This window comes from Zootoca vivipara, chromosome 5, assembly GCF_965207765.1.
Source record: "Zootoca vivipara chromosome 5, rZooViv2.hap1.1, whole genome shotgun sequence".
NCBI classification, from domain to species: Eukaryota; Metazoa; Chordata; class Lepidosauria; order Squamata; family Lacertidae; genus Zootoca; species Zootoca vivipara.
In genome coordinates, this window is record NC_142588.1 from 11,745,666 (window position 1) to 11,810,477 (window position 64,812).

A 64,812-nucleotide genomic window follows, 5' to 3' on the forward strand; every position below is an offset into this window, starting at 1 on the left:
TGATGTTTATAGTTGGCTTTTGTGACGACCCTGGTCCCACTCTACCTTACTATCACTGCGACACAGGAATCCAGAGGGGAAAACACCCACCCTCTTCTCCTGCCGCCTCAAAAATAAACCCCTTTTCCTAATGGGTTTCTAAGTAAGGAGAGCCTTCCAGCCTACGTGGCCTGGTACCTTAAGAAACTCTAGGCTGTCCCCCAGGAATAACCTCTTGCCTCCTGTAAAGGGTCTCCCTCAGTTGGATTCCCCCACTGTAGAAGTTTGCCCTAGGCACTCTGGCAACTTCTAGGCACCTCAGGTTACCCTTCTAAGCCTCCTCCGTGTAACTTCAGGACACAAACCACCACCTCCCTGCCTGAGGTGAGTTTGGCCCTCTCTTGAGTCACCACGGCTGTGAGTCCTGGTACCTCGCTGGAAAAATACAAACGGACCTCTTGTTGGCAAAAACAGAGATGAAGTTTTATTGTGTTAAAAACATAAGTGATTCTTTAACGTGTCATTTATTAATTAGCTTTGTTCCAGTTGTACAAAATAAACTCAGTCAAACATTTAACTTTAAGTTTTCCTAGCCTCTTAACTGTCTTCATATAAGCCACCACATAACATCACACCACACCTTCCTCCCTCTCCCTCCTCACTGACCAAACCGACACTCCCTCCTTTCAAACCGGGCACAGTCCCGCCCCCATCAGAGTTCTATGCCAGTCAGGCTGGAGGTGGGTTAACTCTTTGCCAGCCGGGCAGAAATAAACATTTTAAAAGTGCTTCAATTTGTCACATATCTCCCCCACCACAAAGACATTGCGTCGGCTTGCTCTTAACTAACTAGAGCAATGCCAAAGCAATGGGCTTGGGGTCAAAAATACTTCAATGCATTCTATAACATTCATATTACAAAGTCAACTAAATTAACATCTCATAAACTTGTACACAGATAAACCATGTTTGGCATGTGTTAGATTATAACTCCTTAGCACAAATGTCTTGCTAGGGTTCCCACCATTTCATATAATAATTTGCACCATTCTATACCTCTCAAAAATACCTGGATAAGGCGTCCGCTATGATGTTTTCCTTCCCACTTATGTGCTTACCCTGTGTCTATTACATGAGTTGCTAGGCTGGTCCTCCCTGGGATGTTTGAGAAGATCTGGGCAAACTGAGCAAGGACTATTTTTAACTGCTCCTTTTTCTCTGGGGTCAGACTTTCATCGAATGACACCTCTGCTAGAGTTGTGCCATTCCTCAGCTCTCCCCACCCAGTTAAATGAATTCCTTGGGTCATCTTCCCCTTTACTTGTAACACCAACTTATTTCTGTCAAAATAAGGCTTAAGTAAGTTTACATGAAAATTTTTACATCGGTCCCCTTCCCCATCTAACTCTACTAAATAGTTCACCGCTGATATCCTCTCGACCACTTTGAAGGGACCGTCCCACGACATCTCCAACTTCTTTCGACGTCTTGTTCTTAACACGAGCACACTGTCACCGGGCTGGAAAGATCTGTCTCTTGCGTGTGCATCATACCACTGCTTCTGTCGACGCTGTGCCTGCTGCAAGTTGTGAGCAGCTTGCTCCCGTAGCTCTTGAAGGTCGCTCTGCAGCTCCTGTAGATACGTCACAACATCAGGGCTGTCGATCTGCTCCTCCCCTGACCACGCTGCTTTCATCAAGTCTAGGGGTCCTCGTGGCTGTCGACCAAATAGGAGTTCAAAAGGACTGAACCCTGTGCTCTCCTGCGGCACTTCGCGATAACCAAATAGGAAGTGTTGCAGCCTCTCATCCCAGTCGTTAGGATGATTGATGGAATAGGTTTTTAGCATCCGGCTCAGGGTCGAATTAAATTTCTCCGTCAAGCCATTCGACTGTGGATGATAAGCCGTAGTTTTAACATGCTTAATTCCACAAAGAGTTAAAAGCTCTTCCATGGTCTTGGACGTGAAGGATGTCCCTAAATCTGTTATAATTTCCTTGGGGAATCCCAGCCTTAAGAACACCGACATGAGGGCTTTTGCTACAGTCTTTGAGTCAATGTCCTTTAGAGGTATTGCTTCTGGATAGCGCGTAGCATAATCCACTAGGCATAAAATAAACTTATTCCCCCTTTTTGTAACTCTGGAGATAGGCCCGAGGATGTCCACTCCTACTCTGGAAAAGGGCTCAGTAATTACAGGAATAGACTGTAACAAGCCTCGCGTTTTGTCCGCTCTTTTGCCTGCTTTTTGGCAGATCACACAGGACTTGCAATACTCTTTGATGTCTTTGCCCATCCCAGGCCAGTAAAATCTTGCTTGGATTCTATCACTAGTCTTTCTAATGCCTAGATGCGCTGCTGAGGGTGCGTCGTGTGCCATTTGTAGCACTTGCAACCGGTAAGTTCTTGGCAACACTAACTGTTTCTTCCTTTCCCAAACAGCAGCAGTTTTCCTCCTCCTAGAAATTCTATACAATCTTCCCTCAATGGTGGTAAATAAGCAGGGGTTCTCCACAGTTACTTCTGCAGTAGGACTTTGTGCTTTACCCCACAGCTCTTTTATAGTTTCATCCTCTTTTTGATCACTCAAGAATTGGGCACCGTGCTCCTGGACCACTGGCACGCTAATCAGCCCTCCATCCTCACCAGGCTCTATGGGTGACTCTATAACTGCAGGAGGATTACTCTCAGTGACTTGAGACTGTGACCTAGTTATCACTTGAATACGGTGCTTCTGACTAGCTAGGTCATTCCCTATTAAAAAGGGTACCTCCAATTCATTTAGGATTCCTACTCTCCACTTGCCACAAAATCCTTTGTAGGTAATATCAACTTCAGCTAATGGTACTTCAAAATGTGGGCCCCATATGCCTTTTAAACTATAGGACTGACCCTTGAGGTACTGCTCCTTTGGAACAAATTGTGATTTGACAAGTGAGACTTCTGCTCCTGTGTCCCTCAAACCTAAAAAAGACTGACCATTTAATTCAATTGGTTCCATGTAATCTTGGTTGCACTCCTGCTCAGCCCTCCAGACCTGTAAGACCTTAGAAGTAGTTTCAGCTGGACTGTCCGCTTTCTCTGAGCCTTCTGTCTGAGGCGAGCTATTTTCCTGTGACTGCATTACCAGTTTTACTTGTTTAGCTGCAGTAGGTGTAGTTTGCGACTTAACCAGCAGGGGGCACCTGGCACGTACATGGCCCTCACGATTACAGAAAAAACAAGTGATTTTCTTAGACCCTGTCTTGTCAGAAACTGATTCCCTGACAGGAAAATTTTCTTGCCTGTCTTTAATTTCTCTGTTTCTCCATGGATTACCCTTCTGTGAGTGTTTTGGGAATGCTATTTCATTGAAATCACCTTGTAGTTCGTCTAAGACCTCGGCAACCCCTGCCACAGTTTTCAGTTTTTTATCCCTCAAGAACCAACGTAAATTGCTAGGGATTTGCTTAAAAAATTGTTCTAAACAAATTAATTGTTTTAACTCATCAAAGTCCTTCACTCCACTCCCTTGAATCCATCTGTCAAGTAATTTATCTAAGCGGCTAGCTAGTTGGGCATAAGTCTCTTTATGTTCCTTTTTTGCCTCACGAAAAGCCTTTCTGCTTTGTTCAGCCGTGAGCCCACATCGAACCCTGACCCTTTGCTTAAATACTTGGTAACTTGACAGCTCTTCTTCCCTCAGGTCAGCATAAATTTCACTTAGTATCCCACAAATTTGAGGTCTTAAATAAAGCATCCAGTTCTCCTCAGGTATTTGAAATTCCACACAAACGCGTTCGAAGGTAAATAGAAACGATTCGACATTATCGTCTTTTCCAAATTTGGGGAATCTTTTTAAATTAATTGCGGTACTATCATTATTAACTGGACTCCGAGTTAATTCTGATCGCAAACGTATCTCTTCAAGCTTCATTCTGTCCTGTTCTAATTGTGCCCTTATCCTCTCTGACTGCATTCTCTCCTCAGCTTCAATTCTAGCTTTTTCCCTCTCACTTTCAGATGCTAACTTTTCCCTCTCAGCTTCAATTCTGGCTTTTTCCCTCTCATTTTCAGCTTCAATCCTAGCTTTTTCTCTCTCACTTTCAATTCTAGCTTTTTCCCTCTCATTTTCAGCTTCAATCCTAGCTTTTTCCCTCTCACTTTCAGATGCTATCTTTTCCCTCTCAGCTTCAATTCGGGCCATCTCAATTCGTAGTTTCATCAGTTCCACCTGAGAATCTGGGCTTTCCTCAGCCCCTTCCGTTCTTTCATCTCCTTTTGCCTCTCTGGGTTTTCTTACGTGAGTCATTTTCCTCACAGGAAAATCCTGACAGACTCAAACCAAACTAGGCGCGTTAGCTTTGAATTTCGATCACGACGCTGCCACCAAAAATGTGACGACCCTGGTCCCACTCTACCTTACTATCACTGCGACACAGGAATCCAGAGGGGAAAACACCCACCCTCTTCTCCTGCCGCCTCAAAAATAAACCCCTTTTCCTAATGGGTTTCTAAGTAAGGAGAGCCTTCCAGCCTACGTGGCCTGGTACCTTAAGAAACTCTAGGCTGTCCCCCAGGAATAACCTCTTGCCTCCTGTAAAGGGTCTCCCTCAGTTGGATTCCCCCACTGTAGAAGTTTGCCCTAGGCACTCTGGCAACTTCTAGGCACCTCAGGTTACCCTTCTAAGCCTCCTCCGTGTAACTTCAGGACACAAACCACCACCTCCCTGCCTGAGGTGAGTTTGGCCCTCTCTTGAGTCACCACGGCTGTGAGTCCTGGTACCTCGCTGGAAAAATACAAACGGACCTCTTGTTGGCAAAAACAGAGATGAAGTTTTATTGTGTTAAAAACATAAGTGATTCTTTAACGTGTCATTTATTAATTAGCTTTGTTCCAGTTGTACAAAATAAACTCAGTCAAACATTTAACTTTAAGTTTTCCTAGCCTCTTAACTGTCTTCATATAAGCCACCACATAACATCACACCACACCTTCCTCCCTCTCCCTCCTCACTGACCAAACCGACACTCCCTCCTTTCAAACCGGGCACAGTCCCGCCCCCATCAGAGTTCTATGCCAGTCAGGCTGGAGGTGGGTTAACTCTTTGCCAGCCGGGCAGAAATAAACACAAGTGCTTCAATTTGTCACAGCTTTATAGGACCAGTACCATTTATCTTTTATCATATATTAGAGTTGCCATATTTGAGAAAGTGAAAATCTGGACACAAACGTTGTTGAGCTTTTTTTTTAGCTTGTATTTTGCATCGTGCATATTATTGGAATTATAAAAATACTACTTAATATTATAATATTTAAAAATGAAACTGTTTGAAATACCAGGAGATTCCAGTTCATCCTTTGCAAACTCTTTTAGTGCTTGACTGGAATTCATTACTGTGTCTTGTGCTTTTAGAATAAGTAGCTGAGTCTGCAATCCCTTATCTGGGGGTATAGATTGATGTTATCAGTTTTAGTTTCTCTGCATTTCTCATTTTCTCAATCTTTAGTTCATTCAATTTTTGCATCAATTTGTGACTTTTAAAAAGGCACATTTCTCCTATTATATGCTCCTCTGTATGCAATTTTGTCTAATATGCACTTTATTAAAAGCAATTTTTTTCTAAGGTAATGTAGTTCTGAATATTATTTTCCCAGATATATGCATTTTTGTTGCATACATGGAAGAACTGCATCACAAAATTCAGAGAACTGCAAGTGTTGAAAGAGAGCTATATTTTGGTTCACTTGTTCATTTGAGAAATGTGAATTAGACAAGTTTGCATAAAAATGCACATCAAACAAATTCCTCCCCAATCCCTGCCTGGGAATAAGTCCCACCAAATATACATGTATAAATTCATGTTCCGTCATTAATCCTGCGGGTCTTGAAAGCAGTTCTTTCAGATTACCTTCCATATTTTACCCAATAATTTAAACTTGAGGATTACTTTTTTTTAATGGGAAAACGAATTGGGAGCAAACAGAAAATGACAGAAGTCCACAGAAAATCACTCTCCTTAAACATGTGTTCTCTGCCCCTAGACAGATTTTATCTCTTATGCCTTTAATTCTGCTCCAGTCTCCAAGTACATGGTTCAATAGAAAAAGTCATAAAATTAAGCAGCGCATATGAAAGGATGACTTTTCAAGATAATGAAAGAAAGGGTTTGACAGTTGTTTCTGAAATAGCCGTAGCCCAACCCAAAGTAAAAGTTCCAGGATATTCTGTGATGTCTCAAAACAACAGATGGAAGAAAGTTGTAATCCTTCCACCTCTATTATGTATTTTCAGGGGGGAATATGCCTCATCCTTACGAAACAACCCTGCTTTACACCTGGAAAGAGGTGGATTCATGATGACCATATCGCTGGCTGGACAGGTATGTATGACCTCGGATTTGTGAATGTTTCAACACAACATGTGGGAAAACCTGTATTTCAGAGATCCTTTGCCAGAAACTGGGACTTCCGAGCACAGATCTGCCCCCCTTAAAATGCACAGTGTTGCGTGCCCTTGTGACACACATTTATCCACTTTAAGGATAAATATATGTCTGTCTTTCTTTCTGTGGGCATGTTCCTCTTTTAAAATAACGATGATAATAATTTCCACCTAACCAATCCCTTCCTCCCCATTTCCCTTCCAAAAATTCTTGAGTTAAACATTGTCAGGAGAAAAACTGCATCTCTAATAAGAGAGGCAATTCCGTGGCAGTTTAACATAAAAAGATCAGTTGGTATCGACCCATTATTTGAACAAGTGTCGTGCTATTGACAGGAAGACAAAATAAGTTAGAGTGACCATGTTTCAAAGATTCTGTATGTACACTCAATCATTGCAGCAGAAATTGAAACCGGGTATATAACAACACAGCCATGTTTTCTATTTCCCCTGTAGATCAATGCTAACAGAAGGAGGGCCCCTAAAGATGGATGTTGCTGGAGGGAAAAGAAAAGGGGAAAAAGCTCGAAATCTTCAGCAGAGGGTTTGGGTGGCCTTAGAGGATAAAAACTTCTAGAGCAGCAGCTGTATTAGTCTGTTACAGCAAAACAACAAGAGTTGTGTAGATCTCAGGGCTGTCTTAAGCATATGTGGTACCTGGGTGCAAAGATCTGCCCAGTGCCCCCCCCCCTGCTTGCCCAGTCCCAGGCGCGCAGGAGGGCGGACCCAGCCGGCCGCCACAGGGTCTCGCTTGGTCGGTCGCCCCCGAACATGCGGCACAGAGCTGCCCGCAGCAGAAGAGCCCACCGTGGCGCTCTGACCGACGATGGGTGGGCTCTTCCCTGGACTCAACTCTTGGGCCCCGGACTCTTGCCCTGGTGCCCCTGAGAGCCCGGCGCCTGGGTGCCCTGCACCCCTAGTGCCTATGGGTAAGACGGCCCTGGTGGATCTTCTCCCTGTGAGAAACAGTGGGCAGCTGCCGCCACTGAGCCTAAGCCATAAAGATAAAGTGGGAAGCCAAACATTTCTGTTTTAAGTACTTGCTATAAATGGAAATAGAAAATGCTGCAACTCATGGAACAAGATGTAGTTATCCACTTAAGGTGAATGAATGTAGCCAGAAGCACCTTTCCCTACCCTCCCCACCAGGGAAGAAGAAACATTGGAACAAGGGGGAAATGAAGATCTGCATCAGGATCTGCTGCCCCCATGCACCTTGCCACGTGAGGCGGTCAACTCATCTTGCCTCATGAGTGGGCCGGTTCTGGTTCCTGCTATATAGAGGCAGTTCATAGCGATTCCACTTAAATATCATGGTGCGTCACTTTTGGCTGGCATATGCTGCATGAACTTGCCCGAACCATTTTAAAGCCGTCTAAAGAGTGTAGCCATCTCCACATCTTGTGGGAAGTTAAGTACTTTGTAAAGAACTGCTTCTTTCTTGCATGTATCATCCTGAATCTGCTGCTGATCAGATTCATTGCATATTTCTGATTTCTAGTATTATGAGGGGGAGAAAAAAATACAGCATCTCTCCCAATACAAGGAAGCCCATCACCATACTCTCCGGTTAGTTTTTTCCTACACTACGAAGGTCCAACTCCTTTTCTCTTTTTCTCCCTTCTGGTCATTTTAGTTTGTTTTCTGCCACTTTCATGGCTCCATGATATACTTTCATTGAGCTGCGGTATCCATACAAAGTATTCCAAACATTCCTGTACGATTGATGTATATCAGGGTTGGCCAACTCCCAAGAGACTGTGATCTGCTTACAGAATTAAAAACTGGCAGTGATCTACCCCCGTTCTTTTGGGTTCAGGTCAAAGTTGTTAAGCGTTTTTTAAGGAGGAGGAAAGCCCCATTTTATAGGGGTTCAGGGCAAAGTTGTTGAGCTTTTTAGGGAGGAGGAGAGCCCAATTTTAAGGGGTTTGGGGGGGAAGAGAAGCACCCTCTCACCAAAAAAATCACTGGGGAAACAAACAGCCTCACTGAGTAAATTCTGTCTTCTGTTCTGCGGATCGTGCAACAAAGGGGAGTGGGGTGAGGGGGGCAGGACCAAATCTGATTTTACCAAAGATTCGGAAAAAAGACCCAGTGATCGACCACGATCTACCAAAACCTCCTGGGGATCTACCAGTAGATCATGATCGACCTGTTGGACATCCCTGGTGTATATAATGACATTACAGCAACAGGAGTATTAAAATGGACAATACTCAAAATGAGCTAAAGTTCTTGCGGTATAAATGAATGCAGAAAAGGATATTTAAGGATTGAAATTATTGTCTGTCCTTTCAGTGGATAAATTTGGTGAGTTTCATTGTGGCATTAACAGTTACAAATTTTAAAGATTGTACGTACATCGCTTTGTGTGGCAATTGTTCAAAAAAGCAGCATCTTCAACAAGTAAATGACTACCTTATTTTTGGGGGTGCATGAAAACAGCTTGCTGAATTATATTTTCCTAAATGAAATATTTGTTGTATTTATCTTGGGGAAATTACATTGCAATTTTAAACCTTTTTTGTATAATCTGTATAAAATCTATCCCTACTGATTTGAAGTGGCTGAAACTGGCTGCCAAAGCATTTTGGAAACTTTGTGTCTGAACCAGAATTGAAATAGCAGGGTTTTTTGTTTTTGTTTTTAATTCTGATGAACCTAAACCAAAACAGAATTAAAATATTTTTTTCCATGGGGACATTTTGCTATGTGTAGTGCTAGTTCTGTCATTAAGGTTGGATTCTTTGGCAACTCTGCTGGAAGCACCTTGCTGCTACTAATAATGTGGCCTTGGAGTGACATCAAGTGTTCAAATGCTGCACTGCTCTTTGTTGACGTTGTTTGCAGTCATAAATAGTGCAGCAGGGCCAAAATCGGGAAGTGGCGATTTAAGGAACATTTCCAAACGCAGAGACACAAATTGGCTGATACCTGTTCAGCAATATTTCATGCTCCTGCATTACAGAGTGTAAAAACCATTTGCACTCTGTTAATGCAGGAGCATGAAATATTGCTGAACGGGTATCAGCCAATTTGTGTCTCTGCGTTTGGAAATGTTCCTTAAATGTTCGCTCATTGGAAGGACAGATCCTGAAGCTGAGGCTCCAATACTTTGGCCACCTCATGAGAAGAGAAGACTCCCTGGAAGAGACCCTGATTTTGGGAAAGATGGAGGGCACAAGGAGAAGGGGACGACAGAGGACAAGATGGTTGGACAGTGTTCTTGAAGCTACCAACGTAAGTCTGACCAAACTGCAGGAGGCAGTGGAAGACAGGAGTGCCTGGCGTGCTCTATTCCATGGGGTCACGAAGAGTAGGATGACTAAACAACAACAAAAACCATTTGCAAAGAAGATTGAGCGAAGGCAACTGAACCAGTGTGCATTCTTCCTGATTCAACTGTGCTGATGGATGGCAGACATATCCAAAAGTGCTGGCAGCAAAGGGAACTGTAGGTCGCATCTTCTGTACCATACCCTCCAATGAAAATAGGGACATCCTAAGGATAAGCACTACAGGATCAAATCAGAAAACAGGTCCTATAACAAGTCCTGGCCCAGGCTATACTCAGTGGTGAATTAATGCAAGGGGGAAAGAATATTAACCCTTTCACAGTGATGGGTGGCTAAGATTGCTTGTGCTTAAGAGGCAAGTTTTTCTTGTTTCCTTAACAAGCAACCCAAATGGTGTTTTATTTTGATAGTAATTCCCTAAGTGATCTCCTTGGGTTTCTTATCTCTGTTCAGGGATTGCAAATATTGAAATGCTCCGTAGCATTGCAATGCTTTGCATTCCTAAAGAAAAGACGCAACATATAATTTATTGGCTGTGACTGAGCTTTGCATTTCTGCCTCAATATTTCCAATTATACAAACGGTCTGCATTTAAATTATACAAATAGTTTGTAATGCTTTAGTTTTGGTTTTTTAATGATTCACATAGTATGACTGTAGGAAAACTCGTAAGTCATATTGCAATACAACTAACAAAGTACATTTCTGTGCACCTGGAGATATCATCATCATCATCATTAAAAAAAATACAGGGCTGCCTTCATAATAATAATAATTTATTATTTCTACCCCGCCCATCTGGCTGGGTTTCCCCAGCCACTCTGGGTGACTTTCAACAGAACATTAAAAACAGAATAAAACTTCAAACATTAAAAACTTCCCTAAAAAGGGCTGCCTTCAGATGTCTTCTAAAAGTAGGGTAGCTGTTTATTTCCTTGACATCTGATGGGAGGGCATTCCACAGGGTGGGCGCCGCTACTGAGAAGGCCCTCTGCCTGGTTCCCTGTAACTTCACTTCTCACAGTGAAGGAACTGCCAGAAGGCCCTCGGAGCTAGACCTCAGTGTCTGGGCAGAACAATGGGGTGGAGATGCTCCTTCAGGGATACTGAACCAAGGTGGTTCAGGGCTTTAAAGGTCAGCACCAACACTTTGAATTGTGCTCAGAAACGTACTGAGAGCCAATGTAGGTCTTCCAGGTCTCGGCAGCCACTCCCAGTCACCAGTCTGGCTGCTGCATTCTGGATTAGTTGTAGTTTCCAGGTCACTTTCAAAAGTAGCCCCATGTAGTGCATATTGCAGTAATCCAAGCGGGAGATAACCAGAGCATGCACCACTCTGGCAAGACAGTCTGCAGGCAGGTAGGGTCTCAGCCTGCATACCAGATGGAGCTGGTAGACAGCTGCCCTGGACACAGAATTGACATGCGCCTTCATGGACAGCTGAGAGTCCAAAATGACTCCCAGGCTGCACATCTGGTGTTTCAGGGGCACAGTTACACCATTTAGGACCAGCCCGCCCCCTGTCCCCCAAGAACAGTACTTTTGTCCGGATTCAACTTTAATCTGTTAAGCGCCATCCTTCAGATGTCTTCTAAAGGTTGCATAGTTACTTATCTCTTCAGCTCAGGGGTTGCATAACTCCACACCCTCCAACTTTTCTCCAGGGAAAATAGGGATGGAAATAGGGACATTCTGGGATCAAACCAGAAAACCAGAATGACTTCTGTGAATCTGTGACTGATCCTCAAAAATAGGGACACTTGGAGGATCTGCAACTAGTGAGTATATTTTGCAAAATTATATTTTAAAAATCTAAACTAAAACAAGTTTTCTTTGATTTGCTGAAAACCTTCTAAAATTCCTCCTGTTTGCCCAGGGCAGTTTTTCTGTGTACACTTAGTAAGCATACCTACTGAAGCAATGCTCCCTTGCCATTGTCGACCTTTGCCAGGTCTTTATTCTCCACAAGGTACTGGCCACTCTACTTGGTGCATGATGGCTGAGCAGGAGAAAGGAGCAGAGCCTTTTTTGTGGTGGGGTAAAACATTTCTGCCTCTTTTACTTGGTCTGCTATGTTCAACTCTTCTAATTGTTCTTTGATGAGTTCCTTCCTTCTCCTTTCTCATGGTGTAGCTTCCCTGGTTCAGGTTCGGAGTCAAAGCCTGGCAACACCATCCAAGCGACTTCAGTGAGCGTTTCAGTTTCAAATAAATCTGATCATTTCAACTTTCAGTTAAGTATTTTGTATTGATTTACTGGATTTATTTATTCACATGTGCCAATCCAATTTGAACTTGCAATATATACACGCTAGCTAGCAGCCCACTAGGAAGGCGCATGACAGAAGAAAGAGCGAGTGAGTCTTCAGAAGTTACCAGGAAGTCTCCTATTCGGATGCGAATGATCAGTCTGCATTTCTAAGTCTATGCGCAGTGATGCTAATCTGGACCACATCCTCCTCCTCCTCCCACTTTGGGATGAAGGAGGATTCGGAGCCACGTGATTCTTTCAACATCTCTACGCGGGAGCGGGCGGAGGAGGCGCGCAGGTCGCCCGGCGGACAGACCTACAGACAGACTTACAGAGAGGCACGCCCCTAGTGAGTGTTGCCCGAGGCCCTTTACTTTAGCTGCTTGTCGTCGTCGTCGTTTTGCGCCGCCTCCTGAGCGTGGGCAGAGTGCATTCACCCTCCGGCGGAGTCCCCTGCTGCTCTCCTGGCAGCATCAGTGCCGGGGCTGTTTTGCGCTCTAGGCGAGGCTAAATACTTGCGCGCGCGCGCACCCATCCGAACCCTCCTCCCCTGCTAACTTAGATTTTCAAAGTCAGGTGAGGGGCGGAATGAAAACTTGAAGCTGCAAAGTTTATTTTAAATGGCAAGAAAAAGTAGTGCCTCGATCTTAAATTGCCTTTCTCAAACGCAAAAGAAAACTAGTTTGCCTAAAACCGCGCCCCTTGAAGGCCTGTGCAGCGCCTCTCCGAGGTCTGTTGCCTACTTGGCCTAATGATGGCTCCCGTCCCTATTCTCCCAGGCAGGATGGAGCCTCCCCCACCCTGCCTGGGCGAAAGATGCTCAGAGGCTGCTCAGACACCCTTTCCAAATTATTACAAAAGCACACATCTCTTTGGCGGTTATTAATATTATGAAAATTGTTTGTGTGTGTGTGTGTGTTTGCAAAAGACTGCAGAAACATCCAGCATCTTTATGGTCTTGCTGTCCTTCATATTTGTAAATTGCTTCTCTTTTAGTTCCTTTTCACGGCAGCCTGACATGCAGAAACCAAGTTGGTGAGAACCTTTCTCTCCCCCCTGCCTGCATGACTTCACTGCCACGCTAGGGAAAGTATTCTATGGCACTCTTTACAGTGCAGGACGCAAAATCCTTCTTACCGTTGTGGTACTTGCACATATCTACACCTGGTTTTAGTTAAATGCCATTCATTCGTATCAATGCGCTTACTCCCCTGGTACTCCTTCCTTTCCATTGGATATACTTGCCGCCGTGCGCCAAGACAGATCATTGCCATTATTCCGGAACATCTGGAACGTAAATGATTACGTATGGAGCCTTTGACAGCTCTAATCACATCATCCCAATACGAGCCCAGCAAAAACAAATGCTTGAATGTGCTATTCCTACTTCGCAGTTTTGTCCCTAAAGCATTTTCATTTATAGGTTGCGGTGGTGAGCTGTGGGTTCAAGTCCCTCTTTCATTCTACCCAGCATTGTTTACAAAGCCCGCCCATGGCTAAATAAATTGCAGGCAGGATTGAGACTCAAGGGAGGAGGGGATTTATGTAACGTTTTCCTGATGAAAATCACACACCAAGTACTATTGGTGCCCGTGGTGGGGGTGGGGGTGCTTATCAACAGGAGACTGGGAAAGGATTGTATTCCTAGACACTCGGGTATACCTGAAGGAGCGTCTCCACCCCCATTGTTCAGCCCGGATACTGAGGTCCAGCTACGTGGGCCTTCTGGCAGTTCCCTCCCTGCAAAAAGTGAGGTTACAGAGAACCAGGCAGAGGGCCTTCCCAGTATTCGCATCCGCCCTGTGGAATGCCCTCCCATCATATGTCAAGGAAATAAACAACTATCTGACTTTTAGAAGACATCGGAAAGCAGCTCTGTTTAGGGAAGTTTTTAATGTTTGATGTTTTATCATGTTTTTAATATTCTGTTGGGAGCTGCCCAGAGTGGCTGAGGAAACCCAGCCAGATGGGCGGGGTGTAAATAATAATAAATAATTGTTGTTGTTGTTGTTGCATGCAGTGGGGCATGATCCTGATCCTGACTCCTGGTGGCTTAAGAGAGAAAACCCACCTGGTATGCTAAATCAGGGGTCAGCAAACTTTTTCAGCAAGGGGCCAGTCCACTGTCCCTCAGACCTTGTGGGGGCCTGGACTATATTTGGGGGGGGGGTGAACGAATTCCTATGCCCCGCAAATAACCCAGAGATGCATTTTAAATAAAAGGACACATTCTACTCATGTAAAAACACGCTGATTCCCAGACCGTCCACGGGCCGGATTTAGAAGGCAATTGGGCCTTAGTTTGCCTGTCCATGTGCTAAATGCCCTCGTGCATTGATCATGCAGAATTTGGATCTAAGCTGAGTTATTGACTGGAATATTCCACTTCTCCTTCACCTGAGGCCGTGGCTCAAAATCGGTAGCTTCACCAGGGAAGAACTGCTGGGGCCTGTGATCTTTCTTGGCACTTTCAGAATGGGGGGGGGGGGGACTTGCCTTTGCTGGGAAATGCCTGTATCGACTCAGTACAGTACAAAATAACTTGAGCGGCGCCTTGATCTGCATATTTTGGCCTGCAAATTCAGCATTACGCATTGGAGCTCGTGTTGGTTTGCACTTTGAAATTCTCTCTGTGTGTGCTCTTTCTTCCCCAGCACCCACTCCTCAAAGGAAATGCAGCCGGAGAGAATAATCCAAGATAGTTTGTCAGTCTTCATCCAGAATCATATCCCGGGTGCTGACTTGAGGTATGTTTTATCTCACTTTGGGTCTAGGACAGCCATACAGAAGCGTGCCACGTTTTCCATGGTATGGATTTTCACGGTGTGGATTTTCATTTGCGGTACTGTATGTCACAACTGCCTTACAGAGTGGGCTGGCATCTACTAGCCTTTGTGTCCCTGGGACCCTTATGGTGATATTTCAGTTCCAAATCCAGTTTATGGGAAGGGCTTCCTTCTTCTGAAACTACAAACCTTAAAGGTAAAGGTATCCCTGACCGTTAGGTCCAGTTGTGGACGACTCTGGGGTTGCGGCGCTCATCTCACTCTATAGGCCGAGGGAGCCAGCGTTTGTCCGCAGACAGCTTGCGGGTCATGTGGCCAGCATGACCAAGCCACTTCTGGCGAACCAGAGCAGCGCACGGAAACGTCATTTACCTTCCTGCCGGAGCAGTACCTATTTATCTACTTGCACTTTGACGTGCTTTCAAACTGCTAGGTGGGCAGGAGCAGGGACCGAACAACGGGAGCTCACCCTGTCACGGGGATTTGAACCACAAACCTTACGTAATGACTATTTTTAGTTACAGGTAGGTAGCCGTGTTGGTCTGAGTCGAAACAAAATAAAAAAATTCCTTCAGTAGCACCTTAAAGACCAGCTAAGTTTTTATTTTGGTATGAGCTTTCGTAAACTTAGTTGATCTTTAAGGTGCTACTGAATGAATTTGACTATTTTTAGTTACTGTACTGGATCAAAGCCAAAATTGGCTTGCTGTAGCACTGGGGGGGGTGATATGTTTTGTTTTTGTAGAAAATTAGTGATGGAGTATATAATTTTAACAAGTTGTTATGGTTGAGTAAGCTGGATGTGTAAACAAATTAATTCATGGATGCAACCTCCTTTTCTCCTTTCCTTTCCCTCTGATGTTTTTCAAAGAGGGTCTTACGCACAGCATTGCAATGTCGTCATGGCACATTGGTCCTTCTACTTCCATAGGTACTCCTCAGTCTTTAGCTGTACTCATAGATGTCAGATGATAGCATCATTAATGGTGAATGTAAAATTTTATTAATAATTTGTTAATTGCTATGAGTGCCTACAGTAGAAAAACAGTTGCATAATTGTCATATAGCTCATGGGGGAAGCTTAAGTGTCAAAATAATTATCTGTTCCCCTCTCCATTCTTCAACAGAGAGCTTTCCTTCTGTTATACCTTACCTGGCATTCTGGACTTCAGGAAAGGTCAGACTCTTTCCTTTAAAAAATGAAAAATCATAATTTTATAGACACACAAATTATGGCAAACCCAGTATTTTACATAAACAGCATATCTGTACATTTCTGAGCCAACCTTTAAGCTCATGTGGAAGTAGTATCCCTCAGCTTCCATTTCCGTGAACTGTAAGTAATCATTGATGTGGATATTTTAAATAGTTATTTTTAAAATTTCCATTCTTGGGGCTGCAGAACAGGGGAGCAGGCAGGAAATGGTGAATTACTCTTCAGGATGAAGAGACTGTTGAAGATGGATTTCCAGTTTTAATTTCTGGCTTTGCCTTTGTCTTGGAACCAGGCTCATTCCCACACCAACCTTCAGAGCAAGGTCAAAGGTTTTCTTTTGTTAAAAATAGATGTGTTCCTGGCTGCAGCAAAAGCTTTTCCATCGGGACTTAATAGGCTGCCTCATAGAATTAGTCAATCATGTCCAGTATTGTCTATGGCAGGATTTTACAAACTTGGGTTTCCAGCTGTTTTGGGGGCTACAAATCCCACCATCCCTGACCACCTTTCCAGCTAGCTAGGGGTGATGGGAGTTGTTGTCCAAAAAAACAGTGGGAGAACCAACTTTGGGAAGCCTTGGTCTACGCTGACTCTCAGGCAGGTTTCGTTCTCGGTCCTCTCTGGAGATACCTGGCTGACAGTGAAGAGTTCAGAGCAGGGCTGGGAGATCTGTGGCCCTCCAGTTAATGTTGCAATTCAGCTCCCATCATCCCTCACATTTCACCAATCTGACTGGGGTGGAGAGAAAACTGCACAGTGCTTATTGAATAGTGACTTAACAAAGCACAATGTTCACAAGATTCAAAATGTTTGGGTCGCTTTAACAACATATCAAAAATGAGTGCCACTATTTTTTATTGTTCCATTTTCATTAAGGAATCGGGTGGCTTTTATCCAACAGGGTGTGGTGAACAAGCAAATGGAAGTTGTCTGGTTTCTAGAATCTTTTTGCTTTGCTTTCCTCCCCCCCAGTGGTCTGGATGACATTGTTTTCTCCTACATGGCAAGTGTTCTGGAAGGGCTTGGATCCCATGAGTTGTTTGAAGAGAACTTTGACATGGACACCTTTATGGAAATGATGGGAGCATACATCCCTGGCTTTGCGGAAATCAACAGGTAAATGTTACTGCTTTTAAAAGATGTGATCACACCTGGGGCTGAACCCAGTGCAGCCGTACTAAATGGCAGCTCAGTGAGCTCTTCTGATATGTGCCACTTAGGCCATACCTGTCAGAGTCTTGCTCTCCTGTTGTCAACACTTTGATCTCCTTCTGCTCATATTTGCTAGATTTCAGTGGTGAAGAATTTCAGCTTATTTATTTTACAGCAAGTGTCAATCTTTTGTTGTCAACTTTGTCCCCGGTGAATTTGGAGAAAAATTAGATAATAGGCAAGTCATCCCTACAAAAGTCTCCTGCTTTCAAGGATCTGAACTTTTGTTCTAACTTTCGGGGGGGGGGGTGGATTACTGAACTTCCTTTTTTAAAAATCATTTTTATTTGATTTTACAGATACGAATTTATAACATCCAAATGCATGTGCGTACAGGTGAAAATTAGAATAGCGTCGAAAAGTGCATTTATTTCAGTAATGCAACTTTTTATTTTTTATTTTTCTTTTAATTTTTACAAATGCTTTCTTTTGGAAATTCCACAGTAATAAAACAAATAGTTGTTGTTGTTTAGTCATTTAGTCGTGTCCGACTCTTCGTGACCCCATGGACCAGAGCACGCCAGGCACTCCTGTCTTCCACTGCCTCCCGCAGTTTGGTCAAACTCATGTTCGTAGCTTCGAGAACACTGTCTCGTCCTCTGCCGTAACAAATAGTTACAATAATACAAAATAAACATCGCTATTAAATTTCATTAATTACATTCTATTTATAATTGACCCACCTAACAACAAATAATTACAATTACAACAAATAAAGGCTTGACATATCTTGCTTTGCATGCCATGCATCTATCTCATATATTGGTTTCACCTTTTAAGTTGCGTTACTGAAATAAATGCACTTTTCGACGATATTCTAATTTTCTGAGTTTCGCCTCTATATAGAGATTACTCTGAATTTCAAGACTTCCCCCCATCCCCTCCATGGGTCCTATTGTCAACATTTACAACTGCATATTATTCCATATTCTATATTTTAAATCAACCCATATTACCCATGGTGTTTGTTACATTACAAGTGGGTTTCAAATCCTGCTAATGTTTCCATTTGCTTATAGTAGTCTCCCAGATAAAATTATAATTTTTCCCATATTTTTTGTCCTCTTGGTTCCTGAGTTTTCCAGTCAGCTTTGCCATTTTAGTGTACTCCATCAGTTTAGCTTGCCATTCGTCTCTGGTAGGGACTTTGTCTTCTTTCCATCAGGAATTACTGAACTTCCATGCCTTATGAACTTATGGGAGGTCTCACGTAATACAGTCATCGTCATATAGTCCTTCTAGGTTTCCCCAGCGCTACTTCAGTTCTGCAAATTTCAAACAATGGGCTCTGAACAAAGCATTTTGACTGAGGTTATTCAGAATGATCATGTGGCTGCAAATTATATTGGTCTGCATTCCTTTGCCATTTTGGAATGTTTTGTGATGAGTAGAGTCTCCTTACCTGTGTCTTCGCTGGATGGGCTACTGCGATGGGAGAGGAAATTTCCCAATTGCTCCTCAATCTGGTCTTTGCCAATAACGCGCTGTCCTTTTCTTGCAGTAGCAACGTTTGTGAAATGATGGTTTCTCTCTCAGAAAGGCTCCATGAAGCCCACAGTAAACGTAAGTTGTGTGCTGAACACTCGAGTGACAGGCAGTGTTGTCTGGCTAAAGGTGTTGTCCAAGAGGCTAGCTGAAATACAAGGCTTGTAGCACACTGAATAAAAGGAGGTGGAATTAAGATACATCTTCAAGGTCTTAGATACCACACATAATTTCTTAGTATAAAGTGATTTGGGGTGGGGGTGGGCAGTGGGAAGACACTGTGCCTGGCCCTTGAGAATACAAAAAAACCCAGCAGAGCTGGCATTTTACCACCCATTTTGAATCTTTTTTGGGTTGTGAGTCGCTTTGAGTTGCCTTGGGCAAGAGAAAGCAACCAACAAATTCAGTGAATGATAATAACAATTAATAATATTTAGCTTGACCTTTTAACACTTGATTAATATATTAAAGTTGTATTTAATATATGGCACTTAGGATGGGTGGCAGGTAATCAATTAAACTCATAAATGATGGTAACTGGAGATGCCAAGGGTTGAACTTGGCATCTTATGCTTTAAAGTAGGGCTAAGCAATATATCGATATATCGCCCCAAACTGGTTTGAAGTCCATATTGACATATAGGTTTCAGAGTTTTTGACCTGTCGATATATCGCAAATCATAATGTGTGTTAGGGCAGAGCGATGTCTGGCTTCCAACATTGTGATATATCACCTGCTAAACAGCGTGATACACCAATATATCACGATATCTGCAATAAGGATGTAACTATGTAGAGAACCTGGGGTAAAGTTCTGGAAACTGCTTAGGGGTCTAAAATGGACACTTTTTTTTTACTTTCCTTTAACATATTGTTACAACTGTTATTTTATAGTACAGAGAGCAACAGGGCAGAAGGAATCACAAGAAAAGCGATGACCAGCTTCACGGTTTTTCCCACATCACAATTTTTTGCACATCGTGATATAATGCCACGTTGTTTATTATGGAACCGTTACCACAATGTGGACTTCCAACTGATTTTAGGCAATGTGTTGATACATTGCCCAGCCCTAATGTATGAACTAGGGGCACAGGTGGCCTAGGGCTTGCTGATCAGAAGGTCGGCGGTTCGAATCCCTGCGGCGGGGTGAGCTCCCGTTGCTCGATCCCAGCTCCTGCCAACCTAGCAGTTCGAAAGCACATCAAAGTGCAAGTAGATAAATAGGGACCGCTCCAGCGGGAAGGTAAACGGCATTTCCGTGTGCTGCTCTGGTTCACCAGAAGTGGCTTTGTCATGCTGTCCACATGACCTGGAAGCTGTACACCGGCTCCCTTGGCCAATAATGTGAGATGAGCGTGCAACCCCAGACTCAGTTACGACTGGACCTAATGGTCAGGGGTCCCTTTACCTTTACCTAATGTGTGAACTATTCAAAAATTCTCATTTAAGCCAGGCTACCTCACCCACATGTGCAGCATTAGTACGTGAGAGGCCCATGGTCCATTTCGGCATCATTTAGATATGCTATGCTATAAACACAGGGTGTCTAGTATAAATACAAAACTGTCTAGGCAGTGTTTCATGTGGCATGCTAAGATGTATAAGACTGAATCAGATAAGTGCTAGAGATGCAATGAGGTCGAGGGAACGTTCTTTCATATGTAGTGGACCTGTAAAAGGGTAAAAGAGTATTGGGAAATAATTCATAATGAATTGAAAAAAATGTTGAAAAGCACTTTCCCAAGGAAAAACCAGAGTCCTTTCCGTTGAGGATAATTCAGATGGAAATTCCCAGGTGTCAGAAAAGGTTATTTATGTATGCCCTACTGCGGCCCATGTTTTGTTAGCCCCAAAATGGAAAATGAGCAAAGTCCCAACCAAAGAAGAATGGCAATTGAAACTGATGGAATATGCATAGCTTGCGGACCTAACTTATAGAATAAGAGAACAAGTGGAACATACATTTAAAGACGATTGGAAAACATATATTGAATATATTGGGGGGGATATTGTGTACATTGGCAGCATCAAGATAAATTAAACAGTGTAAATAGTAAGTTTGGATACATATAATAATGGAATACTGAATTGTTTAGTTTATATAAAATATAATATGTTACGCAAAATGAACCATGGAAAGAGAAGACAGGAAGTCAATGATATTTTAAGGTTGTTTAAATGAATATTTTATATTGTAAAACAGAAAATTTAATAAAAATAAATAATAAGGCAGTACAAATTGTCTTGTTCTCTTTGAGTGGCAGGTAGATGGGTCTGCTAGGGTCTTTTGTGTCTAAAGGTGTTGTGCATCTTCCAGAAAACACTATGCAGAGCAGGAGCCTTGTAAAATCTGAAGCAACAGCCCATGTTCATGAAGAGGGAGCAAGTGTGTCTGAGGACAACAGGCTGTCATGTTCCCCGGTCAAGGGAGCCCCGGCAGAGGTATGGACTTTGGTGGCCTCTTCAGCTAACTTTGGTTGGTGGGTTTCTTTGTGAAATTCTTTTTTTTCCTGTCTGCTGTGACATCGCAGCTGGTTACATCCCTAAAAACATAGAGAGGGTTTGCTTTGCGGAGCGGGGTTGCAATAAATGCATGTTTGCTCCGTTGCTAGAACATCTCGGGGTTGTGGGTTCAAGCCCCAGGTTGGGCAAAAAATGCCTGCATTGCAGGGGGTAGGACAAGATGACCCTCGTGGTTCCTTCCAACTCTACAATTTTACGATTCCTTCTGTTTCTTCCTTGGCTTGACCAGGAAATACATGGTGATCCAGTGGAAGTGATTCTGGAGATGTTTCCATCATGTACAGTGAGCCAAGCCCAAAAGGCTCTAGGCATGGCCTTGGGGAACCTGGAAGAGGCAGCTCAGCTCATCCTAGAGGAGAAGGTGCAACTCAATAGCCTGGGTACAACCATACAGGTGGTTATTATTATTATTATTATTATTATTATTATTATTATTATTATTCAAGCCCCACCCATCTGACTGGGTTGCCTCAGCCTCTCTGGGCAGCTTCCAACATATATAAAAACAAAATAAAACATTACACATCAAAAGGCTTCCCATACAACGCTGCTTTCAGATGTATTCTAAAGCTTATGTACTTCCTCATCTCCTTGACATCTCATGGGAGGGCGTTCCGCAGGGCGGGTGCCACTACCGAGAAGGCCCTCTGCCTGGTTCCCTGCTGTAACCTCACCTCTCACAATGAGGGAACCGCCAGAAGGCCCTCGGAGCTGGACCTCAGTGTCAGGGCTGAACGATGGGGGTGGAGACACTCCTTCAGGTATACTGGACCGAGGCCATTTAGGGCTTTAAAGATCAGCACCAACACTTTGAGTTGTGGTCAGAAATGTATTGGGAGGCCATGTAGGTCTTTCAGGACTGGTTTTATATGGTCCCAGTGGCCACTCTATCACCAGTTACTTGCCATATTCTGCATTAGTTGTAGTTTCCGAGTCACCCTGTAGCCCCATGTAGAGTGCATTGCAGTAGTCCAAGCAGGAGAGGACCAGGTATTGTACTATAGCTGTGCCATGCCAGGGAGCAGGCTGGGAGAAACCAGGTCATTTTCAGCCAGGTGAAAGAGGTGGTTCTGGACCGAACTGCCAAGTACTACACCTGTGCTGGGAATCAAAATTCAAATGGTAGCCTGTTAGGTCTACCTTTTGGTCCAGAAGCTGTGCACAATTCAGCTTTCTTTATCATCGCTGAACACAGGTTTCCTCCACAAATCCTTTAAACTAAGAGTGGGGGACCCTTTTCAGCTCTCAAGCTGCATTCCTCCTTGGGCTGCCTTCCAGAGGTGGCACAGCAAGGCCACAGCAGGCAGAGTGACAGGTGCCAGTCTACTCTGGTACGATACGCTGCGTGCCAGAGCCAGGAAAGCCAGAGGTTGCTACACATGTATCTCCATCCAGGCAAACGATGTATCACATTTCCAAGGCTGTGTTGCAGCCATGCAAACATCACACAAGAACAGCACAGAGCAAGACTGGAGAGGAGCATGGCCTAGGGAGGGTTCCAAGGACCTGAGAGAGACACCTAGGGGGGCCACACTCAGCCTATGAAACAAAGGTGTCCCAGCTCTGCTTTAAAATGTTAAAGGTTTATTAGTTCAAGATCTGTCGGTGTATGCAATTGGAGCCCTTCCAGCATTTCCTATTCTTTCAGGTTGATCTTAGCCTTCCCACTCGTACAATATACCATTTTCCTACTTCTGTGTTATAATCAAGCTTTAGATTTTAAACAGCCATGCATGTAATACATTCATTTTAGAACCTGGTGCGGGGGGTGGATAGTTCTCTGATGGACCTCAAGAACTTTAGATCACAATTTTTTTCTTTTTGACAAGGCACCTTTCAGCTTTCCCTGCATAATAGGAGTTATGGAAACTGGTTGCTGGGATCACATGATGCTCACAAATATCCAGTATTCTTTAAGCTGTGTTAATACTCCCCAGGCAACAGCTGAATGAGAGTATCACCTTCTCGTTTTTCTGCTTCTGTATTTCCTGTCCTGCTCTTTCCTTTCAGGAAGCTTCAAGATCCCAGAAGACACCCAAGCAGGGTGAATTAAAGCAATTTATCTTGGAGAAGTAAGTAACAAGCCACAAAAATCAATTCGGGAAGTGTGGTTCAAAGTGGTCAGGCTCGATTTTGGCTTTCAGTCCAGCTCTAGAAATATGTGTGTCACCTGTAAATGGGAAAGAGCTTTCTTGAGTCAGTGTTGCCAGGGCTGTAGCCACCAGCAGGAATTATATATGGGGTCTGCCCCATAAGACATTCCAGGCCTGTTCCCTGAATGCTCAGCTTTCCATCCATAAAACAATAACAGTGAATTATACCCCGTTGAATGCAGTACCCCAGGCACGGATGATGATGTGTCAAATGCAAATACTGATTTAAATATACACAGAGCATAAGTGCTAATATTATTAGTGTACATTATTCTACCGCAGTTTAATGTTATTGAGTGGGGGGCACAGATGCCAAGTTTCATGTTACTAAAAATGACTGCTGGGTGTGACCCAGAAGCGCAAGGCAGCTCTGACAATTTCTGGCTTTTCCGATATGAGCTCGGGACACCAAAAATGAACATCAGAGTCAAACATCAGCTTTCATAGAACCGTATAGTTGGAAGGGATCCTGACAATCATAGTCCAAACCCTTCCCCTGTAATAATAAAATTATTATTATTATTATTATTAATTACTCATACCCCGACCATCTGGCTGGGCCTCCCCAGTCACTCTTGGCAGTTTTTAACAGGATATTAAAAACACAATAAAACATCAAACATTAAAAACTTCCCTAAACAGGGCTGCCTTCAGATGTCTTCTAAAAGTCAGGTAGCTGTTTATTTCCTTGACATCTGGTGGGAGGGTGTTCCATAGGGTGGGCGCCACTGCCACAATGCAGGAATATGCAGCTGTCCCATACAGGGATTGAACCTGCAGCCTTGGCATTATCAGCACCACACTCTAACCAGATGAGCTATCCAGGCTGATGAAATAGGTAAATTAACCGATGGATTTCAAACAAAATCACTTTCTAAGCATCCTGCACCTGCTGGACTGTATTAAATGGGTCTCGGTCAAGAGAAAGGAGTTGGGTTTGTTCCCAATTCCCTGTTGGGCTCTCTTTATAGTGCAAGCCGCACTGTATTTCCGATGTATTGAATTTCTGTGTCTGGAAAGAAAACTGAACAATATGAGGGGAGAAAACAGGTCCAGCTGTACTATCAAGAAGAGGGTTACATCTCTCTGAAAGTATGTACATTTGATCTTAGATTATCAAAATACTTACTTCTGTACAGCAGGACCTAGTGGGGGAGACAATAGCAAAATGTACAGCCACAAAGCTTTGCGGAGGCATTTTTATTTAAAAATCTATATGCTGTTTCCTCTGCAACCTTACCCCAGAAGAGTCAATGGAATCAGCACTACACAGCATTACTGGCTGCTAAATGTAAGTTATCTGTAGATCGCACATATGGCTCTGCCATGTGGGAAAGGGGGTGTCATCTGTATAACAAACTTTAAAATCAACAGGGTGGGAACTTTTCTCCAAAGGAAGAAGGGGAAACTTTCCATCAGCAAAGTGTTTTGCACTTTCCCAAAAGACCCACCTCTCGAGAGCGCTTTGTGCCTTTCTTGTGTGTTTTAGGTACATGATGGTAGATAATGAAGAGGATCAGAAAACACACAGGCCAGCACCCCCCAAAGAGGTAAACAACACAAATGTATGCAAGCCGATAGCTGAAATAGGGGAAAGAACATTTATAACCCAGCCTCACTCCTCCGTATCATTATTTACAGTGGATTGAGGTCGGGCAGACAAACTGTGGGCAATGTAACCTGGAACCAGCAAAAAGTAGATGAATGGTTTTAGAGCAGATTTGCCACTCAGAGCTAGGGGGTGGACAACAGCATAAAAAGTTGCATCAACCCCCATCTCAACGTCTCTAGCACCAGACTATTGCTAGCCTTTGTGTTTATTTTTAGTAAACTGCAACAGATGTCATTGTCATTGGGGCTATTTTATGTACACACAGGATTTGGCAATAGTAGATCTCAGTAAGCATTCATCCAGGCACTGAAATCTGATAGTGCCATGCTTTTCCAGAAATACAATTGCTTTAGAAAGGAATCTCTGGGACAGGCACGTTTTGTAGGGGTCTTGCAAATAAATGGTAGTAAAAAGCAATTTGCTCTGCAGCGATTCCATGAACTCAAGAAGCCAGGTTTCATATCACAGGATTTTTTTTGGGGGGGGGGGGTTACTATGAAAAACAAATAGTCCACATAGTCCAACATGCCTCAGTCCCTTTGTTAAGTGAGATCACAAATTTGATGTCCTCCAGAACTGTTCATAAAAGCAAATAACTTCAAGCAAGGGAATCCAGTTACATCCTGCAAGCTACCCTCTTTTTATGGTGATCTGTCAGAGTGTATCACTCAAGTACTGTCCCTGCCCTTCCAGAATACAGCAAGATGTGTAGCTCTACATCTTAAGTTACTGTAACCCCGAAGAGGATGCCCCCCCCAAATGAATTCCTGTCTAAACACAGCAGCCCTTTTGGAACACGTCCTTTACATGCAGTATAGTATCCCCCCCAAGTATAACAGGCACATTTTTTTGCACTGAAATTGAAGACACTCCGCATGAAGAGAGGCCATTTCCCTATGTATGTCACTCTTCTGAGCACACGTTTTGCTTAAACAGCAGATTCTGCTGTGTCTCTGTCTTGTAGGTCATTAAATAATGCAACCACAGCCAAATTCCCAGCAGAGGCCGTGTGTTCTGGTCTTTCAAGCTTCCAGTGAGTCATGCAAAGATGTAGCAGCCAGTCTCCACTGTGGATGGGTCATCTTGAGCTCCCAGGAGCCTTTCGTTAGTTAATTTATTGCACAAATTATTACTGCACTATTCCACCAACCAATTCACAAAGAAACAGCCCATTCAGATTGGAAAGCAACTCAACTTCTGTTTTCGTTCTTTGCCCTTAGGCTCCCAAGAAGATGATTCGCTACATTGACAATCAGGTAGTAAGCACAAAAGGGGAACGATACAAGGATATCAAAAAGGCAGAGAGTGAAGAAATGAAGAGAACGTACATCAGTCTCAAGCCAGCCAGGAAATATAAATTCCACTAAGGGCCACTCAAGTCCATCACATGCCTTCTGCTTGGGTACTCGTTTTAGCCGTTTTCTCACCATCTACCAGCCAATAGTGAAGAAACCCTTCTGTCTATTTATATGGGGGATGGAATTTAGAATTAGAAGTTTGTGTTTACATGCTTGAGATCCAACTCTCCGTATACAGAAGCAGGGCCTATGGTGACTATAGGAGCTGCTCCTCCTTCTCCTCCTCTGTCCTTTTCCTTACAGGAGTTTACTACGCTAGTGTGCTGCTTGTGTTGTTTTATAACAAGTCATATGACATTTGTGCATAATGTATGATCACGTTCGCCTAACACAGTAAAGCTAGCTTCCATGACTGCTACAGAGTTAAAAAGTGTGCTTCCTTTTAGAAAGCTATTTTCCGACTGGTTTCTAAAAGATCGGCTCTAAGAATTTCACTCGTTCACCCAATTCTCACCTTTGATGCGAGAAGGTGAGTATCTAATAAATATCACCCCTTTAACCACACACACACAGAAGAAGCTACATGCACCAGCACAGGTGTGTTCCACATTTGCCATTAAAAGCAGGAGGGTATTTGCCACTTTTCTCAGCAGTCTGGTACCAGCACTCTTATATCTACCCTGACGCCTTTAAGGGCACAACAGTCAGTTGCACACCTGAAGGAAGGATCTGTGTGGTAGGACTTCTCCAGCACTCAACTCAAAGCAGAAAGGAAGTCATACTAATATTGCCAGCTGTCAACGTTACTCTCCAGTGATTATAGATTCTGCCCACCCATCCCAAAATCCCTTTTTATCTTTGGAGGTCCACATGAAGTGCAGTTGAGTCAAATGCGTTCAACATCAATGAAACTGCTGTCAGCAGTCACTTCACAGCAGCAAGCCCAAAGTCCAACTCTAGAATATCCTTGAATGTAATGCTATGTATCTGTTAGCCAGGATGCATCAAAACACATCCTTGTTGTCCATTGTAATGCAAGTGGGTTTGGTTTTTCTAATGCGCGTACAGGTACCCAACAAGCGGTATTGGTAGATCAGAACCAGCCCGGCTTGAAGGGATGAGACGTAAACCCTCTCTGCCTCTTGAGCTCCTCAGCAGCAGTATCCGACAGGTCTTCCCACAGGCAGTCACCAGGGACCGCTGAACAGCGCCCTCCCTTCATTAGATCTGAAGATTGATAAACGGGGCAAAACCCACTACATCTTGCAAGAGAACCAGGGCGCGCTGTAGTGGAGGTTCCACGTCTACCTCCACACCACGATTGCGAAGGATGCTGAGGCTGGATTCTACCACGTCGTGGCAGTGCTTCACCTTCAGAGCACGCAGCTTGGGGCAGTACTCTGCCAAGGTCCTATCAAAAGAGAAGATGCAAGAAGTTTTAAGTTCGCAGTCTCCTGCCAGCATCAGAGTTGCCCAAAGCATGATATTCCTTTAGGATTGGCTGGGGTGGGGCTACTGCAATAAAGCACACATTTTGCATTCAGAAGGTGCTAGATTCAATCCCGGGCATTTCCAGTTAAGAGAGCCAAGACAGCAGGGTTATTGTTTCAGTCAACAGTACTGAGTTATATCAAACACTGGTTAAAGTGTTATAAGAAAGCTTCTTACGTTCAGCACAGGTAGGCAAGGCTGGTAGGGAAATGGGGCCATCGGTTTAACATTTAAGGAGGGTAAGAACATAATAGCAGCCTGCTGGATTAGGCCAATGGCCCAGTATCCTGTTCTCAAAGTGGACAACCAGATGTCTGTAGGAATCCTGCAAGAAATTCAACAGCTAGCAGCAAAAAACCTCCATCCCTCATCTCTACTACTGTCCAGATAATATCCAGCAAATTGTCTCTGCCTATCATAGCAGAGAAGGATTAGGGATTAAGTTACATAACTGAGGTACAATGTGTGAGGTTTTTGCAGTTCTTTTGATACAGAAATTCAAGACAGAACGTGGTCCTGTGAATTAGTCAGCTGGCCCAAGGTTACAAGAATACGTTCTATCTCGTAAAAAGAAAAGTGGTTGTAAATACCCTTGGAGGGGCAGAGTAAAGTCTCTGGTAATCAAGTAAAGGGGTATTTGGTTTTCTTCCCCATGTCTGCTTCCCCTATCTCTGCTAGCCTACAAGTCTCCAAGTAGCCTTTCAGAACACCAGTAATCTCTTTCCATTCACTGGTCTCTGAAAATTGGCCCAGCCAAAATGATATGTAGAAACAAATTGTAAGCCCATGATGCTGTAGAATTTGCATTTACTGCGGCTGGAGAAATGTAGGCTTCAAGCTGCAGAATCTGTACTTTTGGTACAGGATTCCACAAACCCTAACTCCAGTACTATTACTGCCTTTATGAAAAGCCAAAAGAATCCAAGGTTGATTTTTCAGTGTATGTTTTACTTTTTACTTTTTTCCCCTGGATCAGGAGGGTAACAACACTATTTAAACAGTCAGAATCAAACTGATCCTGCCTAGAACTGACAGGTCCCAATGAATCATCGTTCATCCAAGAATCCCGCCGAAGGGCAAGAAGCACCAAAAACCAGCACAGAGAATGTCAACTTCCACATTCCAAAAATAAAGATGTAGCTCTCGTGGTGAGAACATAAGGCAAAAGCAATTTTTGGTTAAAGTTTAAAACATAGTGGGACGGATATAAGTTTCAAAGGCTGGAGCTTCCACATCCTTCAAGCTATAGGAACAAAAGTGGAACAGGAGGGGACACAACTATAAAAATAACCAGAAGAAACACAAGGAAAAAAAGCTGCAAAGTATTGTGGAAAGTTTGTGGCATTTTAAATACATCCATCAATGGAAAATGTGATTTACTCCTTCATGAAAATGGCTCAAAAAGGACTGCATGCCAGGTGATTTGAGAAGACCTCCATGTTTTATTTATTTTTATTGATTTATGCTTGTTTTTAATTGATTTCTCATTTCATTTGCCTTATAAAATCTATCCTCCTCCACCCCACCTGGTTTTGTATTGGAATGACCTGTGGTTATAAGCAATGAACTGAATAGAAGCTATCGTAATAGGATAGCATTTATATTGATTAGTGGTTAGTATGTCCAACTAGAACTGGGGAGACTTGGGTTTTAAAAATAACCCTACCAAAAGGCTCACTGGGTGGCCTTGAGCCAGTTGCTATTTATCGGGCTTGTTATGAGGATGAAACCCTGTATTTTGCCTTGAGCTATTTGGGTGAAAGGCATGATATAAATGCATTAAAAACACACGCAACTGCTGCACTCCATATGTGCATCGGTTACCTAATGGAGTTGTTCTTGACCCGCAGGCAGCCTGTGAGGTCGAGGTGCTCCAGTTCAGGACAGGCTTTGGCAATCTCCTCCACTGCAGCATCACCCACATTCGCGTTGACAGCCAGCGAGAGGGACTTCAGTCTGTTACACCTCTGTGCAAGGTAACAGATGGCTTCATCTTTCAGCTGCCGACAGGCTGTAAGGTCCAGGGACTCAAGCTCCTTGCAGTGGTCAGCCAGGCTCCGCAGGGACAGGCTGTCCACCCACTCGCAATGAGCCAGAGAAAGCCGGCGCAAATTGGGGCAGCTCAAAGAGATGGCCACCAGGGCATGGCGACTCAGCTGTACGCAGCCATTCAACTCAATTTGCTGCAAATGGTGGTTCTGGCCAATCACAGGAAGCAGCTCCTTGTCAGACAGCCAATCGGAACAGTTCTGTACTGCCAGCTGTTGCAACACCTCATTGTCTTTTAGCAGGATGCAGAATGCAGCTTTTGGAATGTTTGGCCCCACCTGCCATAGGCAAGAAGACAAAATGGGTTGTTGCAGCATTTTAATAATCCTGTGCGCTCTCCTCCAGCCCTAATTTTTGTTTGCAGAGCTAATAAATGCAATTGGCATTAAAGGGTAGGATGTAAATTACAGATAGTATCTGTAAATAATAATTAAAAATTGAAGGGAGCAAGAGTATTTTAACCATCCTTTGCCACCAATAAAATTACTTTGCATAAAGTAACTATTCCTGTTTTGACTCTGCATACTCCTCTTGAGAGTTCAAACTACAGGCTTAAGTGCGTTAAAGTAAGCATACTCTTCTAGAAAGTTCTAGAGAATGCTTTTTTTTAAGTCAGTTTGTGGAGTTTATATGCATAATCGGAGATTTAAGCACCAACTTTACGTACACAATGCTCACATCACATATAGATGTGAGTGGGTGGCAACTGAGAGAACTGTGAGTGAATGCTGTCTTCTGCTGATTACAGAAACTTGGCTGACACCACTTATAACTGACTCAGCCATAGAACTAGCAGGCTATACAGTGTTCCGTCATGATAGAACAGAGGACTCTGGTAAAAGAAGGGGGGGAGGTTTGTGTGCATATGTAAACAACTGCTGGTGCACAAACCACACCGTGATAGCTAGTCATTGTTCCCCAACTGTGGAATTTATGACGCTTAAATGCAGACCTATTTACATCCCCCGAGAATTTACAGTAGTACTGATAACTATAGTATATATTGCACCTGATGCGAACATCAATGAGGCATTGGGTCTCCTGCACGATGCTGTTAATAGACAACAATGCAAGTATCCTGAGGCTGCATCTATTGTATGCGGGGATTTCAACCAAGCAGATTTGAAAGTGGTCCTACCTAAATTTTATCAACATATAAAGTGTGCAACCAGGGGCGAAAGGACTCTGGACAGACTGTACACAAATGTCAAGCAAGCCTATAAAGCTGAACCGCTGGCACACCTGGGTCAATCTGATCACGTGTCCCTGCTCCTGACTCCTGTATACATTCCACTGAGGAAACGGATTCCAACAACAAAGAGGAGTATTACAATATGGCCGGCTGAAGCATCTCAACAGCTACAGGACTGTTTTCATGACACAGACTGGGCGGTGTTTAACCAACAGGACATAGAGACTTTTACTGAGGAAGTGCTGGATTACATCAGGTTCTGCACTGACAATGTAACACAGAGGCGCCGGATAAAGATCTATCCAAATAGGAAGCCCTGGATAACAAGGGAGGTACAGGGGCTGCTAAAGGCAAGAAATACTGCTTTTAGAAGTGGAAACAGGATGCTGTACAGCTCAGCCAGAGCAGATTTAAAGAGAGGTATCCGGGTGGCCAAAGAGGCGTACAGACAGCGGCTGGGGGATCACCTACAGAGTAATAACACCAGGCAGGTGTGGCAAGGTGTACAGGAACTGACGGGGCAAAAATCCAAAGATTCCTTGGTGGACGAGGGAGGGGCATCCCTCGCAGAGGAGTTGAATGTCTTTTTTGCCCGCTTTGAAGCAACATCTGCAGCAACACCTGCGGAGGCTAGGCCACCATCACCACCGTCGCCACCATCGGTGCAAAGGAATGTGGTATTCAAAGTGGAGGAAGGAGAGATGAGGAAGGTGCTGAAGGGAATCAACTCAAGGAAGGCTACAGGGCCAGATGGAGTAGCTGGAAGAGTCTTAAGAGACTGCGCAGACCAACTAGCGGGAGTCTTCACTGGGATTTTAAATCGATCCCTAGCCCAGGCTACTGTCCCATCTTGCCTGAAGTCTTCTATTATTGTTCCAGTACCAAAAAAATCCAATCCGGAGAATCCGAATGACTTTCGTCCAGTAGCACTTACACCCATAATTATGAAGTGCTTTGAAAAGCTGGTACGAAATTATGTCATTGCCTGCCTACCAGAGGGATTGGACACATTCCAATTTGCCTACAAAACGAAAAGATCAACAGAGGATGCCGTGGCGATTGCCCTCCAAGCTGTTCTTGCACATTTGGAGCAGCGGGGGAGCTACGCCAGACTGCTTTTTGTAGATTTCAGCTCGGCATTCAATACCATTCTACCGCAACGTCTGATAACTAAATTGGGAAATCTGGGGCTCCCGCTATCACTCTGTGGGTGGATACTGGACTTTCTCTCAGATCGCTCCCAGAGGGTCCGGTTGGGCCCTTATATGTCTAACATGCTTAGGACTAACACAGGAACACCACAAGGATGCGTGCTTAGTCCGCTCCTTTATACTCTTTATACATATGATTGTGTCGCTGCCCACCCTAGAAATAGGGTTGTCAAATTTGCAGATGACACAACCGTGATCGGGCTCATCTCTGATAAGGAGGGTGAAACTGAGTATAGAGATGAGGTGGAGCGGCTGACAGAGTGGTGCAGAGTCAACAACTTGCTCATAAACACAAAGAAAACTAAGGAGCTTGTGGTGGACTTTAGGAGACAGAAGAACGAGGTCCAGCCACTCTTGATTGACGGAATTTGTGTGGAGAGGGTAACAACGTTTAGGTTTCTAGGCATTGAGTTACAGGAGGATCTGTCCTGGAGTGTTAATACAAGGGGGCTTGTGAAGAAGGCGCAGCAGAGACTGTATTTTTTGAGAATTTTAAGGAAAAACCATCTTCCACAAAAGCTGCTGCTTGCCTTCTATCACTGTGCCATACAGAGCGTGCTCACGTACGGTTTATGTGTGTGGTACGGAAGCTGTACTTCCCAGGACAGAGCAGGGCTGTGTAGAATTATTAAAACAGCAGAGAGCATTATTGGCTGCTCACTCACCACCTTAGAACAAATTTACACCACCAGGTGCCATAGAAAAGCACTAGATATATCAAGAGATCCAACGCACCCTGGTCACCATTTCTTTCAGCTCCTGCCATCGGGACGGAGATATAGAACAATGCAGGCAAGAACGAGCCGTCTCAGGAACAGTTTCTTCTCTAGAGCAATTTTGGCCTTAAATGGAAAGCCCGGACTTTGAAGTCATCTTATTTTACTTGTTATTTTGTAGTATATTTACTGTTTTTAATTAGCTTTTGTAATTTTGGATTATGCGGAATGCTTTATCTGAGTGGATGTAGCAACCGAGTAATTTCGTTGTTCCCGCAAGGGGACAATGACAAATAGAAAATAATAAAATAAAAAAATTCTATATGACCAAATATCCCTGTAAAACTATTAACTTTCAAGCTATATTTTACATCAAAAATCTGGTAGAATAAGGATCAGATCAGTTTATTTCTCCTAGAAATAAATTGTCTCTTGTGCCACCCTGCTTTCTTCTGCACAGCTAGGCTTGAAATTCTTTCTTGCCCAGGATCAGTTATTGAACAAACTCACTGCTGAAGCTCAAAGGTTCAGCACCAGGAATATTAACTCTTATCCTACACTGACTTATTCCCAACACTAATTGAGAAACCAGAGAGTTTGATCCAAGCACCTACTACTAATTTCACAAAGTGCGGCAGATAGTGATGGTGTTGCTTTTTCTAAATTGTTTCTGTGTTGTTGTTGTTGTTTTGAATATAACAACCAGCCCCACACTCACTCTGCCATGTGACTGAATGCACACATTCTTACTACATGCACACTATTACCCATACCTGCCTAGAATCAAAGCAGCGCATGTTGGTGAGGTAAAGCTGGATTAGAGACTGAAATGCCTTGCTGACCCTCTGCAGGCTCAGGAGTTGCCTCAGAGGGAGATACGAGAGAACATGTGGGAAGAGGATGTCTTCCCAGGGCAGGTCCAATAACTGTTTTCTGGAATAAAAAAAAGGAAGTCAAGAAAGCAGCTGCTTAAAAAGTAGGAGTGTGGCAGGGCAGCCCGCCGTGCATGAAAGTCATCTTAAGAGAATCGCTTTTTGTGAACCGCTTTATCAAGTGGTGTGTGAACTTTATGAGATAAATAGATATATGTAATAAATTTATACCCTGCTGCTTCCTTGACAGGGTCTCACCCACCTACAGAGCAGTGCCGGATTCAGGGCAATGCAGGCGGGTTCCCCAGCACAGGTCTCCTAGCAGAGGAGGCATCATTTAACTCAAACGTTTTGTCCTCACAGAGCAACACGGGTCCCTCAAGCGCCCTCCCTTGGAAGAGCTCCGGGGCAGACGCGCCCCTCGCCCAGCCACCCTAGTGGGTTGGCGGGGGGGGGCGGTTCCGATTCACAGAACCGTAGAGTTGTGGAGGGGTCCCCAGGGGGTCATCTAGTCGAACCCCCGTGATGCAGGGATTTCAACTACTGCACCCACCCATCCTCCGCTTAGAATCGTACAACTTGAGGAGATGGAAGGGGGCGGGTTCCCTGGTGGGTCATCTAGTCCAACCCACCCCCCGCGATGCAGAAAATCCTGCCCTGAGTGGGCTCGAACCGCCCACCTTCCGGTTATCAGACAGAAGCGCCGGCCCATCGCGCTACCGGCTCTCTCCACCCCCACCGAGGCAGGTCTATTATATGACTTGGGGGGGGGCGTTTTCCTCCCCAGACGCCCTTCCCCCCTTTCCTCACCTGGCGCCCGCCGGCCCCGAGTGCCGCGCTCCGTCCGGACTCGGAGGCTCCATCCTTCTGGGCGGCCGGCAGGTACACCGTCAAACAGACAGCCGCCGCCGTCGCGTAAATGACGTCACGGGCGTCGAAAGCGGCGCTTCTTTTTTGCGGCCTCCACCGCTTCCTTACCCGGCGGCAGGGAAGGACCGCGCGCATAGAGCTATGAAGGGTAGAGCAAACCCGCCCAGGTTGTCCTGCTGAGAATTTTATTATTATTATTACCGCCAGTATTCTCAGGGACTCAAGGATGAAATAAAAAAGACGGCTGGAGACATAGGGAGGGGTGGAGCAAACCCATTCAGTTGTCTTAATGCGTGGTGTTATTATTATTCTACAGTACTGTTATTTAATTCTACCTTGCCTTTCCAACTCCTTCTTCACAGGGAGTCAAGGCCGCTGACAGATAATATAAGGGCAGCTAAAAAACATGGGGTGGGGAGTAAACGCAACCAGCTGTCTTAATATGAAATTATATTATTATTATTATCATTATTATTATTATTATTACGTATTTATTAATACCCTGCCTTTCCCCCTTCACAGAGACTCGAGGCAGATGATATAAAATAAGGGAAACTAAAAACATGAGAGGGGGGAGAAGTAAATCTATCCAGTTGTCTTAATATGAGATGTTGTTGTTGTTACTTATTTATGCCTTTTTCCCCTTACAGGGATTCAAGGCAGCTTACTGATAAAAATAAGGGAGGCTAAAAACATGGACAGGGAGGAAACAATCATTAAAAAGCAATCCAACATATGTACATTTGCTTTTAAATTATTGTTCCTGTGTCATACCCTCCAACATTTCTCTGATGAAAAGCAGGACATTCCGGGATCAAATCAGAAACCGGGATGGCTTCTGTAAATCCGGGACTGTCCTTGGAAAATACGGATAGTTGCAGGGTCTGCTCTCCGTGTGTGTGTGTGTGTGTGTGTGTGTGTGTGTGTGATGATCTATTGAAAACATACAGATTATTACAATAAGAACAGCATGGCACTACCTTTTTCATTAAAAGCACCATCGGCGTAGGCAGGACACCCACCTGTCAACCTCTGTCCGGCTCTGTCTAACAGATTCGGAATGAAATATCTCAACAACAGTTGTTTTAAATTACTTTCGTTTGACCCCAGCTGCTCAGAAAAATCTGTCAAGATCTTTCTACAATTTCTACTTTTAGTTAATTATTTTTATTTATTTACTTGATTTAGGTGGAGACAGTTGCCCACCCGGCTTTGCCTATGAAAAGCAGTCAGTTCCCAAAGGCCGGTTGGAATAGGAAGGTCTGCAACTGCTGGCAGGAGGACAGACAGCAAGGAAGGAGCCAGTCTGGCTTCTCCAGGGAGGTAGTTCTGGGAGCAGCCACCAGTGAGGAGCCCCTTTCCCGCATCCCTACCAAGCATGCCAGTGAGGGTGGTGAGACCAAGAGAAGGGCCTCTCCTGAAGATCTCAAAACCCGGGAAGGTTGGTATGAGGGAATACAGTCTTCCAGATAACTTGGGCTTTATAAATTTATTTATTTTGTCAAAACGAGTGTGTTTGTAATAATAAGGTTGTGCGCTGCACATACTGTATAGTCGAAAGTAAGATTCCATTTTGGTTGCTGTTGCCATTTCCTTCCTTACCAATATTCACAGGCCACAGATTGAAATCTTGCCCGACTCTTGAATTAAAATCACCCAGGAGGATATCCTCCTTAGGTGTCTCTGATGGGATGGCATCCAGCTGAGAGTAAATTGTTTTCTTTAATGTCTCCATTGGCATCCAGTGTTGGTGCATGAGCACTTGGAATAGTAGCCTATTGGTTTTTGGTGAGTTTTATTTGAAGGGTTGAAAGTCACTCATTAAGGCCTGTAGGGACTTCTTACAAGAGCTTCGCAAGATGATTTTTGATAGCAAAGCCTACTACATGTATTTGACTTTCTTGTTCAGGTAGACCTTTCCAGAAGAAAGTGTAGCCTCCTTTTCCTTCCTTCAGTTGTCCCTCTCCTGCTCTTCAAGTTTCTTGAAGTGCTGCAATATCAATGTTAAAACGTCACAACTCTCTTGCAATGATGGCAGTCCTGCGTTCGGGATGCTCATTTATCTGTGTTATCCAACAAAGTTCTAAAGCTCAGTTGTCTTTTATGACTGCTGGGTGGTGACCCCACTGAGCACAGTAATCCAGTCAGGGAAAATGGGAGGTAGAATACACACACACACACACACACACACACACACACACCTACCTTTACTAGCCTTTCCCCCTTTTTGGGGTGACCAGAGTGGATCCTAAATAGGACTGCTCAGTCATGGATACAGCTGCCGAGCTACTCAACTGCCTAATTCGTTGAGTCAGAATGACTGAATCTGTATCCACTGCCCATGTGCCAGTTCATGACTAGGGGCTTTCAGATTTCATTGTCCCGCCCCCGTTACCATTTACCAATCGTCATGGGACTTTTCTGGGTTTGGGATGAGTTTTTGGAAGACATCTGTGCATTAATTTGATGCACAGTGCATTTGATGTAGATCAGTGCATGCTGACCAATGCACAGTCTTCTCAGTAAGGCTCTATTCCGATGGGAAGAGTATCACAACAACCGGTAGATTCCTATCTGCTACAGCCTTCATCTGCTACAGCTGTTGTAACATGCCACATACTATCTTTCGCCTGTTCTGCCTTTGAAGACTTCCTGCATCATTGTCTAGCTCCTCCCCTTTGAGCTTACTGCCTTGGGCGACCCTGCTTGGGAGTACAAGACTCCCGACAGCTTCACTCACAAGGATCATAGGAAGTTGCAAGCCCACTCACCACAACGACGTGATGATCCAGTGAGTGAGGCATTTAAATAACCAGACTTTAAAGTGGGCATTTAAAAGGGGAGCAATATATTTCACAAAAAAAATAGGAGTTGGGTTAGAAAGAGTGTGAACTCTCCTTTTTGCTGCTCCCTTTTGTTACTGGTTGGACATACTGATGTCCAGGGACACTAGACTGTGGTATTAAAGCAGGGTGGGGGGTGGGGACTAAGTGGCCACTTTTCCAGGGGCCGCATGCCAATGGTGGGTGAGATATTGACATCCATCTGTCTAAAGAGACAATGGAAGGGTGCATCATCGGGGGGTAAAGTCAAACTACCCCGCCTGCTGTGGAGACCAATAGCTACAGCAGAGACATGTTTTATTGCAGCTGGGGCAGATAATAGAATCATAGAGTTGGAAGAGACCACAAGGGCCATCCAGTCCAACCCCCTGCCAAGCAGGAAACACCATCAAAGCATTCTTGACATATGCCTGTCAAGCCTTTGCTTAAAGACCTCCAAAGAAGGAGACTCCACCACACTCCTTGGCAGCAAATTCCACTGTCGAACAGCTCTTACTGTCAGAAAGTTCTTCCTAATGTTTAGGTGGAATCTTCTTTCTTGAAGTTTGAATCCATTGCTCCGTGTCCGCTTCTCTGGAGCAGCAGAAAACAATCTTTCTCCCTCCTCCATATGACATCCTTTCATATATTTGAACATGGCTATCATATCACCCCTTAACCTTCTCTTCTCCAGGCTAAACATACCCAGCTCCCTAAGATGAAGGCGTCTAGTTTTGCTGTTACAGGTGTGCCATGGTTTTTCTTCTCTCTGTGCTCCTCCCAACGGTCCTTTCTCCTCTGGTCACTTGATGACCCTTGCTGTAACTTCTGCACCACCCTGACCCTATAAGTGCCAGAATTTCAACTCAAAAGCAGTGAGGAAGGTTGTCGTCATCGTTTGTACCTTTTCCCTGGTTTGAAGATGCTTGATGCCATTTGCTTGTTCTCTGGACCCTTCAGGGGCAAATAAATGGATGAATCAAGCAACCTTGCACATGAAAAATAAGTAAAAATAAATGCTTATCTCTCTTCTTCAAATGGGATGCTATTGCAGTCCGCTGAAGTTTTCTTGAATCAAAGACATGCCTCCTCCCTACTCAATTAGCCAGTTTCTCACTGGCATCACAACAATTCTCTATCAGCACAGGTAATTTTCTCACCTGAAGGATCTGAGCCAGTCCTGTCCATCCCTGAGACAGTAGGCCACTCAAAAATGACGTGGACTTGGACTCATCCTTACAGGCCAAGGGATGGACTTTATGCTTTCAGCAGTGATGACAAAAATCCTCCTCCATCTCTGTAGAGCTTTCTTTCTTCCTGAAACAAATACTCCAAAAACAAATACTTAGATTTTGCAATCTAAGACAGAGTGAGAAGGTGGTAAGGAACTGGGAGTTTGGCGTCTTAATTCTCTATATCACTGCACTAAACTTGGGACACCTGACACATCCAGGCTTAACATGAATTTGCTGTCACACATAACTTGTGGAGAGTTCAACGTGGGGTTGGTTCCATTGAGAATAGCTTGTCGAAAGACCTTCCCAAACTTGGATATGGTTTTCTTCTGAATATGCCCATGAAAGAGAAAGCAAGCCGTTTCACTTAAAGCATGTAGTCTGGTCCTGAAAATGATGTTTTGAGAATAATCCAGCCATGATTAGGGAGGGATGTTCTGAATATTCATGGGTAGTGACAGAATCAGAATACAGAAACCATGGAGAAATTCAGCTTACATTTTAAGAGGTGTGATGTTTTTCTGTATAATTCCCCCTCTAATGCCACAAAGCTCTAGTAATAAAAATACTAGCTAGCGTGACTAACCCAGTAACTCCCTCCACACTCCTGTTTGTCCCCTGATTTCAAGTCACAGATCTGAGATGGGGTTGTTTCCCCACCACCACCACTTTATCCTGGAAAACCTGCTGTTTCCTGCTGAATTGGAACAAACATCCATTGGGTGGGGTGGGGGGCTGATGGGACCAAAACAGCCTCTTGGACCCATAACTTGAAATCACTTGAAATCATAGGACAAACAGAAGTGTGGATGGGCTGTAACTTTCTAACTACCCTCTCTTTCCCATCTCTAAGTCTGCTCAAATAGAGTACCTGCTTTTTCCAAAGACATCTGACAAGTGTTCCAGCAGGGGGAGGTGTCACAATGGAAGACATGTCACCATTACTGTTACTTAGCAACCTTGCTCAACAATTCACATTCATAGAATCATAGAATAGTTGAGTTGGAAGGGACCCCAAGGGTCATCAAGTCCAGCCCCTGCAATACATTGTTCCAAATATTAGTGTTTTATATCTTTCTATTTATATCTTTCTATTTAATTCAGTTCATTTTAATTACTTTTTAAAAGATTCCAGGGCATTCCAGCACAGTGTGTCCAATCATAAAATCACAATATGAGGAAAAAAACATAATCTCCTTCAAAGAAAAACAATTAAAAAATAATAATAATACTTGAAGCAGAAGAGGCCAAAGTTTGTAACCTGGTGCCAGAAAGATTGTAGTGCAGCTGTTACCTATTCCATGTGTGTTTTCCTGCATTACATATTCCATGCATGCTTGGAATTCCATGAGCATTTTCAGTTTTCTCAGTTGCTGAAACCTTGGAGCTGAATACAGTGGTACCTCGGAAGTTGAACGGAATCCATTCCGGAAGCCCGTTCGACTTCCAAAACATTCAGAAACCAAGGTGTGGCTTCCGATTGGCTGCAGGAAGCCGCAGAAGTCACATCAGACATTCGGGTTTCAAAGAACATTCGCAAACCGGAACACTCACTTCTGGGTTTACAGGGTTTGGGAGCCAAAACGTTGGACTTTCAAGGCATTCGAGATCCAAGGTATGACTGTATTTCAAATTGCCCAAAGGTTACAGAGTGGTGAGATATGGTTTTGACATCTGCACATAAAGAGGTTATAAAGGGAAAGGGAAAGATACCTCTGACCGTTAGGTCCAGTCGCGGATGACTCTGGGGTTGTGTGTTCATCTCACTCTATAGGCTGAGGGAGCCGGCGTTTGTCCGCAGACATGACTAAGCCACTTCTGGCGAACCAGAGCAGCGTACGGAAATGCCGTTTACCTTCCCACCAGAGCGGTACCTATTTATCTACTTGCACTTTGACATGCTTTCAAACTGCTAGATGGGCAGGAGCTGGGACTGAACAACGGGAGCTCACCCCATTGCGGGGATTTGAACCGCCGACCTTCCGATCAGCAAGCCGTAGGCTCAGTGGTTTAGACCACAGCTCCCCCCGCGTCCCTAAAGAAGATATAGAAACAATGAAAACATGTTTGCACCACAAAAATTTTAGGTTGACCCCTTTGGCACCCAGGCTCTTATATGGCAATTAATTAATTGCCTGCTCTTCACCAGCAGGTTCCATGGCAGATTGCAACAATTTAATATTCAGAATTGTGGGAATGTTAGGGATGTGGATTAGGATATATTTTTAGATAGATCCTATCCAAGCAAGCTTCCAATATCAGCAGAGTGACATTCCGCTTTATTGCGCAGCAAAGCGTGTGTGTTCAGGTTCGTTAGAACCGCTGCAACAATATTATACCGTGTTTCTCACATTTTAAGACATGTCTTATATTTATTTTTCTTCCAAAAAAACACGCCACGGCTTATTTTCAGGGGATGTCTTATTTTTTGTGTTAAGCTTTTTAATTTTTTACTGGTATTAAGCTTTCAGAGAGTTTTGCTGGGTTGGGCTCAGTGCGGCGCGCGCTGCTGTCTTTGCCAGGTCCCGCTCAGTCGGGACTCGGCGCTGTGCTACACGGGAAAAGTGGAGAAGAGAGCAAAGGCTACAAAAGTTCGGCAATAACACGAACAGGGCTAACACCACCACCGGGAAGTCATCCAACATGCCTTGCTTGAGCCGGCAGCTACGGGAAGCTTTATTGTTTGGCCGGGAGGGGCGGGGAGAAGGAACTTGGGCTGGGCTTGCAAGCTGTTCCTCAGCTCTCACCTTCTAGAGCTCCCCGAGGACTCGGGAGCTGAAGGGTCCCGGGCGACCTGCACTGTGACAGGACCCTGGGGGAGGGCGGCCCGTTTCCCCTTTCCCACGTTTCTTTGTTCCGGGGAGGGCGCTGGTGGAAGGGAAGGAGGGAGCCAGACGAGGAAAGAGGAACCAACCCTCCCCCCCCCGCCCCGGGCTTCTCCTGCCGGGTCTGCGACACAGGCACTGCCGGTGTTCGTGAAGGAGACCCGCTCCTGTTACACACAGGCGGAGGATAGCAAAGCGGGTAAAATATCCCACCACCACCACCCCCGCGCCGCAAAAAAACCAACCCGAATTTGCTCCCCGCCTTCCTAGACCAGGGCAGGGCCCAGTCAGCCGCTCCTCGACGCTCCAAATCCCTCAGCAAACGCAGAACCCAGTGAAGAGGCGAGCGGAAGGAGAAGCAGCCGCTCAGGCGCCGTTAACGGAGCCGCACCCAGCCTCCTCTCCTTCAGTCCCGGTGAGCGAGCCGAGACCGCTGCACCCGGGGCCTCGCACCCAGCGGTCGTAGATCCGGAACAACCTCCGCCCCCGCCCTCTCTGTGTCTCTCGCTCTCCCACCCTCCGCCCCACAGCACCGTCCCCTCAGCCTTCACCTTATACGAAAAGCTCGGCCACCGCGCTGACTCGCCCCTCCGCTACGTTCGGCTCCCTCTATTAATGGGGCCAAAGACCCTCCCCGCTTTCACTTCCGCCTCAGCGGGAGCCGGCAAGGGCAGCAGCGCGCACCGCGCGGAGTCCCAACTGAGCGGGATCCGGGAGAGACAGCAGCGCTCGGCGAGGCGCGCGCTGCGGAAGCGCCATGCAGACCTGCTCCCACCACTAACAATACACCAGCATGTCTTATTTTGGGGGGATGCCTTATATTTTATTGCCTCCAGAAAATCGTGCCATGGCTTATTTTATAGGCACGTCTTAAAATGTGAGAAACACGGTACTTCAATATTATACTTCCTGGCGAATCCCCTTTTTCCCTCTTAAAAGAAATACACGACACAATAGTATTAAAATAAGATAGAGTTTACTCACATGACATCGTGAGTTAACAGCGTAATCTCAGAAAGGCAGGCTTACGTAGAAAAGTTACAAATATGTACATGTGGAAACTACTTAGTAAAGCTCCATTTGGTCTCTCTCTTGGCAGCAGGCCGAGAGGGAGAACCATCCTAACTGTAGATTCTCTGGGGATGTGTTCCCATTGAAGAAGAGATGGCTAAGACAGAGAATGGCTGCTGGCTAGGGGCTTATCTGCCAGCTAATCCATCTCATCTGCATGTCTGGAGGAACAGGAAACTGAACTTAGTCAGGTGTCCCTCCAGGTGAGTTCCTCTTAGTGGACACTCTAGGAACTGTTGTGACTTGTCTGCCCCAGTGTTCCATCCCACAAGAATTAAAAACAGTTCAAACCTATTGCAGTCACAAGAATAGGGTGGGTCCTGAAAACACATCTCTCTGGTGTCAAAGGCCAGGTGTACCTTCAGCATTCATGGAAAGCTGTATTGTGAAGATGCTGGGCACACACCTCTGTGGGGAAGGAATTCCACAATTTAGGGGCTGCCACAGAGAATGCTCTCTCCTGGGCTATCACCCCCTGAACTACTGAGGGTGACAGAACTACCAGATGGGTCCTCTCTGCTTATCTTAATGCCTGAGAGAGCATGTAGGGAAGGATGCCGTCTCAGATATTTGGGTCCCAAATAATTCACCTTACTGTGACCGGCTAGCTCAGTTGATAGAGCATGAGACATTTAATCTGGGTGCCCCATTGGGCAAAAGGTTCCTGCATTGCAGGGGGTTGGATTAGATGATCTCTGTGGTACCTTACAACTCTTCAATTCTATGATTCCACTACAGGCTAATAATTAGAGTTTTAATTCTTAAAGATCATTAAAGACCACAACACTAAGTTTAAGAAGCAGGCAATAACCACTCCCACCCCAATATTTTAAGAAGAGGAAGTTTATTTGGCATCTGGTCACCTGTGTCCACACCCTATTTGGTTTTAATATACTAAAGAACTATCTCAGGCTTGGAATTCTGGTCTGAAATTGTTGCATTGAGAAAAGGATAATCACTGTCCTTTCTTTCTCTGGCACATAACTTACAAATGTCAAATCTTCCTGGAAACTAGAATTGCTGCTGTTGCCATTTCTGGATTTCTGAGCAAGGAACTCTGAAAATATCAACAATCAAACCAGAGATTCTCTCAAAGGGCCAACTAGAAATCTATATTAGCTTATCTCCTACCGGTAACCCAGGGGTCAGCAAACCTTTTCAGCAGAGGGCCAGTCCACTGTCCCTCAGACCTTTTGGGGGGTCGGACTATATTTTTTTGGGGGGGGGTGAACAAATTCCTACGCCCCACAAATAACCCAGAGATGCATTTTAAATAAAAGGACACATTCTACTCATGTAAAAACACCACACATAACCCAGAGATGCGTGAGTAGATTACATTCTACTCATGTAAAAACACGCTGATTCCCAGACTGTCTGCGGGCCAGATTTAGAAGGTGATTGGACTGGATCTGGACCCCGGGCCTTAGTTTGCCTACCCATGCCCTAACCAATGGCACATTGGTAAAGAAAAAGTTGTCAGTTGTTGTATCCCATTCAGAATGCTCTAAATGTGTTGTTAGTTTCTCAGCCACTTTCTGGCCGGTGTTTTGAGCTGCTGGTGCACTTTCTCTATACATTATTATGATTTCAGTTTCTATCCTCCCCTTCCTCCCAAAGCAGCCCAGGGTGGCAGACCTTTCAGTAATGAAGCATTTTATTAAAATAAAATAAAATCTGATAACCGTTTAAACATTCTAAAAAGCCAGAGTTGCCAGGAACAGTGCCTTTCAGCCGTCAAACGTATTATAAACATTATATTTTGGAATTGCGATACAAATCAGGATGTTCTACTGTATCTTGGAGGTTTGGACAGTATATTGCCTCCCTGACATTTTCCTTTGAATGGGACTAACTGTTCATCAACTGTAACATTTGCAAACATCCCCCTGGTTGTACACAGCAGCGAACTTGTCTCTGGCACTGATAGTTCAGCATTAAAGCTGATAATCAAATATGAGGACTTGACTGATTCTTCTGAAGAGGGCAAGTCAATAACGCATTTTGCAAAGATCTTCCCATGAACAGAGACAAGGTTTCAGATTCATTAAGTGCCTTGTGACATTTCAGGGGCTGAAAAAAAATGACATTGTAATAATAGACAAATCACTCACTTCCTTTAACATCACCACAAATTGTATTAGAGTCAACAGCACTCCACAAAGCCTTTATACAGTGGTACCTCGGGTTACAGGCGCTTCCGGTGACAGACTACGCTAACCCAGAAATAGTACCTCAGGTTAAGAAATTTGCTTGAGAATGAGAACAGAAATTGCACGCCGGCAGCGTGGCGGCAGCGGGAGGGCCCATTAGCTAAAGTGGTACCTCAGGTTAAGAACGGACCTCCGGAACGAATTAAGTTCTTAACCCGAGGTAGGTAAAGGTAAAGGGACCCCTGACCATTAGGTCCAGTCGTGACCGACTCTGGGGTTGCGGCGCTCATCTCGCATTATTGGCCGAGGGAGCCAGCGTACAGCTTCCAGGTCATGTGGCCAGCATGACAAAGCCACTTCTGGCGAACCAGAGCAGCACACGGAAACGCCGTTTACCTTCCTGCTGTAGCGGCACCTATTTATCTACTTGCACTTTGATGTGCTTTCGAACTGCTAGGTTGGCAGGAGCTGGGACCAAGCAACGGGAGCTCACCCCGTCGCAGGGGTTCGAACCGCCGACCTTCTGATCAGCAAGCCCTAGGCTCTGTGGTTTAACCCACAGGACCACCTGCGTCCCCTTAACCCGAGGTACCACTGTACAAACCTGAAGTGTAGACTTGTAAGAGGAGAGCCAGGAGTTGTGCTGTGTACAGAACTGCAGGATCAAGCTGAGAGTCAGAACAAAGAGAATGCACTGGAAACACACAACCGTAAAGAGGACCACGGCTCCTTAACCAAACCTCAGTCCTAAGAGGAAACCTTTTATAGCTCTTTCTATCTAAGAGAGACCAGTGGGCTGCCTGGGTGGGTGAAGCCAGCCTGGGACATGTTCCAAGCAGCAGTTCTGTGGTTCACTTAGAAGAGGCAGCTGCAGACAGCAGAGGATTCCAGATCCTAGCCCTAATGATTTCTGACAAAATAAGAGTGATTGCTCACATTTCCTGTCAGGCAGGATTGTACGCCAATGTCTCCCTGGGCAAGCTATGTTCAACCCAAACCAAATGTTCTGGTCCAGAAAGGACAGAAAGCAAAGTCTTGCGAATCAGCATCAGGAGCTAGTACCATATAAAGCAGGGGCCAGCAAACTTTTTCAGCAGGGGGCTGGTCCACTGTCCCTCAGACCTTGTGGGGGGCCGGACTATGTTTTGAAGGGGGTGGGAGATCGAATTCCTATGCCCCACAAATAACCCAGAGATGCATTTTAAATAAAAGCACACATTCTACTCAGGTAAAAACATGCTGATTCCTGGACCGTGCGCGGGCCGGATTTAGAAGGCAATTGGGCCAAATCCGGCCCCCGGACCTTAGTTTGCCTACCCATGTCTTATAGCATCACAGAGTTGGAAGGGATTTTTGGCACTTCTTGAAACTTGGCGGGCTGCATCAAACCCATGGATCATGGGTTAACCTCGATCTACATACTGACTCATAGCTTGTTGACTATGCATAGTGGATGATGATCTTATAGAATCATATAGTTGGAAGGGAACCTCAGGACCATCTAATCCAGGTGTCAGCAAACGTTTTCAGAAGGGGGCCAGTCCACTGTCCCTTAGACCTTGTGGGGGGCTGGACTATATTTTGGGGGGAAAAATATGAACGAATTTCTATGCCCCACAAATAACCCAGAGATGCATTTTAAATAAAAGGATGCATTCTACTCATGTAAAAACATGCTGGTTCCAGGACTGTCCGTGGGCTGAGTTTAGAAGGCGATTGGGCCAGATCTGGCCCCCGGGCCTTAGTTTGCCTACCCATTATATAAAGCCTTGAAAATCATATTATAAATTCAGTGGTCACTTGATACCAAAGATACCAAAGAACTTTTAGCTCCTTGTTGAAGCCATATATAATGGATCTCAGGGCTTTTACAGTAATTTCAGATTATTGGGTGTGCAAAATAATATTCTGTAGCAGAATGAGGGGAACTATCCAATATATTCTAATATGTGCCTGTGACAGCCATACAACCACGTTCCATATGGCACTGACAATAGCAAGGGAGGTTGGGCGGGAGTAGAGAGAAATTGTATTTTCCGAGTTACACAGCATCCCATTTTAAGTGCTGAAAAAATACCATATCCCTGCAGCAGAAACATTTCCCCAGAAAACGGCATCTGATTTGACCACAATACCTTGGAAACTGCTGCATATTCTCGACTGCCTAGAAATGCCCTTGTAGGGCAGTGGCCATGATAGCTGCTGTCTTTGCCCATGTGTTCCGGAGCTGTCCCTTCAGCACCACAGTGCCTTTTCCAGCCAAAGTCCCAGTACAGTACTGGGGTTTTTTTACTTGGGTGTGTATAAGTAGAAGCTGCACATGCACCACCACCCAGAATGGCTACCATGAATGCTAAACAGAAGCTCCACTGCAGATATTGACACAGATGTTGAGAATTTATACATGCTGCAGACAAGACTAAAATCATCGGTCACAGGGAACCCAATTTCTGAGGATGTGAAACTTTCAAAGCAGAGACGTCCTTTTTGATGAAGGAAATTCCTGTTCCGGCCCCCAAATAAAGCCTTAGATGTGAATTAATGTGGGGAAGAAGAGGATACATTGTCCAGTAGGACACAATACAGTACATCGTGAAGTCTCCGGTGGGATGTTCCATTTGCTACAAGAATGAATAGATGTGGAGTCTACATGATATAAAGGGGGCAGCAAAAAGAAAGTCAGTTCTGGGGTTTTTATTAAAGATTTTCTTGATTTACAAAAATATGTGCAATGTCTCTCGTAACATTTTTACAAATCAGTTTCATTTGTTCAGACATTGGGAAGAAAGAGGTAGATGGGGAAAGATGGGTCAGGTGACGATGTTTCTATTTTATTTAATGTATGTGGGGGGGTTTGTCAGCGTCGCTTGTGCAGGTTCTCTGCTGTTCTCTTGTGTTCCTTTGGTGGTGAGAGATGTTGGGGTTGGCCTAGGGTGTGGTTGTTCATTTGTGGTTGGCTGTGGTGGTCTTTGTTTGGTGTGTGAGTGGGGTGGGTGGGTGTTTTGGATCAGGTTAGCCATATTGATTTGTATGCTGTTGGTGGATTTTTGTCATTGTCTTGTTGGCCTGTGTATGTGATAAAGGGGAGCCATACCGGGGTGAAGCTGTCTGCTTCTATTTGTCCCCATGTCAGTTTCAGCTTATTGGTTAATTTTTCTAGTAAGGCTGTTTCCCATACTATTTGGTACCATTGGTCCATGCTTACTCCTGACAGGTCTCTCCAGATACTGGCTAGAAAACGATAAGGCAGACAGATTCAACTCACCAGAGCTGACTTTCCTCTCCCCCCCCCCCCACTTACACCACAAAGAAAGTCAGCTCTGATGAGTTGAATCTGTCGGCTTTATCGTTTTCTTGCCAAATATGGGACTGTGTACCAATAACGCAGCTGCATTATAGTCTCCATCACATGCATAAATCCACAATGCTTATTTAGCTGAAAGGAGTGAAATAAGGAAGATGGGCACTGTACTCTCTGCTGCCTTATGTGCAGTTACCATAACAACTCCACATAAGTCTTCAATAAAAATAGAAGCTATTATTCCCTCCTGCATTTGCTCTAGGTTTGGCCAGCCTCAAAATAACTTATCTCAAAGATTTATATGATGCTTTTAAATGCAGTTAGTTTCCAAATCAGCATACACTTATTTTTTTTAAAAAAATGATTTAAACAGCAACCCAATGAAGTGTAATAGCAGCCTTTTTTAAAAAAAGCAGTATCTATTAATGAAAACCATCAGCTGATAAAAGCAAGAAAAATACTGATTGAAGTTTGATCAAATAAGTTTTAGGTGCCAGTTATTAAAACTTCTTAACAGTCAGATAGCTGTGGCAGGGTGCCACCACAAAAAAGCCCTCTCTTCTGTTGTCAGCTGCCTTGTCTTTGGAAGCAGAGGTACTAAGAGGACAGATTTAGACAAATCTTTTAATATTGGGGAGGGGCTTAAAATCAGCTAAAATTGATCATTTAAATTTTGGGTGCATCATTTCATTACCCTTCCCATAGCTTTGCAGAAATGGAGAAAGATCATACTGGCACAGAATATTACATCTAATAGTTTGATTTCTGGGATTTTTTTTACTTTTTAATCCCAGGTGAGATATAAGAAAATACAGTATATGAAAGAGGGATGGAGGAATCTGAATGCAATGTTGGACGAAAAGGATAGGGACGAAATATGCCAGAGGAATGTTTTTATTTAATTAAGTGGTTCCTTGAAGGAGATGATTTACAAGATTATGGGCACAACTAAATGGTCTGTAAATGATATCTGCATATCTCCCCTGAAGGGCAAATATTCCCCTCCATCATCACCCATGCTCAATGTCCCACAGTGAAAATAAAAGACATTTGCAAAAGAGGTAATGTGTTATGATGGCAAGTGGGAGGTGGTGGACAGAGTCTTTTACATATGCATAATGTTCTTACAAATTTATGCAGAGGTTTGGAAAAAAGACTTACCTTGTTTTGGATGAGACTAAAACTATTTCAGAACACAACATCCCACTAACTTTGAAAGATGAACAATGGGGGTTACGTTGGAATTTATTAGCAGCAAGACTGTGTGGTTTGCCTCAGCCATGGAAGAAATCTCAAGTGACTGCAATTATTTCAGCATTTGGGTGGGCTGTCCCTTGTGGCTTAGGAGCTGATATCAGGACTTGTGGCATTGATGGGTGCTATTTTCCCAGTCTACCCCTGGGTAACCTATTATAAGCCTATGATGGGGTTCATTGAAGATTTTGTGTCATTGGTAACCAATGTAGAAGCATGGAATCGGGCATGTGACAGCAAGTGCTTCATTGACCATGCTGTGGAGCAGGGTATTTGGTGATTATTTTACCTGTACATTGCATTGTGCTTTCTGAACTGTTGCCCTGTGGGAGGAGCATGCATTTACGGGATGGTGGCTTGGAGCGTTCCCCATCCATTCCTTCCCATGCACCTGCAATATTTCTGTCATATGCAATTTCCAAAGCCCTGGGGATTACATGGTCTGATTGTGACCCACCTTAGCTTGGGCTGCTGGGCTCTCCAATGCAAGCCTTCCTTGTTGTTTTGCTCCACTTCCTCTCTGCTTTGGGCTGTCCTGACCCATGGGGGTGACAACCACAATGACTTGGTTGTGCCACAGTGTTTCAAGGAGACAGGAAGGTGAAGCAAAGCAGAATCAGCACCTTGGAGAGAAATCTTCAGCTAAGTTTCAGAACCATGGACAGTGATCCTATACCTGAGAGAGAACGTGCTATAGCAGCTATGTCCTGGGGCAATTGGCAGGTTTCTACAGCCTAGGTTAGGTATACAGTACCTTGAGCTGGGTATGTTTATCCTGGAAAAGAGGAGATACGGTGGTCATCTTCAAATATCTCAAGGACTGTCACATGGAAGATGGAGCAAGCTTGTTTTCTCCTGCTCTGGAGGGTAGGACCTGAGCCAATGACTTCAAGTTATAAGAAAGGAAATTCCCTGCATTGCAGAGGGTTGGTCTAAATGAGCCTTGCTGGGCCCTTTTTACGTCCCTTGAAGAAGTTTCTGAGGCATTGCCGGCTAGCTCAGTCCGTAGAGCATGAGGTCAAGGGGTGGGTCAGAGGCAAAGGCAGGGAGAAGAGCTGCCCTCCACTGTTGGGCATTGCAGTTGAAACTGCCCTGCTGGGCAGACGTTCATCCCGCTGCTGACCTTGGCTTACTACCCGTGCACCGCGGGGCTCTGGCAGCTGCGGGGGAGGAGGAGAAGGAGAGGAGGGCCCAGACTGCTACCTCGGCCACTGATTGGCTCCTTGCTAGTGGGGGGGGTCCGAGTGGGCGTGGCGCATCCCGGGGAGGGCGGGGTCTCCACGACCCAAGCGTGGCGCTGCTGGCCGCTACCTGCTGGTGGCTCCGCGCGCGCTGAGCGGGGCGGAGCGGCTGCGGCACCTTCCCCTCCACCAGCATCATACAAAACGCCTCCTGGCGGGGCGGACCGGCCCCTCGCCCGGGCTCAGGAGGAGGAGGCGGGCGAGCCTGCAGCACCAGCCTGCCAGAGGTGAGTGGAGCCGGGGGAAAGGGAGAGACAAAGGAGCCCGAGCTGGGCTGCGCTGCGCTGCTCCCCCGGGCTGCCCGAAGCGAGACGCCCCGTCATTGTCTCTTGCAGCCCGGCCACCGAGCGCTGCGCCCGGAGATCCGCACCAGGGAGAGGCAGGCAGGCGAGGCTTTGCGTTTCCAGAATAGCAAGGAATTAGCTTGCCGAGGAGGAGAAGGACAGATGGAGGGAGGGAGGCAGCTGCAGACGGGCAAGCAGCGCGGGGGGGGGGGATTCTCTCTCTCTCTCTCTCTTTCGCCCATTACTGGTGAGGTCCTTGAGTCTTGCGAAGCTCCATGAAGAGGGAATCCCCAGTGTGCATGGGAGCCAACCCCCCCAATAAAATATTTGTGGGGTCCAGCCCCCCCTCCACGTTTGATAGGTATTGCCATTCAAATGGTGTGTGTTCCCTATGCCTTGTGGTTGATTATGCGGGGTGGGGCTTCCTCCCCCCCATATTTTATTTAAGTTGGCACCCTTGGGGGTGCAGAAAGAGAGAGAGAGAGAAGCTGCCCGTTCTCCACGCAGCCTTTGTGGCAGCTGGAAGATGCTCTGCCTGCATCCACCTGCAAGGGGGAGGGGTTGCTATGGTTAAATCATGTCTGGACTGCGCGGGAGGGGCTGCTCGCGAGTTTATTGGGGTGGGGTAGAGGATCGGTGAAGTTTGCACCCAGCTGCTTAGATGGTGCTCTGTGGAGGAGAGCAGGGTGAGAGGGGCCACGTCTGCATCCATATCTGCAATAGCAGAGTACAGAAAGATTGAGATCTATGCATGGGAGCCAGCCACCTCCAGAGCTGCCAATGAGATGGCCAGCAAATCGGGGGAAATGCCGTGAGAGGGCACCCGGGGACACACCAGAGCTCCTTCAGCAGAGACAGATCCTAGGGGCCAAGGTGGTTTCACGCCCCCCCCCAATAAAATATTTGAGGGGGCCAACCCTTGCCCCAAAGTTGATGGGTATTGCCATTCAAATGGTGTGCGTGCACTGCAACATGTGATCAATTATGCAGGCAGGGCTTACCTGGGCCAATATTTTGTTCAAGTTGACACCCCCGGCCTTCAGCTCTGTCAGAAGGATCTGCTGTAGTAGTAGGATATGGCGCAAGAGCACTGGTCCTGTGTCCGGAGCAAGCTGAGGGGGGGAAGGTGGCTAACTGCTGAGCAGCACCCACACTGCCTGCCTGTGGTGTGTAGCCTGGAATGATAGGGACCATGGCACCGGCAACGTTCCTTCCAGGCCATTTCGGGGTCAGCTTGGGAATTCTACCATCTACCTACAAAGGTAGTTGCTTCATGCATCTGATGCTGTCATGGGCTGAGCCAATCAAAGCTCTTGCTCAACAAATATGCTAAGACTCATTTCCTGGATGAGATGAAAGGCGTGCTGGCATCTTTCTCATAAGCAACCACGAGTACAGCTCAGAACAGCCCTGATGTTCATCACCTGCATAGGTGACTCAATATAGCTGGACAGTTGCTTAGCACATCCCAAATGGCTTCTTTGCTTGAAGTGGAAAACGAAACAGCAGGAGCTTCTAATGAGAAATCCAGCAACTACAAAAGAGATCATGGGCTCATATAACTGTACACAATTGGAGTGGTGGCAATTATGCTGCAAAAGTGCACTCAACATATTTTCTTCAAATGTGCCACCTTTTCTTCCATGTCGAGCTGGAGGTAGAGAGAGGGAGGGAGGGAGAGAAATTGGTTCTAAATACTTGCAGAAAGCCATCTATGCATTTTCCTGGAACTGAAGATGCCAGAAAGCCACCTTTTCCTCTTCACCCACCACTCCTTGAAGCAATTCCCCCTCCCACAAGAAATGTATTATTATTATTATTTTAATTTAAGGGGATGAACGTACATTTAAGTCGTTGAATTACACATGGCATTTTAAAAATAAAGCACAGCCTGCCTGGAGCATGAGGGTGGGGAGGTGCAAAGCAGACAGCAGAATAAGCTATTCAGTTTGCTACTCAGTACATCTCTGGCATTTGCATTCTGAGCAGAAGGAGCTGAGTCCCGTAAGCCTGGGCACAAGAGCCCCGGGAGATACAAACACCCTGCCTCCTAATAAGAAGATGAGTGTGTACTGTATATGTGTTGCCAATGGGGTTTTTTTAAAAAAAAATCCTGGCAGGTAGGTCCATCCTCCTCGAAACAGCATTTCCCAGCACCGATCCTTGGCTTTGTGTGTCCTTTAGCCAGTAGCTTCCACACTATCAAAGGCAGAATTAATTATATAGCAATTAAGACCAGACCTGCTCTGCTACTTATCTACTAGGTGTGTTCCTGATCATATCAACAGCTGCCTTGGCAAGATACTGTCACAGTCATAAAAAAAGCTTCCTTTGCCTCTCCAACTTAAACCGAACCTGCATCAGTTGACGCTTTCTCCCGTTGTGACCCTGGAAGGGCCAGCTTCACCTGCTCGCCTTTTTCTCTGAGCCTTGGAGCCTAAGGGTTAAAAGTGGCTCGGAACTTGTTTACTGTCTCTTGGATTCTCCAGGAGCTCATTCCCTCCTGGTACAGATGGATGTCACATCTATTCAGAGCTGATCCTTGCTGAGCCAAGAGAACTGGGCCGATCCGGGGTAAAGATCAGCTGTGTGTCTCCCAGTAGGCAGGTGGGAGGGACTGGCAGGCAGAACTGTAAATATCTCTCTGGCCAGAGGCGAGACTTGGTGAGGTGAGGTAGCAAGGGCAAAGGACTATGCCCAAGTCCAGAAATGCTGTGTTTTGTGTGTGACACTTTCTTCTTCTTTCGATGTGTGCTGCCCTCTCATCTATGCCTGGTTCAAGAGACTTCCTTGATGGTAACCCCTATAATACAAATTGGAAATCCTAATCAGCTTGGTTAAAGACTGGTTTAAGAAAACTGGATTTCTTCCTATATATTCCCCATATTGATGTGTGGAGGGTAACTCTTGTTTGTGGGGTTACATATACGGAGGATGATGGTGCTTTGAGATTCATCTGTGGAGAGTTAAGCAGTATGAGCTTGTCTCAGGATTGCATATGAGTGCAGTCAGATGTGCCCGCAATGTGTGCTGGGCGAGGTATGATTCATACTTGAGCAGAACAGGGAGAAATGTAAAGTACTACACTTGGGCAAAAAAAAAATGAAAGGCACAAATACAGGATGGGTGACACCTGGCTTGAGAGCAGTACATGAGAAAGGGATCTAGGAGTCTTGGTAGACCACAAACTTGACACGAGTCAACAGTGTGATGCAGCAGCTAAAAAAGCAAATGCAATTCTGGGCTGCATCAATAGGAGTATAGCATCTAGATCAAGGGAAGTAATAGTACCACTGTATTCTGCTCTGGTCAGACCTCACCTGGAGTACTGTGTCCAGTTCTGGGCACCACAGTTCAAGAAGGATACTGAAAAGCTGGAATGTGTCCAGAGGAGGGCAACCAAAATGGTCAAAGGCTTGGAAACGATGCCTTATGAGGAACGGCTTAGGGAGCTGGGTATGTTTAGCCTGGAGAAGAGAAGGTTAAGGGGTGATATGATAGCCATGTTCAAATATGTAAAAGGATGTCATCTAGAGGAGGGAGAAAGGTTGTTTTCTGCTGCTCCAGAGAAGCGGACATGGAGCAATGGATTCAAACTACAAGAAAGAAGATTCCACCTAAACATTAGGAAGAACTTCCTGACAGTAAGAGCTGTTCGGCAGTGGAATTTGCTGCCAAGGAGTGTGGTGGAGTCTCCTTCTTTGGAGATCTTTAAGCGGAGGCTTGACGGCCATATGTCAGGAATGCTTTGATGGTGTTTCCTGCTTGGCAGGGGGTTGGACTGGATGGCCCTTGTGGTCTCTTCCAATTCTATGATTCTATGATTCTGTGAGAACTTAAATGATTCTTTGGGGTTTGGTCCCTTATCATGAAGTCTTTCCCTGCTGTAAAACATGCACTCTACTCAATGATGTGGGTTTTCCAGCGGGGGGGGGGGGGAGTCCGGTGCCCCAAGTGGCTTTGAATCTGACTTATTGTGTTTATTAGACTTATAAGTAAACAAACAAAGCATCAACTTAATTGTAGGATATACTTCACAAGTATATCAAAGTTTTTCTAACAACCACTGAAATAGTTGACAGGGTGGAAGGGGTGGAATCAGAGCACATTTGCAGTGCAATCATGAGTATTTTCTGATAAACTGAGTTTTAGTCTCTAATGTGTGTTTAGAATTGTGACACAAATGTTGTCATTATATACAAATGAATGTCGGGAATATCTGTACATATTTTAAGACCTGACAATTCAGTGGCGTGTTCTCCACCTTGCATTTTTCAAATGCAAGAACAAAATGCAGAACAGGAAAGCTGTTCACACCGAAGAGATCTGCATAGATGTATATAGGTATTTCCTGGGTATGAACTCCCTTCTCATGTTGCATCCACATGTTTGTCCAATGCATGCTGCCGGGGGGGGGGCGGAGGTGAGACAGAATTGCACCCTGATCTCTGTGTGAGATGCTTGGAAACCCCAGTCATCCCAAGGTACAGTCCTGCTTTATATGTACAACCTGTTCTCACCTGCAGAATGCCTAGAGGTGAAGCCCGGGTCCGCAGTTGCCATCCTACTTATTGTATTTGGGGAAGGGCTGTAGTTCAGCATCTGCTTTGCCTGCAGAAAATACCTGAGTTCAATCCCTGGCATCTCCCGGTGGGCCAGAATGCCCCCTGCCTTAAACCCTGGAGAGCTACCGCTGTTCAGCATCAACAATACTGACCTACATGCAGTGGCGTAGCAATGGTTGCAGGCGCCCAGGGTGTGTGCCAGGCAGCAGGATGCATGTGTTGGGCAGGGGGCACCAGCCCAGCCCTTGCTGTGCTGGGGTCACCTGCGTGGAGTCGCCTGGTTTGTGCCCCTTCAAAAATTGTGTGCCCTGGGCCACAACCCCCCAGCACCCTCAATGCTACACCCTTGGCTACATGGACCAGTGGTCGAACTCAGTGCTAGGCGGCACCCTATGTTCCTTGATAATAAAAAGAGAGAGAGATAGTTGTCTGAAAAAGTAAACAGCAACTTTGAAACTGCCTTATTTATGGGTATTGAATCCATTCCTTGCATTTCTAATTAATCCTATGAAACAATGCATTTTTAGAAATGAAAAAAATTATGTGGAAAATCTAAAGTGGCAGTGGTGTTCTGTTTCTGACTCTGCTTCTCCTGCTTCCATTCCTGCATGCTGCCCCCTCTTCATCTTTCTCTTTCTCTCCCTGCTCACCCTGAAAGGATCAAGGTGACTACTACAAGCAGTGTCAGCCCTAATCCTGTGAGCCTCTGCCTTCCTGAAGGGGTGGTTGCAACTGCAGGTGCTCCCAGCTCCCAGCAGCACATCTTTTTTTTCCACCGAGGGCTGGGATTTGGGGTTCCAGCTTTCCCGGTGGAAAAGTGCTGCTGCTGTTTATTCCAGGGAGAAGCCCCACCCGATAAATGGTGCAGTTTCCCTTGGGGCCTTGTAGGAAAAACAAAACAAGGCAAAATGTTCTGCTGAGAGCACCTGTGGTTACTGCTATGTCTGGATTTCCCTTAGCATGCCCAAAGGTAAGGCTAAATACACACCATATATATTAAAGCAACACACACCCCCCACAAATCCTGGGGACTGTTGTTTGCTGAAGGTACTGGGAACTGTAGCTCTGCGAGAGGTAAACTACGCTTCCCAGGTTTCTTGGGAGGGGAGTGTACTTTGAATGTATGGTGTATATGCAGCAGACACACTCCACCGTGACCCCTTTGGGAATGAAGCAGGAATGCCTGTGGATCCCTCCATGACTCTAACAGACCTGACCTCTGTTCCTGTTTAGTGCAGTCAGCCTCTTCCTAGGGAGGTTTTGGCTGGTGCCTTCATTATACACCTTTAGTTGCCAGGCAGAAAAAGTTCCTCTTTAGCCAGGCCTTTGGCTGATTGACATCCAATGCCCTTTTAAAATGTGTTGGGGAGGGGGGGATTATTGGGCTGTTCTTGTTTTATTTTCAGTATGTATTTTGTGGTTTTTATATTGTGATTTTATGTTACGAACTGCCCTGAGACTTGCAGGTGTAGGGCAGTATACAAATTTAAATTTTAACAACAACAACAACAACAACAACAACAACTATGCTGAGGATAGGGCCAGTGTGTGCAGTGCATCCACCTAAAGCACAGATGTACACCAGTTAAGGCTTTTTAAAACAGGCTTTTAAAAATTGTAGCATAGCTTCCCTGTGAAGAACAGGACAACTGTTGTTGTTGTTGAATTTAGTATACTGTGTAATGCCCCAAAAGACCTCTAAGCAGTTCACAAAACATAAAAAACAATTACACAACATTGTTAAAATGGCGTACTGCAATTAAAATTGCACACTGCAATTAAAATACACAGTAACACAATAACAGAAAGTTTAGGGAAGCTTTTAATGTTTGATGGGTTACTGTATTTTAATATCTTGTTGGAAGCCGCCCAGAGTGGCTGGGGAAGCCCAGCCAGATGGGTTGGGTATAAATAATAAACTATTATTATTATTATTATTATTATTATTATTATTATTATTTTATTATCCTATTAAAACATTACAGTATAACCAGCCATTTTTAAAATATGCAGTTAACCAATCCTATTAAACCTAGATCAAGGGAAGTAATAGTGTACCACTCTATTCTGCTCTGGTCAGACCTCACCTGGAGTACTGTGTCCAGTTCTGGGCACCACAGTCAAGAAGGATACTGACAAGCTGGAACGTGTCCAGAGGAGGGCAACCAAAATGGTCAAAGGCCTGGAAACAATGCCTTATGAGGAACGGCTTAGGGAGCTGGGTATGTTTAGCCTGGAGAAGAGAAGGTTAAGGGGTGATATGATAGCCATGTTCAAATATATAAAAGGATGTCATATAGAGGAGGGAGAAAGGTTGTTTTCTGCTGCTCCAGAGAAGCGGACACGGAGCAATGGATTCAAACTACAAGAAAGAAGTTTCCACCTAAACATTAGGAAGAACTTCCTGACAGTAAGAGCTGTTCGACAGTGGAATTTGCTGCCAAGAAGTGTGGTGAAGTCTCCTTCTTTGGAGGTCTTTAAGCAGAGGCTTGCCAACCATATGTCAAGAATGCTTTGATGGTGTTTCCTGCTTGGCAGGGGGTTGGACTGGATGGCCCTTGTGGTCTCTTCCAACTCTATGATTCTATGAAACCTGCACTGTGCAAGAGACTTGGGTCAAGAGATCGAGGGAATGCCTATGTAAATAGGTGCATCTTCAGAGGTCAGCGGAATGCCAGTACAAATGGAGTCTCTCCTATTTCAGCAGTGAGGGCCTTCCACAGCTTTGGTGCCATCGGTGGAGCAGCCCATCTCCACATCACCACAAGCTGATAACCAGCAATCTGTGGTAGGACTATCTAGGTTCCACTTGTTGACCATAATGCCCTTACTAGGCAATGAAGGAGAAGTTACTCTTCCAAATAACCTAGTCCAGAGTTGTTTAGGGTTTTATATCATGAGGACTTTGCGGGGGTGAGGATTGCAATCAGATACGGTAGAATCATAGAGTTGGAAGGGACTCTGAGTATCATCTAGTCCAAGCCTTTGCAACACAGGAATATGCTGCTGTCTCATACGGGGATCAAACCTGCAACCTTGGCCTTATCAGCACCATGCTCTAACTGACTAAGCTATCCAGGCTGACTGAACCATATGTGAGTAATAAGGCCTTAGAAGTGGATTGGTTGCTAATAGGCAGCCAGTGCTTTAGCACAGGCATGGTATGGAGCACCATTCATTCCCCAGGCAATAGCATTCTGCACCAGCTGTAGCCTGCAGACGAGCTGCAAGGAATGCACCAAATATAATGCATTACAGTAGCACAAATGTGAGGTTACCAATGTGCCAATCACAGTGGTCAAGCTATCCCTATCCAAAACAGGGTGCAGTTGATGCAATGGCTGAGTCTGTTGTTAGATGCTCTTTGCTGTGGAAGACTCCTGTGCAAATATGGTTCCAAGAGTGCTCCTATATACGGTAAGAGCACCTCCATATAGAATGGGAGGGGGATCCCATTTCAAATTTAAAAGGGGAAATCAGTGGAGGCTGTTATTTCAAAGGAGCAGTCATGCTCCAGTCAGCTGATCCATTCACCTAAGCTCCCCCCCCCCCCCGGCTCAGAGTGGATTTTCCTTGAACACACTTGCCCCTATCATGCTTAAGAAATCCTGGGGTGGGAAAACTCTCTTTAAGAACTGGGCATGTAAGCAAGGCAAGGTGCTTAAATGGGGTAAGGAGTAACTTAAGGAATTGTTTTGTGTATTTATCATAAATGTCCATTAAAAGGCGGTAAAAGCTTCTGGGTTGAAGAATAACTGTTCTGATTTAATTTGTGCATTTCTTTGGTTAACAATTCCTAGAAATTAAGGTACAGGTAGGCCTTTGGGCTTGGCAACAGAACTAATGAGATTTCCATTCTTTATGAAGAAATTATGCGATTTCCTTTCAAATTGTTGGAGTCACACCAGGAAAACAGTAGACCCTACCTAACCTGGTTAGATACAGCCCATTCAGATGTTCTTTGAAGCTAGCACTGTGACCTTTAATGACCTAAAATAACCTGGATCCTCAAAAAAAACAACAACCCATTCTCAGTTCAGCGCAAGGTGTCAGGCTTATCTCACACCACTTAATTACCTTCAGTGCTGTGTTTTTGACTGACAGCTGTCCTCAGCGTATGACAAAAATAAAATGAAAACAATGAATTATAACTATATGCATAAATTGCTAATTCAGCTGCCGTGATCTAGGATAAGGCTTCAGTCAAAGCCTAAGTGCCGCACAGGGCAAGGTGAGGTGATTTTTGTTGGGGTGGCAGCTGGGGAGAAAACAGGAAGGAGAGAAAATTTGGGACAGGGAAAGAGGGAGAATGGGGTGGCTATTAGGGAGAAAGACAAGGTGACCCCAATATGCAGCCTGAGAGATTATCCTGGAAGAATGCGGATCTAGATTAAAAAAAAAAACACTTCCCCACCACTGCCTCCAATGTTTGGCTGTTTTATTAAACCTCCCAAAGGAGGTTTTGACTCTGTGGTGTTGACAAATCAAGAATTGTTTTGGAATAATCTTTTGGAACCCAGTGGTTTTGTCCATCTCTAGTGGTCCATGATTACTGTTTACTGCTATGAACAAAAAGTCTATGGGGATTTGGTGGGGGAGAGAGAAACAATAATCTAATAACCTCAGGACCACTTTCCCAGGAAAAAAAAAATTCCACCTTCAACCTAGACAGTTCCATCCACCCACTGGGTCATCCTTCCAACATCTGCCTTTTGAACTGCCACATGGGCAGAAGTAAGGTTCAGTGCTGGGGTTTAGGATTTCCGGCGCTTGAATACAGCAAAGATCCCAGAGAAGCAATAGTGTTGCACTAGTAACCGTGGTCGCAAAAGAGATGGGACATTACAGATGCACAGTTGTGGGTTTGTCACAGTTGCTCTGTGCGCAATCACTTCTGCTTCCATGCCTGTTGCGTAACTTCCCTTCTTTTGTATCGCTTCTTCTTGTAGTCTTGTCCCATTCCAGGGAAGCTACACCGTTCATATCTCCCACCAAGATTATCTTTTCATTCATATATCCAAATAGGATTTCTTCAAGTCTCTTATAAAGGTCACCCCCCCCCCCCAATTTGGTGCATGTACACCTATTAGCATTATTTTTTCTCCTTGTGATGTTATCTGTATTACCAATATTCTTCCTTGCTCATCTTTAAATACAGTAATTGCTTTGGATCTAATTCTGGTTTTACATGCATTACCACGCCTCTCTTCTTTCCTATGTCAGAGGCCACAAAGTCCTTTCCCAATCTTTTATTGATCAGAATTATTCTATGTATCTTCACAGAGAGGGGGATGATAAAGGGAAAAGAGAGAGAGAAATTAATGAAAGAATAGAAAAGGAGAAAAAGTTAAGAAAATGAAGAACTTCAATTGTTCACCTGAATTGTTCACCTGAATAAAGTTATTCAATTCATCCAACAAAACTACTTTCTATAAACCAACAATATCTTCAATCCACAGACACAAATGTCGTTAATTCATTTTCTTTTTCATGCAAAAAGTCAATAAGAGGCTTCCATTCTTTAGTAAATGTTAGCAATAACTTTTCTCTGATGAAACGTGTCAATTCTGCCGTCTCAGTTAAGTCCAATAATTTTAACAACCATAGCTCCATTGTTAGTAATGACGTGTCTTTCCATTTTTGTGCATATAAAAGTGTCACCACCATAATCATATATTGGAACCTATTATTTTTGCAATCACAGTGAGAGTGGGCTTGGGCACAGAAAATGAACTTCAAAGGACTTCTCCATAAAGATGGAGAAATTGGGAACAGGAAATACGGCGTACAACCAAACCTCGTCTTTGATGCCCTTTCCCTCCAAAGGACATACTAAGCCCATCAGTTTTCTGAATGTACTGGTGCCAATTCCTGTTCAGAATTGTTTATCAGCTGAATTTGTGACCCCTTACTGTGGTCCAGAGTGATTTAGTTGGTGTGCATTTGTGGCACTAGCAATGCCTCACTTCTTAAGAGCGCCCCACTTCTCAGATTTATGCCAGTGGAACGATTCAATGGGATTTCTAATAATCCAATGGAAAACAGTATTGTAGACTGGCCTTTAATAAAGAAAAATAAAGCACATTCTACTCTCGGCAGGCAAGGTGGCTATCCTGAGAATCCTCCTTTGCTCATCCCTTCCCCCACCAGAGAAGATGCTGATCCTGACATTTCTACTTGTCCTGTTGATGAGCTTTCTGTGCCATAAGTAATGGGAGGTCTTGATTAATCCCTGCTGTGACTTGCTGGGGAGGCCATCTACTGCTGAGCAGGTTCTTAATCACCCCCTTTTTTTTGCCAGATGCTGCCAAAGCCCATTACTGCTATCCCATAATCTCTTGCTCTTTCTGTGCTGAATGATGAGAGTAATTGGTCCTTGCCCTCACTTTTAACAAAGCCTCTTTACGTTCGGGCAGCTTATTATGGCGGCTTCTGGCTAAAATCTCCGGGGCCATCTTGAAGAAAATGCTGCAGGGAGCTGAGACTGTCAGAGGTGGAGAGAGAAGATTTTGGGGAGGTGGAGTGGGTGGCAGACAGATCTCGCACACTACACTGGGAGTGTTTACTACACGGGCACATCCCACTAAAATGGACGGAAGCTTTACACAACCATTAGTATGGACCCACTAGAGATAGACGGAGGCCCCATTCTCATTTATAAGCCTCAAGCACCAACGTATGTTGGGTGAGCTCAGAATATTCCCAATGGCCACTTCATGCAGTATGTTGTTTCTATGTGGAGAGAGCCTCTTCATCAGCTTTAGGAGCAGCAAAATAACCATGGCACCATTCCTCATACCTGATGAATGGTACATGTGTGCTCTTTCCCCCCCCGGAGATTGATAGTATATCACAGCACCAAGTGTCCCTATTTTCCAGGAACAGTCCCAGATTTACAGAAGCCCTCCCAGTTTTGGATTTGGTCCTGCAATGTCTTGCTTTTCCTTTGGGTGTCCCTATTTTCATTGTAGAAAAGTCGGAGGGTGTGGAGTTACATGACTCCTGAACCAAGGAGATAAGTAACTATATACAGCCTCTAAGAAGACATCTGAAGGCAGCCCTGCATACCGTCTTTCCCACATTTTAAGACACCGTCTTATAACTTTTTTTCCTCAAAAAAACACTGGGTGGCTTATTTTCAGGGAATGTCTTACCGGTATTTTTATTACATCAGGAGCAGTGCCCCTCTTGCTCCCTGTCTCCCTGCGGGGCAGGACTCTTGACTGAAAGAAAATGACGGGCAACAGCCACCACCAAGCTCCATGAGAGGGAGTCTGAGGGAAGGGAGGTGTGTGCATCGCTGGCCCAGCCCTCTCTCCCCGGCCCTGGGATGTGAGGGAGGGAGGGAGGGAGCTCCTCCGAAGGGCTGCTCTCTCTCTCTCTCCTCCCAGGTGGGGACTCACTTAATAGCAATCTGCTACACTGGAGCTTCTTAAATTTAAACCAGTACAGTATAATGGAATCTATCTGTGTGATGCAGTCGTAGCAGTAGCCTATACTAAAGCAAATAAGGATCTCTACCAGCCAGCCAACTGCCCAAGACTTAAGAGCGAAAGTTCCAACAATGTAGCACTTTGTAGCACTGATAGCAAAGAGGCTACCGGCTGAGATACTGTAGAAAACAAAGCCAGCTGAGCAGCAATTAAGATGGTAAATGGTAGCAATTAAGTAGCAATTGAGCCAGCAGAAACCGGGGTGAGATAATCTGCTGGTCCTAACAACCCGTCCGTGTTTCTCTTACCCACAAAATGTTAACTTTTGTGTAGGGTGTAGGGCAGTGTTTAGCAGCTCCTAAACAGCGAGAAGGGGAAAGTCTTTAATCTCCAAGGCAAGGACTGCGCCACCGGCAGCGATCCCGGTACCGGTACAAATCCTTAAAGGGGAAGCTCTACAGACAAGCAATAGAAAGAAAAAAGAATCCTCACTTTTTAAAAGGCTATTAAAAGGGGGAAAGGTGGGGGGAAGCGAGAGGTGGGCTGTGTGTGTGTGTGTGTGTGTGTGTGTGTGTGTGTGTGTGAGAGAGAGAGAGAGAGAGAGAGAGAGAGAGAGAGAGAGAGAGAGGCGGGGGGGGGGGGGGGAGAGAGAGAGACGCGCACACAGAGTCTCTCCCTAAAGGGGAAGGCAGCGTCTTCAATCGCCCCTCTTTTTTCCCTCGTGCTTTCATCTTCTCCCCACCGCAAATGCCACTTTTCTCCTCTTCAAGCAAGCAGAGCTCACACAGCCTAGCTAAAAAAATATATTTTGGAATCCTTTTACAAGTATTTTAAAAAATGCTTACAGAAACGGGAGGGGGAATCACGAGGCTGCAGGAACGGCTCTACGGTGCATTTTTACAAGCTTTTAAAAGAAATACGTGTCTTTGAAGCCACAGTAAAATGGGGAGAGATTTTTATGGGGGGGAGTTGGCTGGCGGGAGGGGGGAAGGGTCTATCACTATGTCTTATTTTCGGGTTATGGCTTATATCGCGCAACTGCTTAGAAATCCTGCTATGTCTTATATTATGGCTACGTCTTAAAAAGGGGGAAACACGGTAGGGAAGGTTTTTTAAAAAAATGTTTCATGTTTATGTTGTGTTTTTGTATATCCTCTTGGAAGCTGCCCAGCGTGGCTGGGGCAACCCAGGCAGATGGGCAGAGTATAAATAATAACATCATCATCATCATTATTAATTAGTATTATTATTGAATAGGACATCCCTATTTTCATTGGAGAAATGTTGGAGGGTATGAGATTCCTGGGATCCCCCCCCCCAATCTAGAGTTTCATAACTTTAGAATTAACTATCTGTGGTGAAATTAACGAAGGCTATCGTGCAGTCAACTGTTCAAAGAAAAACATGGTTCCCATTCTTGCTGTTCTCTGTGTTGTGGAGGGGTGGGGTGACAAAAAATCAGCCCTCCTGTCAAGGAAATATCTCATTACTCACTCAGTGTAAGATATTCCACCTTCTCCTTCTTTAGCAGAGTTTGTCTTTTCATTCAGTGAAGCAAACTGCTCGTGTGTGTGTGTGTGTGTGTGTGTGTGTGTGTGTGTGAAGCAAAGCATTAATAGTAGAGAAATGAAATGAAACACCTTGAGGTATGTGACAGTTAACCTCTTTTTTTAAAAAAAGAAACTGACAACCTGGAGGAGCCGGTTCTAGATTCTAGATTGCAGCATAAAAACCCTGCCCACTAGAGGCAAGGTATTCTATTAATCAAATAAGGCTTCTCCAAACATTATCTGCATAACTGAACAACTTAGGTCAAGGGTACCTCAGGAGTCGCCTGAACCCTTATACCCGAGTTGGCGAGGCTCACTTGATATAGTATCATTGGCCCATTACTGTGGGCCACTTTGTCACTAGAGGTCCAGCGGGCACCTTCTGTTTAAACTTTCGAACACCTGCAGTATGTTGTAGTGGTTAGAGTGTCAGACTAGG

The 64,812-nt window shown here is 44.9% G+C and overlaps 2 protein-coding genes across 4 annotated transcripts; one reads left to right on the forward strand and one right to left on the reverse strand.

The window, feature by feature from the left end:
• The first annotated feature begins 12,131 nt into the window (after nucleotides 1–12,131).
• CUEDC2 (CUE domain containing 2) lies at nucleotides 12,132–26,656 on the forward strand. 3 transcript variants are annotated; one of them, XM_035138304.3, is made up of 9 exons: nucleotides 12,132–12,299; nucleotides 14,605–14,697; nucleotides 16,925–17,068; nucleotides 18,666–18,727; nucleotides 20,970–21,094; nucleotides 21,405–21,569; nucleotides 23,186–23,247; nucleotides 24,818–24,878; nucleotides 26,161–26,656. In XM_035138304.3, the coding sequence occupies exons 1-9, from the start codon at nucleotides 12,136–12,138 to the stop codon at nucleotides 26,305–26,307; spliced, it is 1,023 nt and encodes a 340-aa protein (XP_034994195.3). In that variant the 5' UTR covers nucleotides 12,132–12,135; the 3' UTR covers nucleotides 26,308–26,656. The 3 variants fall into 3 exon arrangements, with proteins under 3 accessions (XP_034994195.3, XP_034994197.3, XP_088526198.1); XM_035138306.3 differs by having other exon boundaries at nucleotides 12,155–12,299; nucleotides 18,669–18,727; XM_088670072.1 differs by having other exon boundaries at nucleotides 12,206–12,526.
• FBXL15 (F-box and leucine rich repeat protein 15) lies at nucleotides 24,514–34,815 on the reverse strand. The gene is made up of 4 exons (XM_035138303.3): nucleotides 34,580–34,815; nucleotides 33,671–33,830; nucleotides 29,554–30,056; nucleotides 24,514–27,649 (listed from the first exon to the last, which is right to left on the reverse strand). Exons 1-4 carry the CDS (start codon nucleotides 34,630–34,632, stop codon nucleotides 27,460–27,462), a joined length of 906 nt encoding a protein of 301 aa, XP_034994194.1. The 5' UTR covers nucleotides 34,633–34,815; the 3' UTR covers nucleotides 24,514–27,459.
• Nucleotides 34,816–64,812: the final 29,997 nt, after the last annotated feature.

Bases quoted from the DNA above. Each gene is read 5' to 3' on its own strand.
- CUEDC2 (XM_035138304.3), top strand. From the start codon at position 12,136: ATGCTAATCTGGACCACATCCTCCTCCTCCTCCCACTTTGGGATGAAG. The intron at 12,300-14,604 runs GTGAGTGTTGCC...TTTCTTCCCCAG, and splicing joins TACAGAGAGGCACGCCCCTA to CACCCACTCCTCAAAGGAAA. The intron at 18,728-20,969 runs GTAAGTTGTGTG...TGCATCTTCCAG, and splicing joins CCATGAAGCCCACAGTAAAC to AAAACACTATGCAGAGCAGG.
- FBXL15 (XM_035138303.3), bottom strand. From the start codon at position 34,632: ATGGAGCCTCCGAGTCCGGACGGAGCGCGGCACTCGGGGCCGGCGGGC. The intron at 30,057-33,670 runs GTATGGGTAATA...TGCCTATGGCAG, and splicing joins GCTGCTTTGATTCTAGGCAG to GTGGGGCCAAACATTCCAAA. The intron at 27,650-29,553 runs GTAACCGATGCA...CTCTTTTGATAG, and splicing joins GTCAAGAACAACTCCATTAG to GACCTTGGCAGAGTACTGCC.